At 36.2% G+C, this 72,089-nt stretch overlaps 4 protein-coding genes across 21 annotated transcripts in view; 2 read left to right on the top strand and 2 right to left on the bottom strand.

Moving 5' to 3' along the window:
* The window catches only part of LOC145599225 (NDR1/HIN1-like protein 12), an 885-nt gene extending 526 nt beyond the window's left edge, over positions 1–359 (top strand). The window contains exon 1 of the mRNA XM_081655628.1: positions 1–359. This exon is cut by the window's left edge and continues 526 nt beyond it. Within this exon, the coding sequence (XP_081511754.1) occupies positions 1–259 (259 nt within the window). The 3' untranslated portion in view covers positions 260–359.
* A 19,409-nt stretch (positions 360–19,768) lies between these two features.
* LOC145598090 (uncharacterized) lies at positions 19,769–26,687 on the top strand. Of its 6 annotated transcripts, XM_081654392.1 has the most exons (6): positions 19,769–20,022; positions 20,868–21,180; positions 22,707–22,771; positions 22,875–22,991; positions 23,479–23,658; positions 25,456–26,687. In XM_081654392.1, the coding sequence occupies exons 4-6, from the start codon at positions 22,908–22,910 to the stop codon at positions 26,071–26,073; spliced, it is 882 nt and encodes a 293-aa protein (XP_081510518.1). In that variant the 5' UTR covers positions 19,769–20,022; positions 20,868–21,180; positions 22,707–22,771; positions 22,875–22,907; the 3' UTR covers positions 26,074–26,687. The 6 variants fall into 6 exon arrangements, with proteins under 6 accessions (XP_081510518.1, XP_081510520.1, XP_081510519.1 ...); XM_081654394.1 differs by lacking the exon at positions 20,868–21,180; XM_081654393.1 differs by lacking the exon at positions 22,707–22,771.
* Positions 26,688–37,287: 10,600 nt separating this feature from the next.
* Positions 37,288–39,846, bottom strand: LOC145596765 (uncharacterized). The gene has a single exon (XM_081652967.1). The coding sequence runs from the start codon at positions 39,844–39,846 to the stop codon at positions 37,288–37,290; it is 2,559 nt and encodes an 852-aa protein (XP_081509093.1).
* A 15,512-nt stretch (positions 39,847–55,358) lies between these two features.
* On the bottom strand, positions 55,359–64,245 carry LOC145598177 (uncharacterized). 13 transcript variants are annotated; one of them, XR_014103491.1, is made up of 8 exons: positions 63,069–64,245; positions 62,319–62,389; positions 61,217–62,034; positions 60,621–61,137; positions 60,333–60,473; positions 60,034–60,153; positions 56,004–57,665; positions 55,777–55,823 (listed from the first exon to the last, which is right to left on the bottom strand). XR_014103491.1 is itself a non-coding variant. In XM_081654494.1 (7 exons), exons 3-7 carry the CDS (start codon positions 60,837–60,839, stop codon positions 55,719–55,721), a joined length of 687 nt encoding a protein of 228 aa, XP_081510620.1. In that variant the 5' UTR covers positions 60,840–61,137; positions 61,217–62,389; positions 63,069–64,245; the 3' UTR covers positions 55,359–55,718. The 13 variants fall into 13 exon arrangements, 1 of the variants encoding a protein (XP_081510620.1); XR_014103493.1 differs by having other exon boundaries at positions 61,217–61,273; XR_014103492.1 differs by having other exon boundaries at positions 61,217–62,389; positions 63,069–63,252; positions 63,925–64,245.
* Positions 64,246–72,089: the final 7,844 nt, after the last annotated feature.

Below are 72,089 nucleotides of genomic sequence, written 5' to 3'. Positions count from 1 at the left end.
AGACAAGAATGATAGCGCGATTTTTAACTATGATGTTAAATCGTATTCAATACCATTGGATCCACAACACTCGGCTATAGTAGATCGATCGTTGAAGCAAAATAGAATTTCATTTGATTTAAGGGGATATACAAGAACAAGATGGAGGGTTGGACCGATTAAATCGGTCAAATTCTGGTTGCGTTTGAGTTGTGAGCTCAAATTTCAGGGTGATGGGAGTTATACTGCGGATTCTCATTGTAACTCTAAATCAAAATAAAACAGGTTTTATTTTTCTTTTCTTAGTTTATTCTTTGAGAATTTGTAAAAAAAAAAAAAAAAAAAAATACAAAAATTTTAAAGTAGGTTGGTATAAATTAATTAATGGGTATACTTTTGTGTATACATTTCTTTTCTTAATTTGTTACATTTTAGAATTATGTTACGTTGGTTAATTGCTTAGCACTTTTTTTTTTCTATTAATACTTGAAAATGCTCCTCAAATTTATTTATTTATTTTTTTTAGGAGTTGTTAGAGAGAAAAAATCAATGAAAGTAGATTCTCTTTGCCTTTAAATTTCACATTTTTCATTTTTCATTTTTAAAGAGATGATAAAGTTCAATAGATAAGAACAATACCAAACCATATTTTACCACTTGACAATTTGAATTCTATTTATGGAGTTTGTGTTCACTAGTTAAACACTTCATTTAGTTCCACAATTAACTATCTTAATTAATAAGAATATTCAATTGTAGCAAAGTTTTTTAATGCGTGTAGTATGAGAACTTGAATTGAAAATAAAAGGTTTCAAATAAACCATGACAATGTTGTGTGCCGGGGGTGAGCATGGATCGGATATCCGATCCGAATTCAGGTTTCGGATCGGATATCCGTATCCGAAAATCCAAATATTTGATATCCGATATCCGATCCGAAAGTGTCGGATATCCGATTTTCGAATATCCGAAAAATTCGGATCGGATAGCCCGGATATCCAATATCCGACTCTTTATAATAATATAGCTAAAATTCGGTCATTTGGCAGCAAAATCAAATTCGTAATTACCAAGTACCAACTACAATTATACATATTTTTGAATCTATTAACTCCACAAATTAGAAAATGTGATAATCCCAAAATATTAGAATAAAACATCGATCAAAGAATATCGCATAAAAAACCCAAATGAAAACCAAATACAAAGTATTATTTTGGCATAAAGAACCCAAAATAATGTAAGACTTATGTATAGAACAAATAATCATTTAGACCCATTTTCAATTACAAAAAATCAGCAAAGAACAGCCGCGCCTGATGGTTGAGAACGAACGGTGAGGTGTTGGTTGTAAGATACTAAGATGAAGCCGCGGAGGTTGTGGAACTGCCAGAAATCTGCACATTAATCTCTTTTGATTTGATATAAACTTATGAAGAGGCTTCTTTGAAAACAGGAGAGAGAATGTAGCAAAGAAAGAGGTTTAAGAATGAGGGATGAAAAGGGCGGAGGTGCCGAGGTGAACTGGTGAAGGAGAGAGAAAGAGGAGAAGAAGAGAGAGAGTAGAAAGTGAGGCGGTTGGGGGGTCTGAGGGATTTTATATTGGGGTCTCAAATTCTAGGGTTTGACATGTTTTATACGTAGTACTCGTAACATGTAAAAAAGATACAGTATAATACTCCTATAGTAAATGCTTCGGATATTTTTTCGGATATCGGATATCCGAAATCCGAAATTTGGATATCCGATATCCGATCCGATATCCGAATTTTTCGGATCGGATATCCGATCCGAAAATGTTTTCGGATCGGATATCCATAATTTCCGGATCGGATGCGGATCGGATCATCGGATTTTCGGATATTCAGATAGTTTTGCTCAGCCCTATTGTGTGGGACTACAACTCTTTAAATTTCTCCTTTAAATTTTTTGAATCAATATTTGGACATGCTTTTATCTTTAGTGCGGCTACTTTATTTGATAAACGGGTAACTTTTATTGAATTTTTTGAATCAATATTTGGACATGCTTTTATCTTTAGTGCGGCTACTTTATTTGATAAACGGGTAACTTTTATTGATACATCGCCATTATTACTTACAAAAATGGCCCCATAATTTTGTAAGGTACTTTTTAATTCAAAATTTGTGTTCTTTATCTTTTTGTTTTATTTAATTATCAAGTCCTTTATAAATAACAAGTTGATGTCAACATTTTTTTTAATAGAAAATCATCAAAGGGATTATGTTAATAAATCATTTGAAGCAACATCCAAAATGCGAGTAGGGATCACATTATTATTAAATCTCCATTATTTGACTAACCTCTTAAGCTTGAAAATGAGTCAAAACAGCTTTTTCTAATCTATTTTAGCCTTCCTTGTTAGCCCAAACCATTTTTTAATGGTCGGTCAATTGACCAAATTGGTAAATAAAAAAGACCCTTAGCCACAATTTGGTAAAACAAAAAATTCCGGCGACAATTTGGTAAAAAAAAAAGTTTACCCTAAGCGACAATTTGGTAAAAAAAGTTTACCTTAAGCGACAATTTGGTAAATAAAATTATCTTAGACGACATATAATCCAAAAAATACAAAAACTTACAACAAATTACTCACGAATACTTAAATCCGTTTTCGTGGTTTTTTACCAACCCTTTATGGAAATAACAATTTTTTTAAAAAAAAAAAACATGTTAAGTATTAATTTCACTTAAGTTTCATACCCCTATTAATGAAATATTCTTAAAAAGGGGTGGGAAATAAGTTTGTTATCAGAATTTAGTAAAATAAAAAGAAGATGACATAATAATTCAAAATTTTTAAAAAGAAAAATAAATTTAAATACTCAAAAACATATTAAATTATGATTTTTAACGAGTTTGTTGGAAAAAATAGATTTTTTTTGTCTAAATGTCGCCGGAGTTTATTGTTTTTACCAAATTGTCGCATATGGTTAGCCTTTTTTACCAAATTGTCGACGGAGCAATTTTTTTTTACCAAATTGACGCAAGGGGTCTTTTTTATTTACCAATCTGGTCAATTGGCCTTAAATAGCCCAATACATTTTATTTAGGCCCATTATTAATATTCAACCCAGTAAAACTCAAATAGGGCTCAATAAAGAATGATTGCTTTACATCTCAACCGAGATCTAAACACATACTTACCTCCGTTTTTTTTTTTATTTGACACGAATTTCTTTTAATAAATTTTGGGAAATTCTCAATGATAGCCTCTAACTATTGCTTATTCCCAATGGTAGCCAAGTTTTTTTTGGATTCTCAATGGTAGCACTCTACTCTTTAAAAGTTGCAGCCGTAACTTTAATGATGTTTTTCCGTTAAATTTCTGTTACATCAAACCTTATTTTAAACCAAAGTTATTTTTTTTAAATAGTAAATAAATAAATAAATAAAACCAACCCCTTCCCTCCACTGCCCACCCACCCTCCCCCTCTCTCCACTGCCCAACCACTTTCACCTTCCCCCTCCATGGCTCCACCAATCCATCGGTGTTTCTCCCTGACACTCGACACCCCACCCATCCTATTTGCCCCTATCCCCTCTTTTCATGCTTCAATTTCGTCTTTCTCTACATCTCCATTGTCGTCGCCGTTAAATTTGAACCATATGCGTCAATGTGGCCGAAATAGGGGATTGGAGTGAGAATTACACCGAAATTGGATTTGAATCCAACGATTGGAGATGATTTTTGAATTCTAGGGTTTTAATTGGGGTCAATTTTTATGATTGTGATTGAAAGGAATTGAAGATTCATCGACCTCCATTTTTGTTGAAATTCGAGCAGTTGAGGTGCGGTGCTGGGGCTGTGATAGTGGTGTTGGTGTGAAAGTTGCAATTTGTGTGGCTATTGTTGTGGGTTGGAGTCGAGAGAGGTGGTAAATGGTGGTATACTGTGGGCTGATTTGGGATATTCTCAATGGTAGCCTCCAACTATTGCTTATTCCCAATGGTAGCCATTTTTTTTTTTGATTCTCAATGGTAGCACTCTACTTTTAAAAGTTGCAACCATAACCCTAATGATGTTTTTCCGTTATAATTCTGTTAAATCAAACCTTATTTTAAACCAAAGTTATTTTTTTTTAAAAAAGTAAATAAATAAAAAAAAACCCACCCTTCCTTCCATTGCCCAGCCACTGCACCCTCCCCCTCTCTCCACTGCCCAACCACTTTCCCCTTCCCCCTCCACGGCTCCACCAATCCATTGGTGTTTCTCCCTGACACTCGACACCCCACCCATCCTATTTCCCATATCCCCTCTTTGCATGCTTCAATTTTGTTTTCCTCTACATCTCCATTGTCGTCGCCGTTAAATTTGAACCATATACGTCAATGTGGCCGAAATAGGGGATTGGAGTGAGAATTACACCGGAATTTGATTTGAATCCAACGATTGGAGATGAATTTTGAATTCTAGGGTTTTAATTGGGGTTAATTTTTATGATTGTGATTGAAAGGAATTGAAGATTCATCGACCTCCATTTTTGTTGAAATTCGAGTAGTTAAGGTGCAGTGCTGGAGCTGTGATAGTGGTGTTGGTGTGAAAGCAGCAATTTGTGTGGCTGTTGTTGTGGGTTAGAGTCGAGAGAGGTGGTAAATGGTGGTATATTATGGGCTGCTTTAGTTGTATATGGTCGAGTGACCCGGTAATGCAAAGGTAGAGGTGTTTGGCGGTTGTTTTTATGTAAGTATTGATGTTGTTGTTGTGGGCTGGTTTAGTAAACTTGAAGGGGTGGCATTGCGGTGGAAGAAGGACAGAGAGGGGGTGGGTGTACCATGGACTGTAGAGTATTGTAGTGGAGGGTTTGGGGTTGGAGGTGGTTGCCATGGAAGATGAATGAAAGGGAGGAGAGAGAAAATAGTAAAGGGTTAATAGAGAGAAATTGGTTGACAATAACTAAAGTTAACAGATATTTAACGGTTTATAGGTAATAAGGTTACGGTTGCAACTTTTAAATAGTATAACAATTAGAATTAAAAAAAAAAAATTGGCCACCATTGAGAATAAGCAATAGTTGAGGGCTACCATTAAGAATTTTCCATAAATATTTATTAAATTGACATCTTTCCTTTTAGGGTAAGTTTTTTAATTTGTATTACTACCTACCCCACTTACTTTATCATTTTCTCTTACTCTCTCTCCTCTCCTTAATATGTGTATCTAAATAGACACGAAGAAAGAGAATGAAATCCAAATACTATATCTAAAAAGTAGCGCCGTCAAATTTCAAACAGAAACCGTTTAACTGCCAGAAACAAACTGACCCTAATAAGAACCGAACCGATTAAAAACCGTTTTTTTAAACCGAAAACCGACCTGAACCATATGTGAATGAACCCGAAACCAAACCGATTCGAATAACGTCACACCGTATAAGAACCGAACCTGTTCATGAACCGAACCAGTTCTAAACCGAACTGAAATCAAACCGAACCGAAAAAGAACCAAACTGTTTCTAACCTGAAACCGCTTTCAACCCGAAACCGTTTGAATCGGGATTAAAACCGTTTACACCAAACCGTTAACAACCCGCGACCTGTTTGCACCAAACTGTATATAAACCGAACCTTTTATAAACCGAAACGCTTGCAAACCGAATCGGTTTATGAACCGGTCCGCTTATAAATGAATCGGCTACAAACTAATAAGATCAGTATGGCTAAACTTGAAGCAGAATATAATATGTATCTATAAAATTAATGAGAATTTGTATATAATATGATGCCTATTTATGAAATGATGAAGTCTCGACTTAATACAAAACTTGTTAACCAACAAAAGGTTAGCAAGTACTATCAAATTTCAAACCAAAACCATTTAACTGTCCGAATCCAAAAAACTCGATAAACAATAGATTTTTTGAAACCAAAAACCGACTCGAACCATAAGTTAGTAAACTTGAAATGGAACCGATCCGAATAACGTTAAACCGTAGAAGAACCGAACCAGTTATAAACAAAGCTGAAAAAGAACCGAACCAGTTATAAACAGAACCGAACTAGTTATAAATTGAACCAAAAAAGAACCGAACTGTTTCTAACCCAAAACCATTTCCAACCCGAAACTGTTTGAACCGGGATAAAAACCGTTTACATCGAACCGTTAACAAACCGCGACCCGTTTGCACCAAACTGTTTACTACCCGGACTGTTTACAACCCAAACCGAATTAAAACCGCACAAGAATAAACCGAAACCGAATCGAACCGATAATTATTTAAACCGAACTGAAACCGACCCGCGAGACAGTTAAACCGATTTTAAACCGACCCGATTTAATACTGAATCGATTTTAAACCGAACCGAACCCGAACTGTCAAATTATTTTGACAGTACTACTAAAAAGTAATCGTTATAGAGGTTTAAGACTCGTGTGACACCCCTTTGACTTTTGTGTCACATAACTTAGTAGGGTGACGGGTGACACGGTGAGTTTAGTATTTTATTCTGCTTTATCACCTTATTGTTTGCGGCAAAAATTTATAGGCAACGAATACATTATTTTCCAAATTCGTGTGACATGTAAATCCCAAGCGTGGTACGCTAGTCTATAGGCGCGACATGCAAATCTCTCACGTGTATGTCACACGAATTCCTAGATTTGTTTATCTTTTTGGATTCTGATTTTTCTGACTCATTAATAAATACCCCGGCGTATTATTTATGATTTATTAAAAGGCTCACCCATTAACCCTATAGAGTCACTTGAGGTTGAGGATTTAGGCTCCGTTTTTTAAAAATGCTTTGCTTAAGAATAAAAATTAATACTGAATTATTATTGTTTTGGGTGTTTTTGTCCCTCGGGAGAGTTACAGCTCAAAGACTGGTCCGACTGGATCTGCACCAGCATAAATAACGAAGACTCCGGATGGGTGGAGCTCCGCCTCCAACGATCAAGTTAGAAACTTGAAGAAAGGTAAAAAGTGCGGAACTTTAAGTGGGGATCTGCTTGGATTCCAAGCTCAGATATTCTCTGATGTGAGAGAAAATGGATTGTAATAAATGATCGTGAATGCCCCCAAAATGGGGGAATATCTCTTTATTTATAAGGTCACGGGGAAAAGTGCCCTCCATTAGGTCGCTCTGACCTAGGGCAGGTGGGCTGCGCCGCAAAATAGCGAATTTGGGGAATTGGGCCCTTGAAAGCCACAATTCTAAGAATGTATCTGGGATTGCCATGTGTCAGCTGGAGATTGGTCAGAGATGACTTGCCAGCCTCTGACACGTGGCATGCCCTCATTGGTCCAAGTGTCTAGGGTAAAAATACCCCAAGCATTTACCCCTCACAGGGGGCACATGGCAGGCCACGTGGCGCCTGTGACACGTGTCCACCCGTGAAAGGTGAACTGTAAAAACGGCTAGTTTAACGGAGGTGTAACGGGAATTCCCCCGTTTCACCCCTCTATAAATAGGGATTTAACCCCCCTTCTCTCCTCTCAATTTTCTTCATTCATTGACTTTTTAGAGAGAGAAAGAGATTTTCTAGAGAGAGGTGCTCTGATCCCGGTTGCGTTCTTGCAAATTTCAGATTTCTGTGTGCATTTCTCAACATCACCCGGTCACCGGTTGTTGCTGCTTTAAGAGTTTTCAGAACTTAAAGTAAGGTAACTGCCTATTCCCTTCTTTCAGTTTTTTCTTCTTTTTAGCTTGTATACATTCATTTCCGGCTGTATACATTATTTTTTCAAAAAATAAAATGGACTCACCATCCGCATACACGGCACTGAATAGGACATTCAGCCGGTCTCCTGGTACGGCTGAGTCTAGAACCGGGGGTGCCTTGTCTGGAGTTTCAGAAATGCTTTGCTCATCTCTGGCTTCCCCCCCCCCCCCTCTGTGTCTGTGCAGGACACAATGGCTAGAGTGAAACAAACGGCTATCAAACCCAGACGACGGCGCACTAGGAAAGTGCCCGCTGATGAAGTCGTAAGAGAAGAGGACCATGAGGGTCCGGATGAGCAAAGCGACTCTCAAGAGGATGCCCCCTCCACATCTAATAGCAACGAAATAGCAGAGGGTGACGGTGAGGAAGCCGCCTCCTCTCCAGAGCAAGAAAATAACTCAGACGAGGAAGCCGCTAAGAGGTCAGGGGCCGAAGCATCCGGCTCTAACCAAGAGGACCTTGCCGAGGCGTATCACCGTACGGCTAAAGTGATAGAAAATCCGGATCCTACAAAAACTAGGATGCGGCCGGGAGATATTTCTCTTCTGGAAAGTGGCTTCAAGGCCTTCAAACAAAAGCATCCCTTTGGGATGGGATGGGATATTATCGTCCCGCCTGTTAATGCAGTGATGGCTTGGGAGGACGACATTGATAATGCAAACAATTACTTTGTTTGCTTCGAGGTGGTGATAGAAGCTGGCCTCCGCTTCCCCCTTCACAGAGGAATAAGAAAAATGCTAAAGGGGTATGACTTGGGGGTTTGGAAACTGACCCCAAACTCCTGGGTCAACATTCTAAGCTATATTGCCGCCTGTGAGCTCCAGGATATTGAGCCCAGCTTCACCGCCTTCGCCCATATGCACTACTTGAAGAGTGCCCCAGGCGGATATAGGGCGTGGTATACTCTTTCCACGCTCCTGGAGTACTTGATGACTTTGGACAAGGTGTCCAAATGGGGAGGATGGAAGGATAAGTGGTACTTAATCTCCTCCCCTTCCTTACGGCAGAATGAAATTCTCCGGCGATACAACAAGGAGCCGGCTTTGGTTGGCCAGAAATGTGTGCGCCCTGCGCTGTCTACCAAGGCCAGGGAGCAGATCATAGAGCCAGAGTTTTTCAAGACTACAACTGAGCCCTTGGGGGATGGGTCTCATATAATTGTACCAAAAAACTGGATCCCCCATCCGGATTTTTTCAAGGACGAGAGATTCTTGTCCGCCTGTGGGTTAAGCACCATGTTTCCCAAGGGTTGACTCACTCATCCATCTGGCAATTTGCCGTCTGCATTCTATACTTCAATGTTTTCAATTGCTTTGTTCTAATCTTTCTTTTTGTTTTTTGTAGAAGAAGCAAGGAACATGGTGGACCCTGCTAAAACCCCAGCCAAGTCTGCCGCACAGCTCCGCAAGGAGTCGGTTTTGGCCAAGAAGGCAGCCGTCGAGGCTAAGGAGGCCAAGAAAGGCGGGGTAAGACCATCTGTTTCTCTTTCTTGAATTTCTTCAATTTCTTTCAATGCCAGATGACTTACTTTCAATTTATTTTGCAGACTTCTGCTGGCATCCTTCCCGCTCCATTACAAAGGTCTTGAAAAGACCTGGGGATGAGAAACTGAAAACACCGGCTGCCAAAGCCGGGAAGAAAAGCTCATCGGTCTCCGGCTCTGCTGCCAAAGACCGCCCCACAACCGGAGGAAAGGGCCCCTCCGCCATGAAGTCTCTGAGTGAAAGCTTAGAGCGCGAAGGGAAGAAAAAGTCGGATGCCTCAGAGGCATCAAAGAGTGGCGAGCCACTCAATGCTGCAGGTGGTGCAGCAGCCGGAGGGGAGGAGGCGGCGAGACCTGATGCCAAAGGTAAGATTGAGATTCCTTGGCCGCTTGACTTTATGAGGGTCAAGACAATGGTCAACCCTTATCAGCAGCCGGCAAAGAATGAATGTCAAATACGCTGCTAGTCTCTCACCAAGTACTTCTTATGGTGCAGATGCTACTTCTGGGCCCCCGGACATGGCGGGGTTTGCTAAGAGAATGGTGAGAACTCTCACCCAGTTGGAGAAGAACTCCGTCCCCAACCGCCATGAAGTGGATTTTGACCAAATCCTGGGTCAGCTGGCGGAGGTAAGTTGGACTTGTCACTTAGCTTCTTTTCTTTTCACTTCTTCCTTTTTTATTATTTTTTGCTAAGTGTTTGGCTTTTCCGGCTGACCATATATAGGTTATGGTGCGGGTAGATGGGCTCCGGGTGCCCTTTAGGAAAAAAACAAGATGAGGTAAATGATGCCAAGAAGAGGGCCCAACAAAACCTCAACTCTGCTGAATATGCATATTATATGTCTGATCTTGCAATTAAAGAAGTGGAGTTGAAACAGGAGGAGCTGATTAAGAGCCTGACGACTGCCAACGACGCGGCTACCAACCGAATCAACGATCTTGAGCTGCAGCTGAAAAATGCCGGGTCGGAGCTCAAGGCCTTGGAGGGAGCCGATAAGGAGAACACGGATCTCTGGAAGGAGAACTCCCGGCTGGTTGCTGAGTTGGCCACTCTGAAGGCTAAACACAAGGAGGAGCTCGATGCTGAGCAGAGCCGGCTCATCAATGAGAATGAGTTGGACAAAGAAGCCCGCCTGAGAATAGCCTGGCGGCTCCTCTACCCGGAGGTTGACTTCGAGGTGTACAAACTTCGGTATGATTATGCCACTGCGGTGTATGATACCGAAGTCCTTGGGGACCCAGCTCTGCCTCGTTTCAAGGCTTGGGCAGCTGAGCAAGGGGTCGAGGTCTCGGATGATGAGAAACCGGAGGAGGAAGAGGGGGAACAGGGCAACAAGAATATCCAGCCTTCAGAGACTGTTGATCCGGAGAGAGTTCCCCCTACAGGCCAGGACCAGCTGGAGCAGCCCACTCAGTAGCTTTCAGCTTCTCTCTTCTTTCTACGGCAGTATTCCAAATTACTTTTTTTTCCGATATGTGTGCCGAGTAATCTTGTAAATTTATCGACTATGGAGTCGGGAAACTCTAGTTCTTGTTATCTCACCGGATGTGATTCCGGTTAACAATTGTTTTGGCCTTCGTGCCAATTTCTAATATTTATGAAGTATACCGACTAAGTCGGTTTTTTATACTTGCACAATTTTTTGAATTTTTCAATTTTGCATATATACTTGATATATACTTGTTATTTTGCCTAACTTATGAAAAGCATGCGGCAGGTACAAATCCGGCTGTCCTTGCCCCTGGACGGCTGTGTGGTTGGTTTCATCTGAAACTGATTGATTGGCTTGAAAACTTCTTATACTTTAAAGATTATGAGATATTTGTAAGACAATCAATCACAATAGTGATTGCCCCAAACCAAGTACACAGCCGGTCAAATAATAGGCGCACAACCTCTGCCCCACTTACCTCTTATTTTAATACTCCACTACCCCACTTACCTCTTATTTTATTTAAGTTAGTTAAATTGCCTAAAACTATGTGCCGGTCAAAGTGTATCACTTAAAAAAACACGGAGGGAGTATAAAATTTTTAATTGACAGATATTTTGAAAAATACGAGTGGTACTTGGCATGGCTTTCAATGTTGTTCAAGAGTTGCAATCGAAGTTTTTGTTAGGAAAATTCGAATTTAAGGAATCATATTTCATACATATGTTAGTGAATAAATTTTTTCCCCCTGTTTTTACTTTTAAAGGCGCAACATAAATCCTCCCATTATGGATTTCCCTCAATAATGTTGAAACAAAAACAAATTCCCATTATGCACCCATTTAAAAACAAATTCCCAAAATACCGTCCATATAGGATTGGTATTTAATTTGGTTTGCCTTAAAACCGCTAATGTTGTTAACAGTTTTATGTTAAAATCTCTAGCAAGCGGTTTTTTCTTTTTTCTTTTTTAAAAAAAAAGAAAAGCAAAGAGAACCATTATTAATGAAATTAGGTCTTTTTGAACTCAACAGTAACAATCTGGGCACTCTCTTTCCTGCTATTGGCAAAGGCATGGTTTCAAAAAAGAGACCTCCTTTTTTTATTGACATGTCTTTTTGCCTCACTTTTTAAAAAAAGGTGAGGAAGAAAAGAGACCTGTTAATTGAAAAAGGTGGTCTCTTTTCTGAAACCGCTAATAACAGTAGCGGTTTTAATGCTATGACCGCTATTGCCATTAGCGGTTTGAAGCCGAACCAAATAAAAAAAAATTACACCCAACACCGATCCTACGTGAACGGTATTAAGGGAATTAGTTTCCAAATCGACGCACAAAGGGAATTTATTTTTATTCCAGCAATATTGTGGGAAATCGCTTAAAAAAATTACAACTAAATATAATCATATTAGGAAACCGCCTTATAATTTATTTTATTTTATTTTTTATTTTTTTTTATTTTTTTTTTTGCAAAACCACACCTTAATCTTAAATTTTTTTGCAAGGCCACACCTTTCGCCAAAAAATAGACTTTGACCTTGGATTCTAGAATTGACCCGACGTGCCTCGCACGTGGTCCTAAAACCATTAACCCTCTCTTTCTCTTTCTCTCTCCTCATATTTTACACAAAATTTCACTTCAATTACTCCCTTTTTCTCTCTCCTTCATCACAGTTGTTTCCCCTTTCCCATTAAAAACGAATTCATCCTCATTAACTCCTTTTCTGCTGCTCTGCCATGGCAGTAAGGAATTGAATGCTTCAATTCGTGGTTAATTACTTGCCAACGGTGAAAGTAAGTTCTGAATTTCTCTCTCCATTCATTTTTTATTGCATTCATACTTTTGTGCTCTGTGCTAATTGAAGTGGCCTTGCATTTCTGCCATGGGTAAGTGATGAATCACATTTATATAGGATTTATAGGCACGTTTATAGTTTCTTTTAGGTCTTTTAGTCGCTTTTTTGGTCGCAAGTGCATAAGTTATTTTTTTGTGCTATATTACGCTCCGTTTGTGTTTTTCTTAATGTTTCAAGTGCTTTCATAGTCATTTGGACGCTTTCGTAGTGTTTTTTTTTTTCGGGAAAAGGCGAGAAATTTTATTAATCACAAAAAAAAGTTACACAGAGGTTACTAAACCCCTAGGCATAAGCCTCTTAACCAAGCTACATCCTTAGCCTTAACTTTACAAGAAAGAACACTACAAATTCTATGATACACGTTTATACAAGCTCTATTAACAACAATATCATGTGTATCTATCTTTCCTTCCCACAAAGCCCCATTCTGTTGCTGCCAAATGTTGTACGCTTTCGTAGTGTTTGGAGTTGATTCGGATGAAATTTGGATGGAAGTCGATGAATTGAACTTATTAATCGAAGATCTCATGTTCGCAGATTTTGACTCTGAGGATTTTATGCATGAGAAATGAAAATAGCATCCACTATGATTGTTATGCACTTTTCGGAATTGAATTTGAGTTAGAAACGAAGTTAAATGATGTTTTACAAAGTGTCAAAACAGACCTTTTGTCATTCTTTTGATCATCACTTGAGTTCTGAATTTCGGATTGAAGCGATTCAAATTGCATTGGAAACTATACTTGACGAGCTTTCCATTGATAGGTCGCACGCCCCTATATTCTTCCTCTCGAGATACAAGACTTTGAAGTTGACCATGCGAAGCTGCCAATCCATCGCCCAGCCATCGGGCGATGGCCGTGCTGTGCGAGCAAGCGTGAGCTGCTGCTTGGGGCACTGGTTTTCCATCACCCAATGGTCGAGTGTCATTCCGACCATCGGCCACCCATCGCCTGATGGGTGGGGTGTGCGTGCAAGCCACGAGGAATCCTACATCGATTATAACACTTTCAATTGACCAATCGTTATATGACTTATGTAATTGCTATTTTTCTGTTTTTATTTTATTTATTTATTTATCTTTAGATTAGTTTTAGGATAATATAAATACTTCAAGGGATTATTGTTTTCCCTTATGCCTTTTTATACTTTTTGATTGACGTTCTTTGTAGTTTTCTCTTGAACCTTAGTTTCTCATGGCATCTCCATGGATTCTTCCATGGATGATTCTTGGGTTTACTATTTTAATTCATTAAGGTATTTTATTTCTATTTCTTGCTTTTAATTATGTTTTATTCCTTAGATCTAGTTTTTATTATTTATTTCATGTTTGAGTAATTTATTTCTAGGGTTTTGGAATCCATGTTTACATAATGAATCTTGATTGATGTATTGATATTTTTTTTATTATTGATTTCTCTAATTGATAGTGATATATTGTTAATCTTGCAACCCGATCAATTGTTTGATTAATTATTGTTAATAAGAGTTTGAATCGAATGACCTTACTTTTAGAGGCTTACCTACAATTAGCAATTCTGATTATGTTAGCGACTGAACTACATATATTGAATTGAGAGTGTTAAGACCCGACCGTAGGCTTAGCATAACTCTAGATAATTGATTGATCGAATTATTATTGATATTTGATAGATTTAGAACTATAAACATGGTGAACCATAACCCTAGGCCTTTTATTAATTGATTTGTTTCTATTTTAATTTAGACTATAATATCCCAATTTCGTGACATAGTTTAGTTTCTCCATACCTTGAAAGCTAGAGTGGATAGCCATCTCTCTGTTCTTACCCTACTACATTGTTAGTTGGTTTTGTTAGGAATTTATTTCTGACAGGTTTACGACAACCTATCAGTAAGAAAAGGAAAGATGCTGCATCCAGAAAGCATGGTGGGGGAAATTTCTAGGAAATACGACCAACAATGGCTTCAGTCGAACAATAATTCCCAATTACAAAACCCTAAATTTTTGAACAAATAAAACCCTAACTTCTGCAATTGTAAGGAAATAACATCAATTAAGTGTCAATCACGTGGCTAAATCAAAGTTCCTTGGAGAATTCATTGAGAAATATGGCCAACAATGGTTTCAATTTCGATAGATAGAGGGTGAAGAACAAGGAAGAGAGGGGAAAGATGACAGAGAAAGATATCGATTGAGAGAGTAATTGGAGGGAATCGGGGAAATAAGGAAAGGATAGAGAGGAAGAGTGGCTTAAAGACGTCACGTGACATGCATGTGTTCGGGTCAACACCTGAATAAAGGGTCAAACCAAATTTTACGGCCAAAGGTATGGCGTTGCAAAAAAATTTTTGATTAAGGTGTGTATTTGCAAAATAAAAATTTATTAGGTGGTTTCTTGCAAAAAATTGGTTATAAAAGATGGTTTATTGCAAAATTTTCTTAAAAAAAATAATATTCAATTAAAATCATTTCATTTCAGTAAAAATAAGTTCAGTTCAATAAAAATAATTTTATTTTAGTAAAAATCAATAAGTATAAAGTAGAATTATAACAAGGTATCAATAAAATATTTCAGTCTAGTAAAAATAATAGTTGTTCAGTAAAAATGAGGTGAATTGAATAGGGCATAATACTTAAAAATTGATTATGGAAATTGTAATTTGTAACACCTACTTAAATTAAAAACAGAGCAAACATTTAGTCTCAATACAATGTTAGTTTCGATTTCGATTAAAATTTCATACAAATATAAATCAATTGTGTAATAATTTGGTTTGGGAATCAATAGAGCTCCGCTAAACTCAATGATAAAAGGCATCACCAGGATGGGGTAAAGTGGTAAACTGTAGGTGATCATCAATAGCCCGGTCAGCTAGCCAGACCCGATCCGGCCCGAAAAAGTGTGAGTTTGGACTAATTCCTAATCACTACACCCCCCCTTTAGCCATTACTACCTACTCCCCCCCCCCCCAGAAATTACAATAAAACCCTTACCCACACTAACCACACCCCACTAACCACTTGCAGTTACCACCCACTAACCATGGTAAACCCCACCCGCATCGCACCAGTTAGAATTTGCAGTTTATTCTCCATTTCTCTTCAACACCATATTCTCTCTCTTCAAATACTCAAAATCACTACAATTCAAGAAAAAAAATCTTCAAAATTACTGCAAATTGCATCAAAACATGTAAAAATGTATAACATTCGAGATGAAGTTCGTCAATCGCAACTAAATTCCGAAAAAGAAGAGTAAGAATTTGTTCATTTAAGTAGAATTTTGAATGTAAACCCTAAATTTTATATTTTTTGCGTTTTGATATTCTAAAACAAACTCTACTATAATTAATTACACTTATTTTTGTGCAACATAGACTAAAATCTACTATATTTGGTGGTATTTTTAATTAGTAGAAACGAAACAGAGAAGAACACTTCGAAGGTTCCGTCGGAGAAGACGATGCTGAACAAATGTCCATTTTCAGCAAATGTTCATTTTCAATTTGATAAATGTTCATTATGATACTAGTATATGATCATTTACATTCTTACCTTACATCTACTAGCCAGGGTTTATTCTTGAGAGAAGATTATCCTAATTTTGTTTATAATCTTTACATATTAATGAATGTTTACTGGTATTTAAACATATGTTTATTTGAATGTAAATATGTACATGATCATTGTCATATTGAAAATATCCACATAGATTATAATAATACATGTTTAACTTCATATTAAATTATATGCTCATGAGCGTCATTTGAATATTATACTACATACATTTTCGCTCTAATATTGATAGATGCTTATTCGAATTTTATACATAGATGTTCATTTGGTTCTGTGTATATTATTCACACATATGTTAATGTATGTTCATTCACATGTCTAAAAATGTTCAAAAATAAATCACATATTGCTCATTCATCATAAACCTTTGATGATTCTATTTTAAAATATGATTCTATTTTTAAAAATGTTCAAAAATAAATCACATATTGTCACTTACATTATTTGTGATATATATATGCTCATGTTATTTGTGATAATTTGTTCATTTATATAAAACAAATTGTACATTTTGTTTTGCCAATTGAACATTTATTAAATTTGTAATATCAATATAATGTTTATGCATATATATTGATTTACAAACACAATATATATTGTAGCTAGTGACGTTCTATATAAAGTGAAACACGCATTGCAATAATTTACAGATGGAAACTCTAAGCCTATATTTATAAGGAGATAATGCCATCAATCATATTAAAAGATAAAAATGAACAACATAGTAATTGGTGGGAATCATATTTTGATAGAAACATGTTGAACCACAAGTAAGTTAATTTGACATATAGCATAATGTTCATTTTCATAACAATGAATACACACAGTGATATTGTAATTTGTTTGAATTATAGATAAACCAAATCAAGAAGCTGAGAATACAATACATTGCTCAATTGATGCTATTTGGATTAAACAGAAGCTAGAGGCAATAGAAAAGGAGCAAGAAGATTTATTGAAGCTTATATTACTACAAATATTATTCTTTCGGTTATTTGATCATTTATGGATCTCTAAATGATCAAGTACATTAATATTCATATATATATTTTTTTTTAATTCATTAGTGCTTGTTATATACATATACATAACAGTTACAACGAAATACAATAAAATGTTCATTATCAAGAAGTCATATGTTCAATTACATAACAGTTATAACGAAATACAATAAAATGTTCATAACCAAAAAAGGCAAATGTTCAGTGTCAAAACAAAACATGTTCAGTTACATATCACTTATTAGAAAAAAATTAAGCTGGAACAAATATATGATGTTTCAATCCAAATTCTTACTTATTATTATTATTTGCCAACCTATTCGCTACATTAGTGTAAAAAAAAAAGCTAACCTATCACACTTAGAAGAAACATGTTGATTAGCTACCACGTTGAACACTTTGAACATCTCTTGGAACACTTGGAGGAACTTGATAATTTCTTGGAACACTTGGACGAAATTGAACTTTTTTTCTTGGCATACTTAAAGAAACTTGGACATCAATTGGAGCACTTGAAGGAACTTGGCCTTTTCTTGGAGCACGCACTTGGACAATACTAAATTCTTTCTTAAAAGCATATTCATTGTACCTTCCATAAGCTTCTTGTTCAGAATTAAAATCTTTAAAAAGTAACTCTTTTAGTTGCTTCTTCATACAAAATTTCATCACTAGCACCCACTACATAAGTTTTTAAAAATGAACACAATCAATAACAGATATGTACAAATACAAATCTGTACATGTATAAATGATCATTTAGCATTATCAATTTGATCAAAATAATAAAATAAAATAAATTACTAGAAAAAGTTTAAGCTCTAACAATATACGTAGTATATTATTACAATCCAAATTCTTAATATTATTGTTTGGCAACCTATTCGCTACCTTAGTATCAAAAAAAGCTAACAACCTATCATACTTAAAAGAAATATGTTAACTACCACATTAATTAAACACTTGAATTGAACATCTCTTGGAACACTTGGAGGCCGGAACTTGAAAGCACACTTAAAGGAACTTGATTATTTCTTGAATCACTTGAAAGAACTTGGCACAAACATTTCTTGAATCACTTGAAAAAACTTGGCCTTTTTTTGGAGCCGTTGGAGGATGTTGATTAATCTGATTCAAAATGATCATTGTACCTTTCATAAACTTCTTTTTCCTTACCAAGTAAAACAGATTTAGTTACTTCAATTCTTTACAAAGAATTTCATCATTATTACCTACGAACAAAAATGAACATAATTAGTAAAATATATGTACAAATACAAAACAATAAACAATAAAAATCTTAATGATCATTTATATTATCATTTGTCAAATTTATCAAAATAAAAAACAACAGATTATAATAATTACAATAAATATAAATTACTGATTATCAAAATATTTCATGTAAATAACAATACCACAACATGTACATTAGTATAAATGAACATGATCATTTAGCATTATCAAATTGATCAAAATGATAAAAACTCTATAAAAACACAAAAACGTATCTACAAAATTTATAGAACATTTTGACAGCATAATTGTTGTTCATAGCAATAATATATAATCAACCACATAAAACACCTACTTATTAACAATTAAGAAATAAAAACTACAAAATAATTATAGATTAGTATAATAACAATCAATATAAGAAATCGAATAAATATAGAAATTGTAATACAAATTAACGTAAAATAGCAATCAAAATCAGCAATCAATAAACAAAACACAACTAACTAACTCACATAGATCGAAATCAGAGATAAAATTCATCAAAATCGAACTTAAATTAACTTGAATTATAACATCAAACACAAATCGAACTAAAATAGAGACAAAATTGATCATAACAACTCACATTGATCGACAAACGAATCAAGCAATCAAACAACATTAAGGAAAAATAACTTCACTATATATCACGTTCAAATCGGCAATTGAAGAATGCAGATTTTCACAATCAATCATGATCAACAACTCTAATCAATGATTCATCCTTGAATGAGAGAGAAACAATGTAGAACAAGAGAAAGAAAATGCAAAAAAAAAAAAAAAAAAAAAAAAAAACGAACGAAAAAAAAAACGACAGAAAATTAGAGTATAAATCATATACTTCCTCCGTTTTTTTTACTTGCAACACAGCCTTGTGGCACGTGTTTTGAGGTTGGGTTTATGTAATGTAAACGGACAAATTTTTCATTATAATTTTTACGAATGATACTTAACCCTATTCTAATTTTCGTGTAAAAATTATATTAATAAAATCGCTCGTTTACCCCCACTAATCATCTCCTAAAACCGCGTGCTTAAAATGTGTGTTGCAAGTAAAAGAAAACGGAGGAAGTATATTCATGGGTTGAAGGATAAGAAAGGAACTAAGAAAAAAAAAAAAAAAAAGGGAATCAAAAAGAAAGCAAAAGGACGTAGTACATAGGGGGAGTAGGGAGCTTTACCTATAGGGGGTTGTAGCTAAAAATTTTGGACAAGGCTAAAATTGCAATTTTAGTTCAAAATTTGAGCCCAATCCGAAAAAACTCGAAAGTCCCATTTTAATCAAAAAAGCCCAAAACTATTTTACGGGGATGGACACAAGATTTTATGCATGGGCCCAACCAGCACGATTTTTTATCACCTCTAGGGGAATCACTAACACCAATAGCGGATTACCTTAAAAATCTAAAACCACTGCTATTGGTATTAGCGGTTAAAATGTTATCCCAAAAACGAGATTAACTTGTATTTTCTCCTTTAAAATCCGAATGGAAATCGTCAGGATGAGTCAGCTAGCAGCAAACTAAGATGATATGCTAAGTTTGACGCGTAGATCTGCAGGCTATATAATTAATTTTCCCGCCCTCTTCTTTCTCTCTCATCTCCTTCTCAATTCTACCACACGTGTCTACCATGGCCGAACTCTTGTTGCCACCTCTTCATCCTTCTCTTAAACCCTTTTCTCTTTCTTCCGCTCTTGTTTCTGCAACTGTCAGTGAACTGAACGACTTCCCCATCCTCGCACAACATAGGTTATCACGCTTTACCAATTCTCTAATTTAATTCAATTGTTTTCATTATTGTTCTGTTTGTCAATTTCTTCAATTATATATGTATTTATGAATTGTGTTAGTAGTCTGCTTATTTGGGTTCAATTTTATCCAGGATTTTGGTGTTTTGTTGTTTGTATTTGGGGTCTGAAGAATTTGGGCTGTTTGATATTGCATTTTTTTTTCACTTGGGTGTGTCAGATAGGGTAAAATATCAATTCAGTTTGTCAGAGATTGTAAAATCTCAACTGGGTCTGTCAAAATTAGATATTTTCATCTGGGTGTTTCAGAAATGGTAAAATTTTCAGTTGGGTTTGTCAGAAATTGCAAAAATTTCAGTTGGGTTTGTGAGAACTTGCAAAATTTCAGTTGGGTTTGTCAAAAAGTGCAAATATTTCAGTTGGATTTGTCAGGATTTTGTGTTTATGATTTATGTTTGATGTTCTTATAAATCTTATTTTCATGATATGTTTGTTAAGTGAGGACTTGATAAGTTAATGATAAGGTTGTGTATACCTGGTTTGATTTAGATGTGTCAAATGCATGTGGATTTTGGAGCCTGTATACTTATATCTTGTGTGGCCACTGGCCAGGAGGTTAACGTTGTTGTTTACTTTGATTTATGATCGTAGTATGGCATCGGTGTCATTATGATTTTTTGAATGTTAAAAGGGTGTCTATATTGAGGATTGAAGAAATGCTGTAATCCTGTATCTTTAGATATCACCTTGTGAGTAGTCTACTATACTGTTCATTAGAAGGTTTTGAGATTCATTGTAATACAACAAATCTGTTTTTAATTTAGATAATTTGTTTGTTTTTGATAGAGTATAAAACATATTCCTGGGCTTCAACCATCGGCTTAAGCTTTTGGTGGAGATGGTCCTCTAACATGGTATCAAGAGCCAGTGTGACACAAAGGTCACGGGTTCGAATCTCATCCACCCCCCACTTTCAAGTGGAATATTAAGCGCTGGATATGAGGGAGGGCCATGCTGCATCCACACTTTTAGCCCAAATGGCTCTCTTGTGAGGGGGCGTGATAGAGTATAAAACATGTTCCCGGGCCTCAACCATCAACTTAAGCTTTTGGGCCAATTCTGACATGATTGTGTGTCACATTGGTTATGATATAACTACGTATGTAAATTGTTATATTTTATCATTTGTCTTTTAAGGTGGATGTAAAAAATTTGCAATTTCCGGTGATTTTGGTAGTGGTTGGCTGTTGGTTACAGTTTTCAGAATTTTTAAAGTGGGAACAAAATTGAGTATGTTATCATGAATTTTATTATAGTTAGATTGTTTGTCGGTAGTAAATGATTTTCAATTGTAAAATTTTCCATGATTTTGACTAAGCTTATCTTATTTTAAACTTACTTTGTCTGAAAGACTTGTTTTGTCAAACAAAAAAAAAAAATTATCTTGTTTAATGAATATTTTTGTGTGAAAATTCTTGTTTTGTCTTAAATAGGTGAAGATAAGTTGAATAACAAGCCCTATGAGAGTGTTTGAGGAAAAGGTGGAGTGTGGAGAACATTGCATAAGCTTAATGTATCTATCTTATTCATACTAGTGTATATTAACACTGGACTACGCATATATGGGGAAAAAATGAACTTTCCTTGGGTTGCCTCATTGTACGCAATATATAAGGGGAAAAATGAACTTTCCTTGGGTTGCCTCATTGTACGCAATATATAACTAAGCGCAAAGGCTCACCAAGGCGTTTTAGAGTATCCTGCGCCTAAGGTGCGCCTTGAAAATTCTATTAACACTTTGTACTCAAACTTTGTTAGCTGTGATAATTAGGATTGCTAGCTTTAGCCATTAAATGCTTGATGCAGTTTGTGAAGGAGAGTAATGGTTAGGTCTTTCTTTACCACTATCCACCACATGTCTTTGATGTGAGGGACAAAGATTTGTGTTATTGTTACTGAGGGTGAGTTGGACATAATTTGATTTGTGCCCATATCTGTAGGGATCTTGTCTGGTAGCTTCTTACAAGTGATTTCTTTTAGCAAAAGTTGACTTTAGGGGCAGGGAAGAATTAGAGAGATTCCGTAATCTGTGATCCTTATGTAGTTGTAGCAAGTATCATACCTGTTTTTTTGACAAACTGTGGTGCATTTTTAGATGGTTTGTTACTATTGTTTTTATGTATGTATAATTTCTTATATGGAGAGATGGCTTCAAGCCATTGCAACTTTGCAAGTATTACTCAGGTAAATTCCCCAATTTGTACTTCGAGTCCTCCCAACATCATTGTATATTGGCCTTAATTAACGCTTTCACTCATCTCATGAATTCTGGACAAATGTGGGTAACTTCTAAAGATTTTGTTCCACAGCTCTCACGTTAGTAGAATAGAGTCATCCAGGTTATGTGATAGTATATGACTGTTCATTCGTTGTTAATGATTTGGTGGTCAGTTTCCATGCTAGAAGATTACTTCTTGGTACTATAGCAGTATAGCATTGTAAAGCAAGATCAGTGCTCTGTTGCATTGTTGTACTTGTATCATGTTTTTAATTGTATCATGTTTGTACTTATACCATGTTTTTACTTGTACTTGTATCATTGTTTTTAGTTGTGGCTACCTTTCAATCATGTTTCTGTCAACCAAGCATGTACTTGTACCTTTGACTAATATAGAAAAATTTCAGACATGTAGTACAGTTATTTGGAGCCTGCTTCAAAAGCTGCTGGGATTGATTCACAACAATCACAAGTACTGGCTGCTGTTGTTTGTGTTAGCATAATATTACATGCTGAAGCTCATGTTCTTTCTTTTTATGAGAAGCCTTTGGTTATCGATCGTTACTTGGATGCAGCTTCTAGGACTGATAGTTAACTGGCACGCAAATATGTGCTGGAGATTTATCCTATGGACTGTGAGCATCACAACTCTTCCTATACGAGCTTTAGGTGCACTCCGAAGGGAGAAAGTGGTAGGTCTTCTCCATACTTTCTTTCATTAGGTCTTGTAGTTTTCTTGGTCAGGATGTCCCCAAGTTCTCAAAATGCTCTATCAGTCAAATAGCAAATGGATGTCCGACATCATTCCTGATCTCTATACATTAAAATTACTTGTTTCACGTTCAGGCATTATTAGCTGTTTAGTTAGCCTGTCAGCATTAATTCTTTATAATGATGCTGATTAAAAAAAGGTGCTAGTGTTGGTTGTTAGCTGTTAATATGTGGAATGATAATCAAATTTTTGTTAGAACTTGAGATGCTTTTGTTTATATTTAAATCTTCCAGTTTGTGCACTTATTTTCGAGGCCTGATAAGCGTAGTTTCATTTATTTTTCTTACTATCCTTTCTCACTTTCTTTCTTTGTTGTTTTATTTATTTTATTTTGCTGTTGTTGTTGTGTGTTTGGGTATGAAGGGAACTTGTGATTGACAACTATTCTAAATATGCCTTTGATGCAGATGGAGAGGCTTCTTCAGGAAATGCAAAATGAGCTAGAGAGCCTCTCGTGGGATAGTGAGAAGCTAGCAGGACATTTGAGGCTAGCTGTCAAGGAACATCATCTAATGGAGTCGATGTTGGCTGATTTAGAAGAGGAGCATGACAAAGCTATTAGTAAAATTGAATTCCTTGAGAAAGAGGTGAGAATTTCTCTCTTTTACAAGCTTTTTTGTGCTCTAGATTTCCTTCTCTCTGAAAATATTGCATTATGCTGATCAACTTTAATTTATGTTGTTTTCTTTTTGCATATTTTTATTTTCAATTGCTTTTTCTGGATTACTAGACCTTCAATTCTGCTAGAATTTCTGATTAAAACTACCTTTTTAAAATTCTGACATAAACTCCTTAGTGGAGGGGCTGACTGCTTGCCTATTTGCAGCTAATGGCTTCGTTGAGGGCAAGGTGAAGTGGTAGATTTGTTCTTATCTATTATTCTTTCTTACAAAAAAAAAAAAAATGGTCATTGTAATTGCAAAGGTACCATACTACATCGAAAATATTGAGCATCCTCAAACTATAGGAGCTTTTATTAGAAAACTCCTTTCCGAGCCACATTTTACTGCTACCATCCAAGAGACTCCAACACACTGTATATTTTTTACCAAGTAAACAACATATTTTTCTGTATTAGGCTTCCATAATAAGAGAGACAATTTCCCACAGGGTATAAAAAATATCATGGAATGATGGGGTCATTTTATTAGATAGTATCGTACCTAAATATTAATGTACAATTAAACCATTGCTGGCTCACTGTTTAAGACGCGACCCTATTGTGTTGGAGGTTGAGGCTGAGAAAGAGTAGGAAGTAAACTAGAGTTATGCTATATCATTGAAAGGTGATAGTAGCTGTGCTGTTTATGCGGTAAATTTACCTTTTAACTTTGTTTGTCCTATATCTGGCATATGGTGACGGTTGAATCATATGAACTATCTTGATTAATTTTTCTTGGCAGTCCTTCCAGGTGGAATATCAATGTTTACTTAGCTATTATATCCATCATCAGGCATATAGAGGCATTCATGGAATAGCAGGTCTTACATAAGAGGGTTGGGGGAGGGTTGGGGGGGGGGGGTGGGGGGGTGCGCTGGGGGGGTGAACAATCACTTGGGAGCGTTTTTAAGGGGTAAGGCTCATAAGGGTTAACTAATTACAAACCTATATAAGGAAGTATGATTGGATATTAAAAAATTATGTGGGAGAGGACATGGGATCTTTTTACCTGTATTTAGTCAGGGAAGCAGAATTATATATTTCTAAAAAATTAAAAATAAAGGATTTTTTTTTTTTTTTTTAAGTTAATCAATAATGTGTGGAAGGGAGGGAAGCAGAACTATATAAACATTAAAAATAAAAGAATTGGAGGAGTTTTTACTTCTTTGAGAGCTGATGAGAAAGCAGAATTATTTCTGTATCCTTTTTTGAGTGAGTGTAGCTGAACACCTTTATATTAGGCTGTCGTGTTCTGCAGTAGCATATTGATATAGGCAATTATCAGTGCTGGCACCACAAGTGTAGAGCAAAAACAATCAAATGTGCATGTTCCAATAATGGGCTACAGACTACTTTTGGGTCTAAATTGGTATGATACTCGAATATTTATATCCATAGCTGTTGCCAAGTATTGATTACGTGCAAGCTACAAAATATTGTGCACTTGTAGAAAGTTCTGCATGATTTATCAAGTAAAATTTGTTTTTATTACTAAAGAAGATTAATTTTGCTACACTTATGTTAGTTGCTCAATTGGGTTTGCGAAAGGTTGCACTACTATTGAGAAGGTGGCACTTGCTTTTGAATAACATTCCAACAAGTTATACATTTTGGCTTAAGCCAGTATGTATTCCAAAAAAAAAAGGATTTGTTTTTAAATGAGGTAACCTATAAAGTATAAACAAAATTTAGTGTTAACATAAATTAAACCGTCTTCTAATAGGTGGAGCGCCTAAAAGACAAGAATCTTAGACTGAAGGAAGTTCAAACTAAAGGAATCTGTGATCCAGGGAAAGTGGACATGTCGATTGATCCTGAAAAGGATGAGCGTCCTTGGCATTCAAGAAAAAGTGGAAATTACAACTTGCAAGAAGACCTACAGTTGCCAAAAACACCCAGGGCTACCGAGGAACAACTCCGAACTGGGATGAATCCTTCAGGGCTTGTGGATCCACTTACACCATTAATTTTCTCAAGCAACATAGATGTAGATTCAGCTCTTAACCAACGAAGGGAGGTCGCGCTGTCCCAGAGTCTTTTTAGCTCCTTGTTATCTCTGCTGGTTGGAATGATTATTTGGGAAGCTAAAGACCCTTGCATGCCTCTTGTGTTGGCTCTGTTCACTGTGGTGGGTTTGTCTTTGAGGAGTGTAGTGCAGTTCTTCTCGACCATTAGAAATAGACCAGCTGCTGATGCAGTTGCACTTTTAAGTGTCAACTGGTTTATCCTTGGCACACTTTCCTATCCTACATTGCCCAAAGTTGCCCATATGTTGTCTCCAGTCATTTCCACCTTTCTAGGACAAGAGTCAGGGTCAGGGTCTGAACTTGGTCCTTTGTAGTAAATCGGTTTTTAGGCATGTAATATTTAGTTAGATACTTGACTTTTTTTCCCTTCGTAGGAGGTCTTCATAACTTTTTGCTTGTGTAGGAAGTCTGTATAACTTTTCGCTTATGTAGGAAGTCTGTTAAGGTTGATTGAGGTGGTGTGCAATGGTCTACAAACCCCCCTCCCCTGTCTACAAACCACCCCCCCCCCCCCCCAAAACAATTTCCTCTACTTTTGAGATGAAAAAAAAGGTTTTGCAGTTGGCATTTGTAGATGTTTTTACAGTTGTTTATGGTATTGGCTAGAGGTACATGAACATAGCCATTTGAACAGAGCAGGTTCGGATGGGCTAAAAACATTCCTCAATTGACGCGCATGTGAACAAGTCAGGACTCTCATATTTCGAGTATGGATGAGCTGAATTCTTCTTCAAATTGAACTCCATGAAGCTTGTCAAATGTCAACTAGAACAATGTCCTAGAAAGTTGTATAGGATTCAAGTAAAAGATATTTGGCTTAGCAAATTGTTTAATCCAACTTAACTCATCTAATCTTCCCAAAGAAATCAATTATTTCTTCCATGTTTAGACACATGCATCACATTTCTTATGGTTTTAATACTATCTGTCTATCATGCAATGTATATTATTATAACTTTTGCTAATTTCATTAGTTTTAACGACTTAATCATTAGGTAAGATCATGCATAGTCTTCACACGCTAGTAAACTTGTACTGTAAAATATTAGCGTCCTTGTGACCTTAATTGGGATTATTAAAAGTAAATTGTCTATAGTTGAGATTATTAAAGTGTATTTTTTTTTTATATTTAAATCAATTAATTTGCCTAAAACTGTGTGTCAGTTAAAGTATAACAATAAAAAATGGAGGGAATACAAAAAGTATATCATCATCTAGTGTGTCACTCAAGCTTGATCAACATTTTTTTTTGTTGGGTTGAATTTTCAACTCATGTTTGTTTATTTTCTTGACAAAACCAAATTAGTCCAAACTTGATTGTGATGTATCAATTTCTTCATTTGCAAGCTGCTACCTTATCCTCTGATTATTCATTTTTGTTAACAATCACATGCCAAAACTTTGACAAATTAATTAAGGACAATACAACCCATCAATCTCATACATGCCACAACTATTTATAAGTTTCTTAAGCATTACACCTTTCATTTCTAAAATTCCATGTTTTTAGCGATTGAACATATACCCCAAATTCTAAATATTTAAATTATACAAAGTACTTTTTGTTATGAAAATATCTATTGTGGATGACTATTATCCCATGTACTATCTAGAATACTCTAGAGTTGGGTATTTGATCTTATCCGTTGATGGAACCCTAGGCAATGTACATCTATATATATCCCGTACTAGATGGAATATGAAATACAACGTAACAATCTTCTCTCTATATTTTCTCTTCCATATTTAATACGTTATCAGCACCATAGCCATAATAAATAAAAAAAAAAAAAAAAGAAGGTACGTATATATTGCAATGTTTTTGATGCAATATGTTATCATCTTCCTAACTTGTATTGATTTTTTTTATGAGTAAATATATTGATACAATTTGCCTAACTTCGTATGAGACAAATAATAAGTTCGTTCCATGTCAATTATTCTCTCTAATCTTCTACTTGTATAGTAATACTTATGATATCGTAGATGTTTGATCATCGCAATTTTACTATTATTATCTTATGTATAGCTATGTATTATTTTAGCTTGACTATATTTTACGAATGCGTAAAAGATAAATGTTGCGAGTATAGGAGTACATGTATAATGTTGTTAATTTGGCTAATAACGTTTAATATATACTTTTGGATGCTATTTATATATACTTATCTTTTAATATTATTTTGTATAGTGAAAAATGTCGAACCTTGCGAAGCTTGAATTTGTGGCCCTTGATATTACCGGAAAAAATTATTTATCATGGGTGTTAGATGCTGAAATACACCTAGATGCTAAAGGGCTTGGTGAAACAATCAAAGAGGCTAATGAGACAACACCTCAAGATAAGGCTAAGGCCATGATATTCCTTCGCCATCACCTCCATGAAGGACTTAAAAATGAATATTTAACTGTGAAAGACCCACAAATCCTTTGGAGTAATCTAAAGGAAAGGTATGACCACCAAAAAACAGTAATACTCCCTAGAGCTCGTTATGAATGGTTGAATTTGAGATTGCAAGATTTTAAATCTGTTAGTGAATATAACTCAGCTATGTTTAAAATAACTTCTCAATTGAAATTATGTGGAGAAAATATTACTGACGCAGAAATGCTTGAAAAGACATACTCCACTTTCCATGCTAATAATATTGTCCTGCAGACACAATATAGAGAAAAAGGATTTGAAAAATATTCTGAATTAATATCCTGTCTTCTTGTGGCTGAGCAAAATAACGAGTTGTTAATGAAAAATCATGAATTACGCCCTACTGGCTCTACTCCATTCCCTGAAGCGAATGCGACAACCCATAACGGGAAAGAAACTAAAAACAGAGACCATTTCAGCAGTAATGGTCGAGGTAGAGGTAGAGGTCGCGGTCGTGGCCAATGGCGCGGCCGGGGTCGTGGGCGTGGATATGGTAGAGGTCGTGAAGGTCATTTCACAAACTCACATTCCCACCAGAAGTGGGAACGTAGGGATGATAAAGAGAAAAGTGATACCAATATATGTTATCGTTGTGGAGCAAAAGGTCATTGGTCTCGGGTTTGTAGAACTCCAAAGCATCTTGTTGAACTTTACCAAGAATCATTGAAGAAAGGAAATAAAGTTGAGGCAAACCTTGTTCTTGAAGATGGTGAAGGTGATTTTGATTTTGGCAATGCCAATCAATTTGATGTTTCTAATTTCCTTACTTCCCCGGAAGAGAATAATTTTGATTTTGGGAGTACAACTCATTTAGAAGTTGCTGATTTCTTCACTGCCCCAGAAGGGAATAATTAAAATTATATTGTTTTGTGTCAGTTTTAAGTATTAGACTTATGTTTGCTTATTGTAGTGATTTGCTTAAGTTTATTTCTTTCGTTGTCATAAGGACTTTTGCTTTATAAATTTATGAACTATTTAAGTGTTTTTATTGATTTATTTATTTTATCATTTTTATTTTTATGCTTAATATTTTGACATGTATTTTATTTCATGAAGAACATGGATATTACTCAAGTTCATCAATTTGCTATGAATGGTGAAGAATTATGTCTTGCTGACAGTGCAACTACTCATACAATACTTAAAAATAAAAAATATTTCTCTCATTTGATGATGAAAAGGATTAATGTGAGTACCATATCGGGTAGTACAAATATCATTGAGGGCTCCGGAAGAGCCACTATAAAATTACCTTGGGGAACTGAAATTAAAATAATTGATGCTTTATACTCCCCATTGTCTCAAAGAAATTTGTTAAGTTTTAAGGATATTCGCAACAATGGTTATCATATTGAGACAATCAATGAAGAAAATAATGAATTCCTTCAAATCACAAATATAACTCAAGGCTCAAAACATGTTTTGGAGAAACTACCTACATTCTCCAGTGGTTTGTACTACACAAAAATCAATGCTATTGAAGCTCATGCTATAGTAAACCAGAAGTTTACTGATAATTTTGTTGTTTGGCATGACCGGTTAGGCCATCCCGGTTCAATAATGATGCGAAAAATAATTACGAACTCATGTGGACATTCTTTGAAGAGCCAGCAGATTCTTCATAATAATTTTTCATGTGCTGCTTGCTCAGAAGGCAAGTTGATTATTCGTCCATCACCAGCTAAAATTAATTTTGAATCAATTAGTTTTCTGGAACGTATACAAGGAGATATTTGTGGGCCCATACATCCCCCATGTGGACCATTTAGATATTTTATGGTTTTAATTGATGCATCAACTAGATGGTCACATGTGTCTTTGTTATCAACTCGTAACCTGGCGTTTGCGAGATTACTTGCCCAATTGATTAAGTTACGGGCACATTTTCCAGATACTCCTATTAAGACTATTCGGCTTGACAATGCTGGTGAATTTACATCTCAATCTTTTAATGATTATTGCATGTCCATTGGGATAAATGTTGAACATCCTGTAGCACATGTTCATACACAAAACGGTCTGGTAGAGTCATTAATAAAACGTATTCAGTTAATTGCTAGACCATTGCTTATGAAATCCAATCTCCCAATTTCTGCTTGGGGACATGCTATATTACATGCAGCAGCACTAATTCGCATTAGGCCAACAAGTTATCACAAGTTCTCCCCATTACAATTGGTTTATGGTCAGGAACCAAATATTTCCCATCTAAGAATTTTTGGATGTGCGGTTTATGTCCCAATAGCTCCACCACAACGCTCTAAGATGGGTCCTCAAAGGAGGTTGGGGATATATGTTGGGTTTGAATCCCCGTCAATAATTAAATATCTTGAGCCTACAACAGGGGATTTATTTACGGCTCGTTTTGCAGATTGTCATTTTAACGAGTCACTTTTCCCAACATTAGGGGGAGAAAAGAGAGAGCTGGAAAAGGAAATTAAATGGAATGAATTATCATTATCCTATCTTGATCCTCGAACTAAACAATGTGAACTGGAAGTTCAAAAGATAATTCATTTACAAAGTTTAGCGAATCAATTGCCAGACTCGTTTGCTGACCCAAAAAGAGTGACCAAGTCACATATTCCAGCTGTAAATTCTCCATTTAAAATAGATGTCCCGGAAGGACAAAATAAATTTGCTAATGAGTCTAAACCACGTCAGAAACGTGGAAGACCAATAGGTTCCAAAGATAAGAATCCTCGGAAAAGAAAAGGAGCATTGATTGATAATGGTCAAATTGAAGAAACAATTTCCGAAGGATCTCCATAAGAGACTTTAGACATGATACAAGAAGAAATTCAGGTACCTGATAATGAAGAAATTTCAATAAATTATATGATGTCTAGAATTACATGGAACCGAAATCAAATCGACGTCGATGATGTTTTTGCATGCAATGTAGCATTAGATGTTATGGATAATAATGAGGATCATGAACCAAAATCCATTGAAGAATGTAGACAAAGAAATGATTGGCCAAAATGGAAAGAAGCAATTGAAGCAGAATTAATATCTCTTGGAAAAAGAGAAGTATTCGGACCTGTAGTCCGTACACCTAAAGGTGTAAAGCCAGTGGGATATAAATGGGTCTTTGTGCGAAAGAGAAATGAAAAGGGTGAAGTTGTAAGATATAAGGCACGCTTAGTTGCACAAGGATTCTCACAAAGACCTGGTATTGATTATGAGGAGACATATTCTCCTGTGGTGGATGCAACTACTTTTAGATTTTTGATTAGTCTGGCAATAAGAGAAGGACTTGACTTACGTTTGATGGATGTAGTCACAGCTTATTTATATGGCCCACTGGATAATGACATTTACATGAAGCTCCCAGAAGGATTCAAGCTGCCAGAAGCAGCAAAATCTAGTTCTCGAGAACATTTCTGTATTAAATTGAACAAATCTCTTTATGGATTGAAACAATCTGGGCGAATGTGGTATAACCGTCTAAGTGAGTATTTGTTGAAAGAAGGTTATAAGAATGATCCTATTAGCCCATGTATTTTTATAAAGAAATTTGGATCGGGATTTGTTATAATTGCAGTGTATGTTGATGATTTGAATGTCATTGGAACTCCTGAAGAGATTTCAGTGACTGTCAATTATTTAAAGAAAGAGTTCGAAATGAAAGATCTAGGAAAGACAAAATTCTGCTTAGGGTTACAAATAGAGCACCTAGAGAATGGAGTCCTTGTGCATCAATCAACATACATAGAAAAGGTTCTTAAAAGATTTTCTATGGATTCAGCACATCCATTGAGCAACCCTATGGTTGTAAGATCACTTGAAGTAGAGAAAGATCCATTCCGACCTCGGGAAAATGATGAAGAAATTCTTGGTCCTGAAGTACCGTATCTTAGTGCAATTGGAGCACTAATGTATCTTGCAAGTCATACACGACCCGACATATCATTCTCAGTTAATTTATTAGCAAGGTTTAGTTCATGTCCAACCCAAAGGCATTGGAATGGGATTAAACATTTACTTCGTTACCTTCAAGGTACGAAAGATATGGATTTATTTTTCCCAAAGTTGTCCAAAGAAAATTTGATTGGTTTTGCAGATGCAGGTTATTTATCTGATCCTCATAATGGTCGGTCACAAACTGGATATGTGTTCACATATGGTGGTACTGCCATTTCTTGGCGTTCCATGAAACAAACCATTGCAGCTACCTCTTCCAATCATTCTGAGATTTTAGCAATTCACGAGGCTAGTCGTGAATGTGTATGGTTAAGGTCGATAGTTCAACATATAAAACAAGGTTGTGGTTTATCATCTGGGAAAGAGGCACCAACAACTTTATATGAAGATAACGCAGCTTGCATTGCTCAACTTAAGGAAGGATACATCAAAGGCGACAGAACAAAGCACATCTTACCCAAATTTTTCTTCACTCATGATCTTCAAAAGAATGGAGATATAAATGTATTGCAGATTCGTTCAAGTGAGAATTTAGCTGACTTATTTACTAAAGCTCTTCCGACAGCAACATTCAAAAAGTTAGCTTACGGCATTGGATTGCGTCGTCTTAAAGATCTCAAGTGATGTAGTCATGAGGGGGAGTTAATGCGCGCTGCACTCTTTTTCCCTTAACCATGGTTTTTTCCCACTGGGTTTTCCTGGTAAGGTTTTTAACGAGGCAGCATCTTATGCGCATTATAGTGTATTATTTTGTACGGGTTTTATAGTAAATGTTAGTTATTGTTTTATCCAATAAATAGTCATCCAGGGGGGAGTGTTATGAAAATATCTATTGTGGATGACTATTATCCCATGTACTATCTAGAATACTCTAGAGTTGGGTATTTGATCTTATCCGTTGATGGAACCCTAGGCAATGTACATCTATATATATCCCGTACTAGATGGAATATGAAATACAACGTAACAATCTTCTCTCTATATTTTCTCTTCCATATTTAATACTTTTTTTTTTTTTTTGAATTATATATAAACTAATCACTACCCATTTCACCAACCTTTTTACTAATACTCTCCCAAAATATATGACACAGTCAAACATTGTACATATGTTAATGCACTAATTTGACTTTATTTTTAAATAATTAAATAGTAATGAAAATTATTTTAAAAATTATTTTATGAAACTTTATATTAAAACCTATTGAACAACATATTTTATGATTGAGTATATTTTTATTATGTTAGTAATAATGAATAGTAAAACCTAATGCATGAATAGTGAAAAAAAGTCTGACGTCTCATGTATTATGGGACTGAGGGAGTATCATTTCTTTTTAACACAAAGGGAGTATCATTTCAAGTAGACTCTTCACAAGAAATATATCTCGTGATTTAGCACAAATAAATTTCAGTAGAGTATCTATCTATAAATAAACTAAAGGAACAACCGCTGACATCATATTATCCACGTGACAGCTTAATAAGAAAAATTTTCCCGCCTAAATAAAAATCTGACGTCATTATATTTTCTTTGGTTTCAAATTTCAAATTTAATATCTCCTCCTCTCAATTTATCTATACTCTTTAATTTATTTATTTTTCTTCTATCACCAACTATTGGTATCTAATACATCTTTCCCTTAAGCTTCACCGAACAAAATACTTTGATGTATACATTTTTTCTATTTTCCTGTATATATTACAAGTTTAAAATCATTTTTTTATTTGTTAAATTAAATTCGTATATTAAAAATCTAACTTTTATGTATATGCTTAAATTTTTATATTCGGTTTGTTCCTCTTCAAAATTAATTTTATAAAATTAGCATTTACAACTAAGGGTTATGTCTCAATAAGTTTCTGATACGTAATAATACATAAAATATACACTCTATATTTTCGTCCATCGCACGGGACTAATCTAGTTACTTGTAAAAAGAAAACCAAACAATCTTGTAAAGAAACAAAAATGAAAAAAAAAAAAGTAATTTTAGGGATAGACCATAGTAAATTAGTAATATGAAAATGAATTATTTAACGCACCAAAAAGTTGAAAAAAAAACAGAGATCATAGAAGTCACAAAACAAAATAAAAAAAGTCACAAAACAAAAAACCGTTCACACAAACTTTATTGACTTGAGAAGCGAGCCCTTTCCCTAAATAATGTTGGGGAAACACACAATTCCCAAAATACAGCCAATCTTTTTTTAATTCCCACCGTACCGTCCACGTAAGCTAATGAGAACAAACCGGGTTTTTTTTTTCGGTCCAGCAACAAACCGCTACTTGAAGTAGCGGTGTTCTGAGAAAAACCGCTACTTGAAGTAGCGGTTTTAATTGCATAATCCGCTACTTGAAGTGGCGGTTTTCATCACAACACCGCTACTTCAAGTAGCGGTTTACAGATTATACACCGCTACTTGAAGTAGCGGTTTATATAACAGACACCGCAACTTCAAGTAGCGGTTTTTGCTGTAAAATTTTTTTTAAAACAAAATATTAGTAAATCAACCAAAAAAAAAAACTTGCAAGTGTACCTGTAAAACCTTAAAACCTACTATTTTCAGCCTGCAAAGTCCGTATACCATATCTTCTACACAACCACCACAAATAACAACTTACTTAAACATTCTAATCCATGGAAGTCAAAATTGTATTAAGGTAATCTAAGAGCAAAGTCAAATACTTATCAAATATTAATTATAAACAAAGTCTGAAATACTAATCATTTGCAAAATAGCATATGTCAATGGTACCAAAATATACACCTAGCTCGTACGTTGCTTCTTCCCATGAAGTGATGATGAAGGTGATGTAGGTGTCTCGTCCTCTGGAATATCATGTAGGCCAACTCCAACTCCAAGCTGAGACTTACTATTTCCACGCCATCGAACTCTTTGATACCGGTGTTGCACTAGTGGAGGAGATGTGATGATGGTATGTTGAGGAGAAACAAGTAGAGTTTGAGGAGGAGGAGAGGGTGGGGGAGGTGGAAAAAGTGGAGCAGAAGTGACAACTGGCGGATGTCGAACTGTAGGAGAGGGAGAAGGACCATGTAAGGGAGAGGGGGAAGGAGCATGCAAGGGAGAGTGAATGGGAGTCGGTGGACGAAAAGCACGTGATGAATGACCACCACGACGGGATGGTGGTCTAATCGGCCGAGTGTGCACAATAGAAGCAGAAGAAGATAGCGAGGTGGACACTCGAGGCTGGTCAATAAGGTGTGAATGCCCCACCCTAGATAAGGTCTGCCCACAAAATGATGTAAGACTCTGTATCATTTGAATGGCAAATGGTAGAGCCTTGTCTGGTGGCAAGTCAGAGATGGTCTCAGTAGCTCCCGATAGCTTCGCGTGCAAATCAGCAACTGCATGTGCCTGCATTGAAGTTAGTTTTAATGTTAGTACAATGAATTCAAAAACGAAATAACTACTTTATAATTGAATTGAAATGAAGTTCATACAAGTACTAGGTCAGAGCTAGATGGCTGGTAATGACTTGGGGGGCGTGGCTGCGAAGGTGGAGTAATGATCAACCTCGTGATGCGATGGTACCAAGCCATGTACTCTGTCATGAGTAGTGAAGAAGTCCCAGTGAACGGGTTACCCTGGACTACTAATGCCTCTCGTCGACCCCAGTCATGTACATGGTCTGAATGTCGAATCTCCCAGTTACGCTGTCCCCTTCGATCCTTCTTGTGTAGAGCAACGTCCGTGTCTACTGCCTCTGGGATTGGCTGCTCTAACCCGAACTGACGCATGACTCGATCTGGGAGGTGGAACTCAACGACGTCAAAGCAAATAAGAGGGGCGCGTGTACGCCAAATGTGAATGTCAGAACGACAAATCTCTGGAAGTCGTTCCATAACCGCCTCGGTATATGGCTGCCAAATCATCTAATTCCCAAAATATGTATATTATTTGTATAAGTTAATATAACTATTACAATGAACAAATGCCAATGCATAACAAAGTAACGATTATACCTGGTCCTCTTGCTGATGGTCAAACGCATCTCGATAGTATGAGAGTCCAGAAGCAGTATGCGCACACGAAAGATGTACACGTAGCCAACTGTAAAAATAGTTAATAATAATTCTTAGTTCTCATCAGGGACAACAATGTAAGAACTAAAACTGTAAGCAATACACTACCTGCACGCCAAGGAGTCAACACCTCGCTCATGCTGAGTCCCTAAAATATCATCCTCCTCCTGAAGGTCCTCTTGCGGCTGATCTCGAGGCTTCCTTACATAGGGTCGACCAATACAAATGTGCTCCCATGACCACAATTGCACTAGAATAAGTGGGCCTCCAATCTGACACGCTCCTCTCTGACATGCTCGACAGAGCTGACGGTACAAAAAACCAAGAGTCGCACTCCCCCAACTATAGGTCGAAGCTGTCTCCCAATCTCTAAGTAACGGCAAGTAGTAGAGTGACACAGCATCGCCACTCTTGTCAGCGAAGAGAATAGATCCCATGAGAGTAAGAATGTAAGCACGACTATGTCGCTGAACAGTAACCTCATCAGCTCCCTCTGGAATCTGTGAGAAGTGTCGTCTGAGCCATGTCAACTTCAAAGAAGATCCCTCTAGAAATGGCTTACCCTTATCATCAACGCCAGGTCGAACTCCAAGCAACTCCTCAACAAGGTCATGCCATCCCTCGAACGGAGGACCAATGACAGGTGGGCCATGAACTCTCAAACCTAACAAAACGGCGACATCCTATAAAGTAATGGTGGCCTCTCCCACCACAAGATGGAAAGTATGTGTCTCCTGCCTCCACCTCTCAACCAACGCAGTGAGAAGAGAACGGTCAAGCAAAAACCCTCCACCTGCTATTCTATGCACACCGTAAAACCCAATGCGCTTCACATAGTCTAGTACTCTACCCTCTACCCTCCACTCACGTCCCAAACTGACCACATGCTCCCTAACTGACAAAACTCTATCAGCCACACCACTCCAAACATCATGACTCCTATGGGAAGTTTGCAACCGTAGAACAGATGAATCAATTGGGCCTGGTCGAATCACCGGATCCATGGGACCTGCATGATAAGAGGAAATTTAATTAATTTCAAGCATGCATAAGGAAAAAAATAATAATAAATAAGATTTCAATTTTTTAGAACACAATTTAAGCATTTTAGCAATATCTAATGGTCGTTACCCAGATGATCCAACACCACCACTAATTATAGGACATGTCTTCTTGTTATGCCCAGGTCGTCGACAAACACTGCATGCCTTCTTGACACGATATGGACGCTCATCCATTTCATTTCTGATTCTAGTAGATCGTCGGCCTGAGCCTCTTTTTAGATCTGGGTTGGCTACAACATTAGGCCCATTGTAAGTGGACCAATGGCAAGGATCAGGAACTGGTGTGAAACACTTCGAGTAAGAATGTCCGTATTCGACGGTCCTAAAAAAAGAATCCACAAAATCTGAGTGTGATAGGCTTCGATGCCGACAAACTGCTAGGAGATGAGAGCATGGTAACTTGTATATTTTCAACTTCTCACAAGTACATGTCTTTCTCATCAAATTCACAGTGTGGGAGTTACCACCTTTACCAGCTTTTCTCCTTCCACGACCTGTCCTAACTTGATACAACCCTATGGCATCATAGTCAAAAGCAACAACCTCATGGTGCATGGCTTTCTCCATGTTGGCCTCTATTGTCTTTGTAGCCTTTTCTGATAACTCATGGCCCTCTTCAAGTCTTCTTTTACTCCAACTTCGTCTAGTTGCAAAATAGGAGTTCACTCGAAAAAAGGTCATTTGCACTAAGGCAGTTATCGGGAGACAACGAGCCCCTTTTAAGACTCCATTGAAAACTTCTGACATATTTGTAGTCTTCACACCAAACCTTAAACCACCATCATGGTGGATGGACCACTTATAGTATGGAATCTCCATCAAGTACCGACGAGCCTCTACATTCAAGTGACCAATTTTGTTCATGTAGTGATCAAACTTCTTCTTCTGTCTTGCATCAGCTGCTTTGCTAAAAAGGTTCTTTATGACGACACTTTTAAATTTTGAATTCACATTAGAAGCCAAGTGACGTGTGCAATACTTGTGATAGGCATTGGGCTGCTCCCAACCACTTCCAACCTCATCCATTGCTGCTAAAATGCCAGCATGTCTATAAGATATCACACATAGACCTTTTCTATCTGTTACCCGAGCTCTAATACAAGCCATGAACCAAGACCAACTATCATTGTTTTCTCCTTCAACAACCGCAAACGCAAGGGGGAATAATTGAAAATTAGCATCGGTTCCCATAGCAATAAGTAGAGTCCCTTTGTATTTTCCATATAAATGAGTTCCATCAATAGTGATAAGGGGCCTACAATGACGGAATCCATCAATACATGGCTTGAATGCCCAAAAAACTCGTTGGAAAACATAAGTTCCAGGTACCGTACTCTGTAACAACCTCCACTCAACAACAGTTCCAGCATTTGATTCCTTCAACGCTTGCATGTACTTAGGCAACTCTTGAAATGAACCCTCCCAATCCCCATAAATGAGTTTTATTGCCTTTTGTTTCGCTAACCATGCTCTCTTGTAGGTTATTGAGAACTGAAACTTCTCTTTCACAAGTTGCACTATTGTCTTGATTTTCAATGAAGTGTCAACGCGAAGGACATCTAAAAGAGCATTGCAAACAAACTCAGAAGTGAGTAGCTTATGATCCACGGAGTCGATGTCACCAACACAATTACTTGCATGAGGGCCGTTGTACCGAACAATTTTAAGAGTAGATAGTGTTGGATCTTTCACTCCTCTAAGCCTCCACGAACAACTACATTGTTCTTTCCTCTTGCACTCAACAACATATTTCTCTGGCTCTGCCTCCACAACTCGAATGGTTTGATTTCTAACTATGGAGTAAGACTTCACAGCATCTTTCAGTTGTTGCAATGAATCAAACTGTTGTCCAACCTCAAATTCCCCACCCGTGTTATATGTCTCATTTCCTAACCAAGTCATCCATGAGTTATTCAAATGTGGATCAACTTGCGGCACTTCATTGAAGTCTGTAGTAGGAGCGCTATCTTTAATTGCCTTATCACGAGCTTCAATTACATATTCATCATCATCTTCATCAGTATCATTCATCTCGACATCCCCAAAAACATCAACATTGTTTGGGTCAAGAGAATCGAGAATGGCTTGTGGTTGTGTGCTTGTTGAGGTTTCAACATTAGGCAATGAGGTCGGAGACCTAATCTCTGAAAGATGTTCATTGACATATTCGGGATCAACAAGCATTCTTGTGAATGAGCCTATCCCCACACTTTGATTAGTAAGGGAAATTGGTTGCTCCTTACTACAAAAATAATCCGTTTCCGGAAAGGAACCAGTATCAGTTTGCACAACTGGCTCCTTTGAAACCTGTTCAATGTACAATTGCATTGCGATAGAAGAAGTCTGAGTCACAGCAATCCACATAGCCCTAAGAGCATTGTCGTCATTCAATGGAATTGCGACATATGCCCCATTCATAGGATACCGCATAACCACCTTCAACTCCACAAATCTAGGATCAATACTCAATTCTTCATATAGCTTGTTGAGAACGTGTGAATATGTCATCCCATGATTTACAAAAACAAATTTTTGATTTCCACCCCTATACGTTACATCACCATATTTGTGATTAATTTCCCCACCCCAATAGCAATATAGAGGGTAGTTTGGTACCTCCATGTTTCATTCTAAAAACACCATGATTAATTTAAGAAATTAGTTTTGCAAAATTTTAATAAGACGAGCACGAATATAAATTTATTTAGAAACCCCTTGCACACATGTAATGGTGGTTAATCATCAGCAAACTTAATAACAAGACTAATAATTAAACTAGTTATAATAATCCTAAAGTTCCACTATGCATTCATTGGCATTCCATATTTTATACTATATGAAGCATGCAAACACCTCTATATAATTAAAACAAATAAGCTGTTAATGGGTCCTAGTAAAAATATATGATACAATCAAAGCCAATGGTCCCAGCAAAATGATAAGATACTAAGAAAGAGACAACTAACAATTTAATATTTCATGTATGCATATGGTCCCATGTAATTGCTTAATGTTGATGGTATACTCTAACATCATTAATCTATAAATAAGATACTAAGAAAGAGAAAGCTAACAACTGTTTTTCATTTTTTTTTTATGAAACCAAGAGATTGAACTCTACAAGTCTACAGCAAGCATACTACAATAATATTCAATTAGTCCTAACATCAACACTAAAACTACACACTTAAGCACAAATTGTCAAACACATGAATTTAGCATAGAATTTATTTGATTTTTTTTTTTAATGAAGATGCTTACGGGATCAACAAAGAAAAAGCAACAAACTATATTTTACAGCAAACAAAAAGCAACGAAAGCTAAATACAAACAAGAACAAACTAAGAAAGCTATTAATTCATAAAAAGCAAATCAATTAATTTGATAATTGAATTAAAAAAATAATTAGGGCACAAACAACGAGCAACTTACCAGTAATTTAGCAAACCCAACAACAATTTCACTAATTCTTTGCCATAGTGTCGGTAAACAACCGTGAGCAAGTCGGTGACGGCGGCGATTACAACTTCCGGCGCGGGGATTGATGATGGTGAGGACTGAGGAGTGTCGACTTTTTTTTTTTTTTGGGGATGATCAGTTGATTTATTTTACAAGGGAAAAGGGAAGTGATTTTGTTAAAAAAATACTTAGTAAATACAAACCGCTACTTGAAGTAGCGGTTTCTCGTAAATAAACCGCTATTTCAAGTAGCGGTTTTCAATCGTATACCGCTACTTCAAGTAGCGGTTTTTTAATAAACCGGTTTTTAAAAAAATTCCCACTAAACCGCTGACGTGGACGGTACGGTGGGAATTAAAAAAAGATTAGCGGTAATTTGGGAATTAGATAATTTCCCAACATTATTTAGGGAAAGGGCTCTTGAGAAGCAAGATACACAAAAATGGTGGGCCCAAATTAGAAACCCATCATAATTAAAAAAAAACCTAAAAAAAGAAACCCGTTTTAGAAACACCGTCAAGTACGGGCGGGTTATTCACCGATTACCAACAATAACGTAACCTACATACGTGTCAAAATCCTAGTCGTCTGTTACTCCTTATAAATACCCAACCCATCTTTTGGTTAAATCTTTCTCTCTCCTCAAAACACATGAGTTGTTAGATTAGATTAGCTGAAAATAGGTATAGCCTCAGAAATAAACAGCACAAAACCAAAACTAGCAAAATAAAAATTAAACAAAAATTAAAAAAATTATTTTTACTATAAATAGATTTCCTCTCCTTTTTCTTACATTCACAAATCTAGAGAGAGAAAGTAGAGATATTTTTAGAGAGAGAAAGTGGTAGAGAGGCGGCGAAGAGAGATTTGCGGCAGCCTCTGATTCGCTTGGTGCAGGTCGGGAACTGGGGAAAAATTAATGTTCCGCCGCCGTAGCAGCCGCCGCCGCCGCGTAATCAGCGGCGTCAGTTTGATTGTTTTCTGCTTAGCCGGTGGTATTCCGGATCCCGCCTTGCATCAACTGAATCGGAGTTTGTTGTGAATTATTTTATCAGATCGGATGAGTTTGGTTTTGGTGATTTGTTTTTGAGCTGGTTGTTGATTCATTTCTGTGTTTTTTTTTATTGATTGATTGTTGGTTGTTGTTGTTGGATTGATTTTGAGCTGATTTGTTTGTTTATGTGAGTTATTGTGATTTGAATTTGTTTGGATGAGTTTGGATTTGTTGAAATGTGATTTGGTGATTGAATTTGTTTGTGGTGATTTTTTTGGTTTGATTGGAGTAGGTTTGATTTGAATTGATTGGAAATTTACTCATTTTGCGATGTTGTGTAGTATGTTTTGCTGTAGAACTAGGCGATTAATCGATGATTGATTATGAATTAAGATAGTTGACTAGTTGAGATGCTAAAAAGGTCAGATAAACAATGGATTTGAAGTTCCATTTGCTGTAGAATCGATATGAAATCGATTGTTGTTGGTCTAAACCTTGTTCAATTATCTAATATATGATAGATTAAGAATTAAGATAGTTGAGATGCTTATATAATTAGATAAACAATGAATTTGAAGTTCCATTTGCTGTAGAATCGATTTGAATTCAATTGAATTATTGTTGACATCTCTTGTTCTGATTAAAGAATCACTGTAAACTCATATTGATGAAATCGATTGTTATTGGTTTAATGAATCTCTTGATGACATCACTTGTTTTGAAGATAGTTTGGATTCGTATTGGAGCTTGTCTTGTCTCATTTTGTGGTTGATCGGGACATTGACGTGTAAAGTAAAGGTCTTTTGATTTGAATGTTGAGGTGAGGGGGTGTGAATCTTTTGGATGGTTCATTGTTGATTATATGTTCTTCAGTTGTTTCGGGTTTTCCTTGAATGGGTTCTATTAGCTTTGATTGCTGGCTTGGCTTATAATTGATGTCTTGATGACAACGTAAACTTTTTAGTAAGTGTCTTTGTAATTAGGACTTTACTGTTACTGCAACTACTGAAATTTTGATGGTGCTCCAAAGCACCCTGTGAAGTGGCTAGGAGGACATGGAGATTCTAGAGGCTGTATTTATAAGTAATAGTCTCATTCAGTTCTATAATTTCGACTTACATACTATATATATATATGTTGAGTGTTACAGATTGTGGACTAGTTGAGTTTTGTTATTTAGGTGATGTAACACATGAAGTGGCTAGAAGCACATGGAAACGGTAAGCTGTATTGAAAAACTACCGCCTCATTTTGACTGCACGGACTATGTTGAAGTGCGTGAGGCTTTTACCATGCATTAGACTGTAAAAATGGTATTGCTTAACAATCATTTTCCATTTGTTACTAGCTCAATAATGACTAAAAACTAATTTGTTTAGTTTTGAAGAGAAGATACTGTGAGTAATATTGTGCATTTATTACAAATTGTTCTCTGTATTGCCCTATTGCTTCGAGTGATAAATAGTTAAATATGTTTATGTGATGAATATGCGGCATATTACATTTGGTCGTTGATCTTAACTTCTGGGCCTCTGGTGTAGCTGAGCATCAGTATTTACCATCATATTATTAGCTATATTTTGCAAAGTAATAACATATGGCTGAAGTGAGTGGCTGTTAAGTTAATGTACAATATACCCCCTGTGATGGTCAACATCATTTTTGTGAGTCAGTCAGATATGTTAATTATGAATGGTCTGATAGTGGTATTTCAATTTTTGCCTTCATCTTTGATCTTCACCCATTTGAGAGCTTGATTCTGGATTCAGATACAAATTGCTGCTCTGCTTGACTTTTCTGCAGTTTATGGCCTGATGCCTGAAGTTTTGTGAATGGAAGTAATTTGGTGCTATGCTTTGCAATTCATCTTTCTTCGTGTTTTGGCTTTATAATCATGAAGGTCACTTGAATTATATTTTTGTCAATGGTGGCATATGTTTATTGGCTATCATTAATATAAGCTGTCAGCTACGGGGGCCACAGATTTGTATGGCAGTAAGTAGTGTTTGATTAGTTTGTTCTACTCAGTTGTTGGTGTTCTGGATCCTGCCTTGCATCAACCGAATTGGAGTCTATGGTGAACTTACTTATTTCTACGTGCTAGCTCTTACTTAATAGATCATTTCACTATTCTATTAATTAATTGACCTATACATATCGTTGGATTGATTTTGATAGCTCTTTAAGTAGATTTAATTTGATTTTATGAGATTGAGATTTGCATTTGTTAGAAAGAATTAAGATTGCATATATTGAGATTTCGTAATTCAATTTGTTTGTGGTGAAGTGTTTTGGTCGATAGGAGCAGTTTTGATTTGAATTGACTGGAAATTTGTTAGTAGTAATTTGGTATGCTGTTGGAATTTGCGGTGTTAAATGTTTTTCTGTAGAACTAAGGAATCATTGTTCTGACATCCGTAGTTCCTTTGAATGATTGAATGAATCACATTTTTGACTATAGTATGGATTCATATTGGAGCTGATCTCCCTTTGTGGTTGTCAGGGATAATGAAATGTAAAGCAAAGGGCTTTTGTTTTGAATGTTGGGGGTAAGAGGAGGGGGTGGGGGGGTGAATTTCTTGGATGGTTCATCTTTGATTATATGTTCTTCAACTAGTTCGGGTTTTCCTTGAATGGATTTTAGTTGTTTTGATTGCTGGGTTGGCTTATGATTGTTGTCTTGAGGACAACATTTAAATTTAGGTAAGTGTCTTTGTAATTCCGGAATAGAATGCTTTGTAACTACTGAAATTTTGGTGGTGCGCCATATGAAGTGGCTAGGAGCTCATGGGGATATAAGTAGGCTGTATCGATATATTATCACTTCATTCAGTTTTGAAAATTGGACATAGACTATGTATGAGTTTCATATATTATGGACTCACTGAGTTTTATACTTTTGGTGCTGCCCCACATGAAGTGGCTAGAAGCACATGGGAATAGTAAGCTACGAAGTATATCAATAAACTATCTAGTTTATAATTAGTGATATCGTACATTAGACTGAAATTTGTATTAGCATATGCCTTCAGAACAGTCCCTGATATTATTTTTCATTTGTTACCTGGTACCAAATGTTGAGCTGTGAAGCAAATCACGTGCATAATTAGGAAGGATCAATTGATGAATGTGGTGGAGATGCGTATGTTGCAATGGATGTGTGGCTATACAAGAAAGGATCAATTGAGGAATGAAATAATTAGGAAGAAAGTAGGGGTTACATCTATTGAATACCAGATGCGGGAGAATCGCCTAAGATGGTTTGACCATATAAAAAGAAAACTAATTGAGGCTTTGGTAAGGATGGTTGAAGAGTGACAAAGTGTTCTGATCACAATTGGTAGGGGAAGACCTAAGAAAACTTAGAAGGGTGATTGAGAGCAATATGAGTGTTTTGGGGATTGAGGAAATATGGTGTTAGATAGGGTGGAGTGGAGGGAGAAAACTTGCGTTGAGGACATGTCATGGTTTAATATATATACATATTTACTTTTGTTCATTTTATTTTAGTATTTAGTTTTATTATTTAATCAACTTGTGTTTTGCAAACTTAACTAATTTCCTTTGCTAAAATTATCTTAAACCTTTATGTTTTTTACTCACATGTTTCCCCTCTCCTTTTTATCACCTTATGACTCTTTTAAAACTCTCTTAAATTTCATTTGTATACTCTTTCTGTTTCTCACTTCACACACCTTTTTTTAAAAAAACATTTATTCAATTGATTATCTTGTTACGCTCTTGTTCCTTTTTGGACGGTTTCTTATGACGATTATCTAAGCCGACCCAAATAATTTTGGGGCTAAGGCTCACTATTGCTCTGAGTGTGATGCATATGTTACGTGATTTGCAGCATTAGGTTGTTGAGCTTAATAAGGCTTAAAGGTTATCATGCAGTCTTTTGTGACTAATACACTGTTATGTCCTGCGACTTCTGGGCCTTGATCTTGCCTGAGCAAAAATATTTACCTTCAGATTGTCAGCTATTTTCTGCCATTATAGAAATGACAAGTGTGGGGCTGTTAAGTTATGTAATATAGATCCCCTGTAACAGTCAATATCATTGTTATAGTTGGTGAGTCTGATATGTTGTAAAACTTGTAATTACTCTGATAATGTCATTTCAGTTATCGCCCTCATCTTCTATTGTCACCCATTTGAGAGCTTGACTTCAGATTCAGGTACAAATTGCTGCTGTGCTTGACTTTTTAGTGGCTGATGCCTGAATGTTGCATGAATATGATTTGCTGTTATGTTCTGCAGTTAATCTTTCTTTTTGTTTTGGCTCTATATTCATTAAGTCTCTTTATTACTCCAATTAGATTTTTGTCCATGGGGGCACATTTCTATTGGCTATGCTTAAAATTTTCTGTCAGCTACAGGAGCTACAGATTTACATGGCATGTTATATGCTTCCTATGTGAATTGGCATGTTCTGTAGGTGAGCTTTTTTTTTTTTTTTTTTCAAAAAGAGCACAGAGTTGGTTAAAGTTATCGTTCAGGATTGGCTTCCTATTGCCTTCAAAAGGATGTTTGCTGTATACTTTGTGGTTAAAAGTTTGAGAAGAAGTTTTCTGTAAATGGATTACCTGCAAACTTTTGGCTTCATCCTATGGATTCCTGTAATTTTGTCCAATTCAAGAGTATGGTTGTCTTTTAAGATTTTTGTTGTTGCTACATAACTAGCTTCATCCCTTCGATGATTACAGTATAAAAAAAGGATGAATAATTATTCCTCAGGTTGCACCTCAGAAATGTTTGGGATGGAAATCTGCATTGCTGTACCTGTTAGCGGCTTCTTTGATTTGCTGTTATGCTTGTTGCCCCAGGTCAATGGTATCTGCAGTTTTTGAAGTAATTAGTGGTGCTCAGTGTTTGTTGCGGTCTTTGCCAGATTTTCAATTGGATCCATGGCCATCTGTTGGATCCAGCTTTTGCCCCTTGTATGTTGAAGCTGTAGTATACCGTGGTTATACAACTGTCCTTTATAACCTGGTTTGCACTATCTTGTCCATGGGCTTCTTGCTCATTTGTCCATAGTTGTGGAGTTTACTTGGTACAGTCTTCGGAAAAACACACCTCTACTCCTTGCTTGTTCTGTGTATATTAGCCCATATCCATAACCTCTGCTCTGGGTGGGACACATACATACCAATATTACCTGGTGAACTGCTGTGCTGCCTAATTATTAGAACCGTGAATTTTCATGATTGATCCTCTGATGAATTGCTTTATTCTTCGAAAATTTGCCCTTCTATCTGCATCTACCATCTAAATTCTTGAATTTCTCTAATCACACCCCTTATTGGAGTCAGGATGAAATGATGAATAATATGCGATAAAATATGAATGTCGACCCAGAAATTTAATGAGTTTGTATGGAAACTGTTTGGGTGTGGATTTTGTATTCTTATTATGTTGGATGTGTTGATGGTTAGTATTGTCTATAGTTGATGAATTTGATGTCCTTTGATGTCAAGTGCATTATCACTTTGGTCTTCCTTTTTTATTTTTAAGTTGTTTGTCTGAACATCTCTCTATGCATCTTAGGCAGTGAACACTTCAGTTTATTGCATTGTTACTCAGAGATATCCTGAAATAGAGCTTTTTTGATTTTTATGTGGCTGGTGTGTTCTCGATGTTGTTGGTTGCCTTCTTATGTCATCATGGATGTAACTTATGATTTTACCTTCCACATCTCAGATATTAAAAATAGCACGCTTTTGGATTCAACCATGTTGCTTGCAAGATGTCTTTTATTCTAGTCACTTCTTCTGACAGGTTGCGCACGGAAATTATTTCTAGTTTACAGATGGAATTTCCTATGTCTGACCTAGGGCCTTTGAGTTACTTTTTGGGGATTGCAGTTACTCGCACACCCAACTATATGTTATTGTCTCAGCAGAAGTATGCACAGGAAATTTTAGAGCGTGCAGGTATGAGTTCCTGTAAACCTGCCGACACTCCAGTCGACACTAAGTCTAAACTTAGTGCCAATTCGGGTTCTCCATTCCGGGATCCTACTCTGTATCGCAGTCTTGCAGGTGCACTTCAATATCTTACGTTTACTCGTCCAGATATTGCTTATGCGGTAACAACAGGTGTGCTTATTCATGCATGATCCCAGGGAGCCGCATTTTGATGCGTTAAAACGCATTCTGCGTTATATTCAGGGTACTATTGATCATGGTTTACATTTATATCCTTATGCTCCTACTCGCTTGATTACTTATACTGACGCTGACTGGGGAGGTTGTCCCGACACCCGTCGTTCCACATCGGGTTATTGTTGTTTTCTTGGGGACAACCTCGTTTCTTGGTCAGCAAAGCGTCAGCCTACTTTGTTTAAATCAAGTGCAGAGGCGGAATATCGAGGCGTTGCAAATGTGGTTTCTGAAGCTTGTTGGCTTTGTAATTTATTATTGGAGCTTCATTTTCCCCTTCTACAGGCTACTATCGTTTATTGTGATAATGTCAGTGCAATCTATCTCTCTAGTAACCCGGTTCATCACCAACACACCAAGCATGTGGAATTGGACATCCACTTTGTTCGGGAAAATGTAGCGTTGGGTGAAGTTCGGGTTCTACATATACCTTCACGATTTCAGTTTGCGGACATCTTCACTAAGGGCTTATCAAGGGAGCTATTCTTAGACTTCAGATCCAGTCTATGCGTTCGTCCTCTGCCGCTTCGACTGTGGGGGTGTGATAGATATTATTTTCTAGATAATATTTGTCGGATATATTTGTATGTATTTTGTATAATTATCTTATTAGATTCCGAACATGATTAGGAATCGCCTTGTAACATTATATATAGTGATCAATGGTACACACTCCAATTTGAGGAGTTTTCCCGAAATCTAACAGTAAGTTTTCCACGACTTGCTTAAGATGATGCTTGTAAATTTAAAAAACAGAACACCACATTTGATCTTTTTCATTCAGATGATGCAGTGTTCTGAGAAACCCAAAAGGTATCATGGAAAGTTTCAAAAATTTGGATCATTGCTAAATCATGGAGCTGCACCAACCAATGTTTCTATCATTACGTATATATGTGTAATGTGTGTGTCACCCAAAAGTAAACTCTAAACTTTGAGTGGAAATTTACCTGTTAGCCTGCAGTATTTGAGGTTGTATCTCTGTAAGAGGCCGATGTCTAGTTATGTGGGTCTTGATTACCGATGAATCTATCAATCGTGCTGTGGAGGAAGGCCGGCAGGGGCGACCTGAGAACACATGTGCACCACAGGATTGCAGCCTACCCAGAACCCTGGGCTAACCCACCCTTAAATAGGTGATCTGGGTTGGGAAGGTGCATATGCCTCACCCATGTGGTCTCAGGTCGCTCCTGTGGGACTTCACCACCTGATATAATACAATCTATTTTTATAATTTTATGATAATATTTGAATTGTTGTTCTAAGATTTCTAGGTGTTGTTTTTATAGTGCAACCAGAATTGTACGTGAGTACTTCAGTGTTGTACTACATGAAATGTTGTGGTACTACTGTACTAGCTTGGGGAGCTGTACAAGTCATCTCAGAGTTTCAGTTTGTACTACTATTAATGATGTTGTACTAGAGTTGTACAAGATCTTCTAATTTGTACTACTGTTGGTTTATATGGCATACCTAGATGAAATTTTATAAACAATTTAAGAAAATGCTAGTCCTGAGCATTCTTCATACAATTATACAAGAGTTACAATTTTTACTCTTGAATGTTCAAAAAAGAGAAATTACCTAGTTTACCTGTGGTGTGATTGCTTGTAAATCTCGTTCGTTCCAGAGATTTGTACCAATTGGCTCAGCTATCACCAAATGACTGAAATTTAATTAGCATGAGAAAATTTTAGTCATTTGATGAATTGCTGAGCAGTTAGTCCGCATCCCTGATCTTAAAATCGCGGTAATTCCTTGAACAATGGAACACATTAAGAAAAGGTTCTTAAGGTAGATGTTTTGCTGTTGTTAGCAGGATTCAGATGTTTCTGGATGATGAGCATTTTTTTGGATTTATAGCAGCCAGATGTTTGGCTTAATGGTGTGAATTTAACCACAACAAATTGATACACCTAACTCAATTATTAACCTAATATACTCTTAAAGGATTTTCTAGAAATGAAATAAAAGTGATCTATAGGATTTTCTAGAATTTCCTTAATTCCATATGTACTTTTCTATATGTACTAGTCGTTGGCCCGCGCGCTACGCGCGCGGTCCCCCAACGTTATTTTGTTTCCGTGATTAGTGTGTGATTAGGCGTATTTTATGTGTTAATGCAGGTTAATTTGGCTAATGATTAGCTTAGTTGTAGGAAAATTTTTAAAAGGTTAGCCTGTACAATATCAATTTATTCAATTTTTTTTTTTTTTTGTATTTTATTTAAATTCTATAATAATGTCTATAATATTTTTGCTGCTTAATACAAAAATATTAGGCCCAAAGGCAACTAATAATCCTACAACATGCAAATTTTGGAAATCATGTTACTTTGTAGTATGATACATACTCCTTATTGATTAAGATGATTTGTGGTTATCTTAATATTAGCTTAGGTGTGAGTAAACTTAAAATATGAATGAATGAAAAGAAACTTAAATTGTAGGCAAATTTTAAAGTAATTCAATAATAACAAAGCACTATCAAATATTTTTGACATGGATAATAATTGCAATAAAGTTTTTTTTTTTCTTTCTAAAAAATGAACTAATTATCGAATACAAATTTATATTGATCGTAAATTGCAAATTCTTCATATTACATATAAAATCTCTTTCATTTTCACCAAACATGCAAATTCCTCAAAATTAAAGGTTTTTACATGTTGGCGCAATTCTCCCAAGTTTTTTGGTAGGAGTCGGGTGTATTTGATGAAAGTTAATTCCATTTGTTTCATGTAAACACCGACTCCATTTGCTTTAACGCTCAACTTGGGCGCTATTAATAAACTCTAATACAAATATATTGTTGACGAAGTCAATTTAACCGGTTGCAACATAATTGTACTAAAGAATAATTTTAGGGAATACGTTACCACGAACTTTGGTGCTAACTCCCTATTCTACCATTAACTTTGCTGTTGACCGTTTATCCAATGATTTTATGTAATGGTATTTTTGAGGTAAGCCCCCTCCTTTCTTAACCCTTTCCTTTCTCAGCATGCCCTTGCCCTTGCCCTTTCCTCTCCTGACATGCCCTCTCTCTTTTTTGACATGTCAACTCTATCTTTCATTACTCCTCTTTCAAACCATTTTTTTCTTGATTTCCTCTCATTAGGTCCCTCCTTCTCTTTCTCCTTCCCATTCTCTTCTTTCTCTATCTCTCTCTTTCTCTCCCTCCTTTTCTCTCCATTTCATTCTCCTAATGTATCTTCCTCCTTTTCTCCCTCTCTTCTTCCCTCGTCTTTTGCTCTCTCCCCCTCCTCCTGTTTTCCTCCCCATCCTCTCTCTCTATCTCTCTCTCTGTCTCTAAAGCAATTCAAAGTATGATTTTACAAACATAATTAAAAACAAAAAAAAACTGATGAATTCTCTATATATTAACAATTGACTTTTATTGGTTTTACAAAATTTAAAACTAAAGTATTATTTACTACTTCTTGATTACATACTAAAAAGATGGTTCTCTAAAGATTTCTGCATCAATCTCTTTCTTCTTCGTTGATGAAATAATTCCTGTGACCCCCCAATGTGATTACCCCCCCAATCCTGTGATTACCCCCCAATGTGATTTTGTCTCGGTGATTAGTGTATGATTAGTCGTAGTTTATGTATTAATGTAATTTGTTGCATTTTGTTTGTCGATTTTCTTTTGCTCTGATTGGTTAGTGTATTATTTTATGTGGCAAGCCTTAAATTTAATTTGGCTAATGATCAGTTTAACTATAGTAATTAAATAATGATGCAGGCGTAGGGGCAAAGGATCTTGTAGATAACCATTATCACTTTCCCTCCTTTGTTCCCTCTCTCCTTCCTTATCTAATGATACAATAAAATTTACATAGATAATCCATATCCCCCCTCCCTCTTTCATAGCTCTCAACTTCTCATCCTCACCCTTTTCCATCTTCCATTATATTTTCACACTTTACTTATATGGTTTTACAATATTTAGAATCTTTTCAAAATGTACCGGGCTTTTTACCTAATTCTCTTTTCCAGAAGCCCCTCGCAATTTTTATTTCTTCACTTCACATTGTTAATTCCTCTTCATTTCTCTCTTCCATAGCCTCTAAGTCTCTTCTTTAATCAAACACTAAGAATGGTCTTTTGAAGTAGTGTTTCTCATCTTTTCCTTTCTTTATTACCCTAAAACATCTCCAGTTTCTCTCTTTCCCTTTATCTCCCCCTTAACATAGCTTTGCCCCACTCCTTCTAATTTTAAAATGGATTTTAAAAATTATAGGTCGTACTTACTCCCCTCTCATTTAATCCTTCATTTATTGGCTCAAACTCTCACACTTTCTTTCTTTCTCCTTTCCTATCCATGTTCCATCCTCTAAAAAGCTTTGAAAAATATAGGTCACACTTGCTCCTTTTTTTCCTTTTTTCGTTGGCCCCTCTCTCTCTCTCTCTCTTTTCCCCTCGGCCCCTATCTTTTTCGGCTTTACTCTATCTCCATCTTTCTTAATTACGACCTCCCTCTCTCGCTTTCTTTCTTTCATGGCCTTTCTATCTCTTCCTTTCCCCCTTTCTCTCTCCCGATCGACCCCTTTTCTTTCCTTTCTTTGATTATGATTATAATCTTAAAAAAAAATAGTCTATTTTTAATTAAAGTGCTTTTCATCTGTTTCTCCTTTTTTGAATCCCCTCCTTGTTTTTCTTTCTTCATTTTTACATTCCTAATTTCTATCATTTATCTCCTTTGTCGCGGTTGTGTCTCTCTACAATTAGTACGCAATCCCCCAATTTGGCAATTTCTAATTTTGTTATATATTAGATGATATCATGTGTGTTGATTATTAATAACGTATTAGTGCGCAATCCCCCAATTATTAGTGAAATTTAATTTATTATAATTACATAAATTGATTATTATTACTCAATTGATGGATAGATTTAAGTTGTAGTTTCTTATGCTCTATTTTTTTTTTGATGGGGTTCTTATGCTCTAATTATAATAACTATACTAATAATGACAATAATAAAGTTATTTCTGTTATTATTGTTAAATTGAGTTTTAAAAGACTATTAGCGTTTTAATAGTATGATGATTATATAAGAATTGTTTAGTATTCTTTAATTTGGGCTTTTGTTGAAGAGCAATGGTTTATAAAAAAAAAAAAAAAGGTACAAAAAAAAACTTACGTTTAAAAAAAGAAGCTGAAAAAACTTACGTTTTTTCTACTAATCTTTTAAACGGTTCGTGAGTTCAGAAGCTGAAAAAACAGAAGTCTGATTTTGTGTGTTGGTTACACGTTGCTCTTGGCCCAAAAAGTGTGTTGGTTACATGTGTTTTTGGTATGTGTTTTTGACAATTATAGGTCGTACTTGCTCCCCCCTTACTTAATCCTTACTTAATGGCTCATATTCTTTCTATCACTTTTTATTAATTTCTTTGGATCCTTATTACATCCTGTAAAAAGCTATGAAAATTATAGGTTGCACTTGCTTCTTTTTCCCCCTTTTGTCCCGCGATCTCTCTGATTTTTCTCTCTCGTATTATTTGTATCTCTAATTTTCTTCCGACATCCCTCTCTTGCTTTTGTTCTCTCCTGGTCCTTCTCTCTATCCCTCTCCCTCTTTATCACTCAATGTCTTTATTTCTTTATTGCGTTATTTTTTTCTCTTTCAACCCCTTCTTCATTACCTGGCCCTATTTCTCTTTCTTTCCTTCTTTCTATCGTACTCTCCAACCCTCCTAGCCATCCCTCTTTTTTCTTTCTCTATCTTTTACCGGCCCCTTTCCCTTCTCTCCTCTCACTCATCTCCTTCCCATCCTTTTTTTCTCTCACATTTTCTCTTGCCCCCCTCTCTCTCAACCCCTTTCCTTTCTCAGCATGCCCTCTCTTCTCCTGACATGCCCTCTATCTCTTTCGACATGTCTTCTCTATCAATCATTACTCCTCTTTCAAACCATTTTTTTCTTGATTTCCTCTCATTAGGTCCCTCTCTCTCTCCCTCCCTCCCCCTCCCATTCTCTTCTTTCTCTATCTATCTATTTCTCTCACTCCTTTTCTCTCCATTTTATTCTCCTAATGTATCTTCCTCCTTTTCTCCCTCTCTTCTTCCCTAGTCTTTTGCTCTCTCCCCCTCCTCCTGCTTTCTTCCCCATCCTCTCTCTCTCTCTCTCTAAAGTATGGGTTTACAAACATAATTGAAAATCCTCATGAATTCTTTATATTTTAACAATTGACTTTTATGGTTTTTCAAAATTTAAAACTAAAGTCTTATTTACTACTCCTTGATTACATACTAATAAGATGGTTCTCTAAAGACTTTTGCATCGATCTCTTTCTTCTTCGTTGATGAAGTCCCTTACCATTTTTTTTCTCCATTTCCTCCTCCGTCTCTTCTAATTTTCAAAGTCTCTTTCACAATTATGCACTAAAAATGGTCTCTTGAAGTGTTTCCCATCTCTTCATTCCTCTATTTCCTTGAAACCTCTTTTTCTCTTTTTCCCTTTATCCCTCAATCTTGTCTATTTACTCCCTCTTTTTTATAATGACATTTAAATTATAGATTGCACACTTGCACCTGTTCTCCTATTACTCGTTCTTTCCTTTAAACTCTTTAGTTGTTTCTCGCTTTCTTTCTTTTTTACATGATCCTTCTTGTCCCAAGCCCGTAAGTTCTATCCTTTTAAGGCTTTAAAAATTATAAGTTGCACTTGCTCCTTCTCCCCCGAGGCCTTTTTTTTGCACTCTCTCCCACGTACGATCCCCTCTATTTATCCTAGTTTCTCTCAATCTCCATCTTTCTTTTGGCTTTTCTTTCTCTCATTTTCTTTTGGCCCTTCTCTCTCCCTCGACCTATCTCTCTCCATCTCACTCTATTCTCTATCCCGATCCCTCTCTCCCTCTGTATATATATTTCTTTTATATCTTTCTCTTTAAATTAGACCCTTACCTCTATCTCTCTCTTTTTGTATCCCAACCTCTTTCTCTCCCTTTCTCTTCTTCGTCTCCTCTCCCCTTCCCCTCACTTTTTCTAAGTCTCATCCCTCTCTTGGTCTGCCCTCTTTCTCTCTTTTTTGACTTACCCATTCTCATTCTCCCTTGCCCTCTTTCTCTTTATCAACTGTTCTTTCTTCTTCCCCCTTTCTCTAGACGCATCTCTCTCTTGGATGCTCTCTCTCCTTCCCCTCGCCCCCCTCTCTCTAAAACTATATACTACTAAGGTTGTGTAAAATTAAAATAAAAACATGTATTCATGAAACTAACTTGATTCTACCATAATTTTGAATTTTAATTTTAAAGGTGCTTCTAAGTAGTTTACTTTCTGATGATTGATGAAAACGTGCGTTGCACGTGGTACCAAGGTATCACTAAATTTTCAATGTGTAACGATTTGTTTATAAGTGTAGTTAATTAATTGTGAGTTTTTTTTTTTTTATTTTTTTTTTTATTTTTTTTGTGGTAACTGGCACTTAATAATTGTAGGCATGGTAAATGAAAATGCAGCAATTTTTGTAATGGAAATGTAGGGAAAGCCAAAAATAAATAAAAAATAAAATAAAACAAAATAAATGCATAGAAAATTACTTCAATACCCAATTTTAACATTTCTACAATATTGTTCTAGACACGTAAAGTTGAATGATACATCCAAATCAGAGGCAAACATTTATACCCAATAATTATTAATACCTATAAACAAAAAATATGTTTGGTTTTAATAAACTTGATGCTTCTAATTCCTTTTACCATCATATCAGCAAAGAAAGAAAGAAAGTACAAAATATTGTAAAATGACATCAGCAAAGCAATAACATCAGAAATGTTCTTCTGCCTTTGCCTTTGGTTGCTCTGGTGGAGTCGGAGGTTCTGCCTTTGGTTGCTCACGTTTTGTAACTTGGTGCACCCTTTGAACCACCTAAGTATTCTCAATGCTACTTGGGTCTTTGACAAAAGGCAAGAACGAATGGCCATCTCGAATTTTAGATTTCTGATCCCTTTCTTTATTTTTCTTCTCTATTCCCTATCAGTTTAACATAGCCAATGAACAAGTATCAAGCCAAACGTTGCAATTAGGCTTTGATAACTTTATTATATCTGATATGAGTAAATATTTAATCCCTTATTTCTACAATAAAATGTAGAGATTGCCTGAAAGTCTAGAAAAAAAAAATGAATAACAAATCTGAAAGAATTCACTTACATTAGCTACATTCTTCTTATAGCTATGAGCAAAGACCCTCTTACATGCTGAAAACCAGTTTCCTTTCTTCCCCATTTTGCTAACATTACTATGTTCAACTTGCTGCACAACATAAGATAATGAATCTTAGTCAGTTATTAGAATCATTATATTGATTTTAGTTTGGGGAAGCCCCGAGTACGTAATTGCTTGCATGTTGTCAAACCTATTTCAGGGCACAATTCAATTAATAAGACTTCAAATTCGAACAATTTCCAGCAAAAGCAATTAAACTGTTGTTGATAATAGGACACTGGTTTAAGTCAACATATGAGTTTCATTCTAATAGCAAAAAGAATAAACATAAAATCAATCCAAAAAATTATCAATAATTAATAAATTGAGAATATAAATCACAAGCAATGCAAATTCATAAATACCAAAACAAAGAAAACAGAACAAACACAAAAAAATTAGAAAAACAGAAAAATTAAATCAATCTTGTAAATTAACACCAATAAATTTAACTGAGAACATAAATTACATACAATGGAAATTCATAGAAATCAAAGCAATTAAATAGGAGAGAAAGGAACTAAATAAAAAATCAGAATACTAAATGAAAAAGAAAATAAAAACGAGATAGTGAAAACAGGTATACATTATACTTTTAAAAAGGAAAAATCAGAATACCAACATAAAAAAATCATATAATTTCTGAAAAATAAGCAACCAAATGAACTAAAAAAAAGAAAAGAAAATGGAGCTTGTTGTTGCTATTTGCTAGTGACATTTCGGATTGACAATGCTCCTTCTCTCTTTCCCTTCTTTCTCTCGCATTGTTACCGTCACATTTTCCCTATCTCCCTCTAACCCTTTTGTTCCCTCATCATCAGCTCCTCTCTTACCTCCTCTTGCTCCTATTCTTCTCTCCTTTTAACTCTTCTATTGTGGTCTTGATTATTCAGTTCGTCCTACTTGCTCCCTCACTCTTCGTCATTCCTTTTTTCTATCGCTCCTCTCATTTATCTAATGTGGTTATTAAGATATTCTCTTTTTAATAATATATATTTCTGTCATATCATTGAAAAGATATCTTAATAACCATGACCATATAATATCTTTTCAATGACATGACAAAGGATACAGTAGGGGGAGAAAACTACAGCAATGCTTACTTTTCGGTTATTCATTTATGTCATATACTTACTGCGCAGAGTTCAGAGCAGTTAGAGAAGGCACCGAAAAGTAAGCATTATTGCTGTAGTTTTGGTTTAAAGGGTTAGTAGGGGGAGAGAGATAATTAAAAAGAGAATATCTTAATAACCATTACCCTTAGAAATTTTTCATAGCTCTCCTCTACCCTCACAAAATTAGGGAAATACCACCATTGCCCTTTTCCCCCTTTCCCTGTTATAGCCTTATGTCATTCCCAATATCACCAAAATGATGTACGAATCAGCATATCAATGAAAATCCAAACATATCTCGGTTAGCTGGTCCTGCCAGGAAACTCAGGTCCATATCATATGCTACATCCAGAGTCCTTGAATCCTCAACTTTGACAAGAGGTGTTACAGAGCAATTGTAATCCAAAAACATAACTGCGTATCCATAGAGAGTAAGGTCCTGCTTACTTCCAGTAGATTGCAACCTCTCTCCAGTCTCTTTAGAAGCTTCATCCTGACCAACAATAACATGCAATAACAGTAAGCTTGGCCTAGATGATCCATCACCATAGCTGCTGAAATGATAGCAGAAGCTTAAATTGACTATACTGACACAATTGGACTGAGAAATTGATATTCGCTAACTTTATAAATAAATAAAAACATGACCACAGCTCATCTGATGACATTTGGCCCACTTGTACCTAGCAAGGGGTGCTCATTTCTGGGTAGCTGCTACTGTTCCGACACGGATGAGGTTCTATATTCAAATATACTGACACAATTGGACTGAGAAATTGATATTCGCTAACTTTAAAAATAAATAAAAAACATTACTACAGCTCCTCTGATGACATTTGGCCCACTGGCACCTGGCAAGGGGTGCTCATTTCTGGGTAGCTGCTACTGTTCCGACACGGCTGAGATTCTATATTCAAATATGCAAACAACTTGTAAATTTAACAAAATAAATATCAAAAACCAAAATTCTGTTAACTTCTATAAAAGCTAAAACCCTGTAATATTAACTAAAGCATCAAGGAGCTATTGCGAGGAGGTGAGGTGAAGAAGTGAGGCGAGGCGACCGAGGAGATGAAGGTGACATATGTCAAGACTATTAAGATCATGGAAAGATTGAAACCCCAGCCCTTACTATTTTTCTATTTTATATGAAAACCAATCTAAAAGTTTCAACTTTTTGATAGGATAACACAATTTCACAAAAATAAATAAATAAATAAATAAATAAATAAAAGAAAAATCAAAATAAAAATAAAAATAAAAAAATTTCTGAAACAACCATCAATCATTCTAATTGCTCTTACATCCAATAATGTTATAGTTCAGCAAACATAGTTTAATTTCAACCATCAATCATTCTAATTGCTCATACATCCAAAAAGATGGGCATAAGCAATACATTGTTGTTACATCCAAAAACTTACACATGAATCACTTAACTATCAATATTCAACCTCCCTTCCAAATTAAGCATCAACATATAAGATAAGAATACATTGATCATTACATTCCTAGTACAAAATCCAGCATTTAACTAAGTCTAATTCAATGTAATTCTTCCCCAAACTAACAAGAAATGTGGAAATTTTTCACATTGAGCTATAATCCAACAAAATCTAGATTCAATGTGTGCATACTTTGTTGCACTTGAATATTCAATTCCAAGTTGCACTTGAATATTTGCATAATTTGTTCAAAATTTTCTGAATTGAATCAACTGTTCAATTCAAATTTCCTGAATCAACTGAGAATGCTTGTTGCATGCACTTGAATATTGCATATTTTGATACTCCCTACATCCTACAATGTGCGCATACTGTAGAATTATTCATAACCTGAGTTTTTCCTGATATAAGTTTCAAGACCGTGACTAAAGACAGTTTCCTATTTCGCTAACTAAGGGTAGTTAATGCGGTAGAATGTGAAATCATCCCTAATGAAGAGTATATTTGGTGTTGTCTGTATAAACAAATAGATCATTATTAAATACATAACAATTTTTCCATTGTAGTTGCATTTTTTTTTGTATCCAATTAAGCCAGATTATTCTATTAAGCCTGATTATCTTTGACCCCGTAATCCCTAAAAAGCTTAGACTAATATCTTTATCTGTTACTTTGCTTCAGGACTTATTCAATCTTCTTCGGTTCATTTTTTATTAGTTTTCATAGTGCTATGAAGAACAGGCTTCATTAGCAGACTTAGTTAGAATTGGTGCTTAAAGTGATAGATACTGAAGATAGTATATTCACGAACAGTCTAATTAATGCAACATTATAAATACATTACCCTAATTAATTATGTCCCCATCTGAGTACTTGCCACTTGGGCAGTTGTATTTGGCTTATTTTAAACATCAATTCTACTGTAATTTATATATTTTTTGGGCCAAAATATAAAAAATTGTCCAAATAATACAATTTTCTTTGGTCCAAAATAATTAACAAGCCTATAATAGAGACATGTTTTGAAAATTCTGTTTAGTTCTTTAGAATATTAAGCTGTTGAATCTATTCAAACATTGATTTTTTCTTTGATAGAAGGTCTATTGATCAAAGCTGAAATTTTTATAGATTTTTCAAACAACTATATACAAAAATGTCTAACTATAGTAATCTCTCTATTATAAATACTTTGTATAATTTTTCACAATCTCCAAGAAGTAAGTTTTTTTTGTGATTATATGTTAAAGTAATAAATCTAATAGCATCTAATGTGATAATATCTTTCAACTCCGATAAAATTGCAAGGAAAAATAGTCAAAGTCAGTAAATTTTTATGTTGAAAAGTCATACGTAGTAATTAATTTGACACAGAGAGAGTACGTGAATTATAGTAAAAGGTGAAAAAAAAAAACTTACATAAGCAGCCAGATTAAGATCAGTATCCCGATATCCAAGTTCTTTGAGAAACTCCCTTAAATGTAAAAATGGGCTTGATATCTCTGTTATGAACAATGCTGCTATCATCTCTGATACACACTACAATTTGTTTTCAAACTACAATCAATCTCACAAAATAAATAAATGCATAAAAGATTTTGTTAAACATAGCTCCCACGTTAAATACATTTATTAATATGAATAAATCACACGTCAATAAGTGTTACTGGTACAAAATATTGAACATAGCGTTAAATTAAAATGAAAATAATAAGTACCTTTTGATATGAAATACCAGCTACAATTCCGATAATGCTGACCAAATGATGAATTGTGTTGTCAAGATTTGATTTTTTGTCAAATTGAGAGCATACCAAATCATATATCAAGTACCCCATTGTTACTGCCAAGGCTTGTATCTACAATATAACACAAATTAAACGTTCATTACCCCAAATAAATAAAACCCGTAAAATATTCAAAGAAAATTACTTTACCCGTCTCTAACAATTCTTACTGTTTAGACGGTGATTGTCTTACAAGAAGATCAGATCTTTTTTGTTTACCTGTTGTGGGTTGGAATTAGAGTTATTTGGGCAAACAGGGCAACTCCAATCTTTAACAGAATGAGAAGCTAAAGTAACAGCTAAAATTGCATGAGTTGTTGATACAATTCTGTTGCAAAATTCATATGAATAATTTGGGATAAACTTTTTTGTTAACATGAAATAGGCACTCCATGATATTACTGCCAATAGTGTTGTGTTCACCATACCATCTTCCATTTGAAAGAGATTGTTTTTAAAAAAAAAAAAAAAAAGTTTTTGAATTTTTGGAGAAAGAAATTAAAGAAGAAAGGCAATGGAGGAGAAAAAGGGCAAAATATGAATTAAAGAAAGGGTTGACAAATTAAGGTCAAATATATAGTAGTGGTAGGAGCTAATAAACGGTTGAACATTTAATACTTCCCCTCCGTCCATTTAAATATTGAGATAATTGGACTTTTATATCTCGGAGCTCAACATCTAAATCCAATTTCTCTTCTTGCTCAGAAACATACATGTCATGGTACTTTTGATTTTCCTAGAAGAGTAAAAGATACAAATAGGTAAATAATATGTCATGTGATTCAAGTAAGGAAAAACAGAAAACAAAACTTTACCTTTCTACTTTGTTCGAGCTCCATCTCCAACTACTGCTCTATCTTCTCATTCCTTCCCTGTTAAAAATAATGCAAGCCCCAAGAAATAATAAGCAGGGATATGGAAGCTAATACAAATATTTCCCAATCACTAACACCGACGACTAAATTATAACTAATCAATTTAGAGAGATTAATCCCTGAGTTAACCCTTGACAGCTTGATTAAAGAAACTAATGACAATATAACAACAATAATCATGAAATCAAATTATACCAAATTCCAATTAATTAAAATCAAAATACCTGGGCAACTTCGTAAGCTGAGAGGAGGCTCAGATCATCTAATTTTTTTTTTTTTTTTTTTTTTTTTTTTTTTTTTTTTTTTTTTTTTTTTTTTTATGGTAAATAATGAGTTCTACCTTATAAAATTTAAAAAATTAAAAATGGCAGAGGAGGTTCAGATCGGCATAGTATCAAACAATATATTTGGTGTGGCTATTCAAGCAAGGGAAAAATCAACCATGGCGTCAAACCAAATCTGAAAGAGATGCGCATTTGAGGAGCAAGAAAATATCAACATGCAAACACACCCATCAAATTGCTGCCAAGCCAAATGACAAATTACCCAAAATAAGAAATGCCCACAAAAACCAAACTGAAAATTGATTACTATAAACAATTATTTATCCTCATAGCCTTCAAGTTCTCTGATCATTCAGCTACCAATTAAATCATAAAAATAATTATCAAAAATCGAACAACTCAATAACAGCAACTGAAGAATCTCTGATGTAACTGGGAATAAGACTCCGAAATCTTTCCTGTCCAGCAGTATCCCTAAAATTGGCAGTTAAAAGGTTCAGAATATGGGATAGAATCATATAAATCATGTCTTCAAGACAACAAATTATATTGGTAAATCAATATATCGTTATGAGATGGGAAATCTGGATAGGTATTTTTCTGCTAGTATTAGCAATGAGCTCAGGGTGCTTAAGAAATTTGTTTGTTACTGCTTTAACATGAATATACAATATCAGTACAAATTTGTTAGTTATAGCTTCAACATGATTACACATTATCAGTATAAGCAATGAAATTTGTTTGTTACAGTATCATACCAGAGCTGCAAGCGCACTGTTCGGTCTTCAAGATACATGGTTTTCGACAAGAAGTCAATCCCAATAGTAGCCTGCCATTAAGTTGACAATATTAAAAAAAAATGTTAATAAGTCAAAACACATGTATTTCCTAGATTTCAATATACATCAAATACACAATAAACAATACCAAAGCATAAGAGTTGCACATATGGCTATACCAGCATAATTTCATAATGATGTGACCTGAAGTTTGGATGGCCATAATTCTTCTGGATTATTACTTTACACTGTAGGATATTAGGATCTCACTAATTTCCAATTCTAAACTTGTCCATTAAATATTAAGAAATCTCCACTATATATTAAACGGTCCAACTCTAGAATGAGAAAAATATACTGTATAAAGCATACAAATTTGACAAGGAAAGTCCAAATTTTATTACAGGAAGTTGAACTCATCTCCTATGACAATGTGGCTAATATCATTCATAAAACATCATGGCAATCTATAATTATATTGTTGGCCATGAAGTGCAAACCATCCTTTAGCACAAGTCATGCCTCCCACGGAAGATTTTATATATATAGAAATCGGTAGTATCTTGGTTTCATCAAATTAAAGATGTCCTTATTGACTTTAAACCTACAAGTTGCTTGTTGGTGTAATTTACCAAATTACCAATTATACATATTACGATTTTAAAAAGGTTCAATTTTGATGTTCGATATCTGAATCATACCCGAAACTAAGGTTGGGAATGATCCTACCTGAAACTAAAGTGACCTTATAAACTCCTGCCTAGAGTCATGCCTCTGATCCTATGATCAGTCAACAAATTACAGAACCACGCACTTGATTGCGGAATGACAATTCTCTTGATAAATTATAATTCTGCTCCATATTATCACAAAATTGCAATTGTATCTTAATTAATGAAAATTCTCCTGAAAACTTTGTAATCATAACGTGAAACAGGGTAAGTTAGGCACAAATACACAATTCAATAAAAACAAACAGCAAAATTAGGCATATAATCATATCATATTATCATTTGAGAACAATTACACAAACTATTATCAATTCCAACAAATTCACAACTCAAATTCGGCTACCATTCCAGCATGCATCAATCTCAATTTACATCGATCACATATTCACATGGAAATTAAAAAATGAAGACGATAAACCTAAATCCAACGTAAATAAAATGATTAACCGCAATTTTCAATACAACAATAATCTAACACATTACAATCAAAATGCAATAGAAATTGCAACAAAATGAAATCATGATGATCACGAATCATAAAAATAATTATCAAAAATCGAACAACTCAATTAACCTATTTCATCAATTCACCAGCAAATAAAATCAGAAAAAATACAGAACAAAAAACCTATTTCATACCAAAATACAGAACAAAAAACCTATTTCATCATTTCACGAGCAAATAAAATAAGAAAAAATTGGGAAAAAAAAAATGAAGATGATCTCACCCATATCCATGCTCATAATAAGGTAAATTAAAGAGAAGAGTTAGAACACCATCGAAAACCGAACCATCCTATTCTTCGCCATACGAATTCAATTAATTTGATATTTTACATTGAAGAAAAACTTACAAAAGAATTGAAGCCATACGAATTGGTACTTCGAGAAGCAAATTAGTGGAAGGCATGATTGATTGCTAGCTTGCTTTGCTTTGCTCTGATTCGATTGAAGATAGTCTAGAGCAGTTGAAGAAGAACTCTTCAATTGAGGAGAGAGAAAAGTGAATGAAGAGAGAGCAAACACATGGACACCAATCAACGAAGGAAACTGAAAAGCCAATCCTACCCCTGAAATTTTGGTGCTCCAGCAAGGGAGACAAAGGGCAAAGGCGGTATTCCCCTGTTCCTAAGGAACAGTAAATTTGAAGCAAAACTTGTGCAACAGTAAGTTGCTTCGGGGCTTTTTAAGAGTTAAGGATTATACTATACCAAAATCCGGTTCACTTCAACTTAAAAAAAATGTTCAATATACATTAAGTTTTAAGGGTTTGTATTTTTCAATTGATGATCTTTATTATAGAAAGTATTATGTGCGCCAATCTTTTGAAGGAGAAAAGTCTTTTTACAGAAGAAGAAAATTCTGTTTTTCCGAGGGAGAAATTGGAGAATTCTTTAACCTAAAAAAGGAATAAATAATTATAAACCTAAAATAAATAAAAGTAAAGGACATAGTTAGACATGACAATCCTAACCCGACTCGAATGACCCGACCCGCGACCCAAAATCTTTGACTTGAAAATGAACCGAACCGGATTAACCCGACCCGAAATGGAATTGACCCGAACGTGAACCGATGTCTAAAATTAACCGACCCGAAATTGACCCAAAACCCGATCTTGACCCGGCCCGAAATGACCCGACCCGATTTAAACCCAAATTAATTGACCCAAATCGACCCAACCCGAAGTGACCCGACTAGAACTGACCTGATTATTGAAGTGAATAGGGTGAAATGGTTAGGTTTCGTTTGGCATTGCTGTGGTTTTCTGTTTTTTAGTTTTTTTGTTTTTTTAAAAGTATATGATATATGTCATATAATGAATAAAAAATTATTTAAACTTATTAAAATCATAATAATATTGAAAACTGACAACCGAAAAGTGAAAACTCCTTTTTCTTGTTTCCTGTTTTTGATTTGTAGTTTAAAAAAAAAAATAGGAAACCGAAAACCAAAAACAATGCCAAACAAGCCCATAATTGCTTAGTTTAGTGCTTCTTTCTTTCCTAAGTAATAGGTACTCACGTTTTATTTATTTATTTATTTTTAATGATTTTACTTTATTTTTCCAACTATTTTTTTTAAGTGAATTTATTTTGGTGATCCGATACATACTTGACCTGATCCTAACTAACCTGACCCGAAATGACTAGACCCGAATTAACTTGATCCGAAAATGACTCGACCCGAACATTGGTCCTAAAAATTAACCCGACCCAAATTGTCCCGACCCGAACTTAACCCGAAGTGATGACCCAAGTTTGATCCGAAACTCGGAATGACCCGACCGACCTGAATCCAACCCAAATATTTGTTGATCCGAAACTGACCCTTTTGCCAGGTCTAGTTTTAGATCGAGGAGAGGGGCGGAAGAGAGGCTGTTTGCGAAAGTATTAAGACTATTAACACTATTATAGCTAATATTGGTAAAATATTATAATTTTGGGAGGAAAACATTAACCAACTAATAATTCCTAACCCTCTCAAGTAAGACTTATTTAATTGGGATGGAAAAATTACATACCCATAGTGTTGTATCTTTGTGAGCCGTACGTGAGCCTTCATTTCAGGAATATGCACCAATTGCGTCTGCAATTCACCAAATGACTTATGTTTAATATTTCTACTATGACAAAATTCTAATCACTTGATGAATTGCAGAACATTTGGTGCATTTTCCTGTTCTCAAATATGTTGGACTATTTCCTTTTAACTATTGAGGACGATTTAAGACCTTAAAATTTATGGATATATGTGTGTTTAATAGATGATGAATACCTGTACATCTCACCAAGCGAAGTTAGGATAATAACTTGGTAGAGTATAGTAAGCTATTACTTGCCCATCAGGATTGATATATCCGCAGGAGTTAACGACGGCGGGACACTTGTATTTGGTAGGATTGATATATCCACAGGAGTTGTTAAAGTGGAGAAGATTGGAGAAAACGGCTTAGCCTCGTATATTCCATTAATCACAAATATATACCGAATACAAAGGAATACCTAACTTGCCTAAAACTCCTAACAAGATAGACTTGCCAAATATACAATACTAACATAAATATAACAAACCAAACTCTAATACTCCCCCTCAAGTTGGAGCATGTAAATCACGAATGCCCAACTTGCGTAAAAGAAAACCAAACTGTTGATGTCCAAGAGCTTTGGTGAGAATATCTGCCAACTGATGACCTGTTGGAACATATGAGGTAGAAATATTACCGTTTATCAACTCATCACGAACAAAATGACAATCTACTTCTATATGCTTCGTACGCTCATGAAATACCGGATTCTTGGCTATATGCAAAGCCGACTGATTATCACAAAACAACTGCATAGGCTTTGAGTGTTTAATACCAAGAATGAACAACAACATTTTCAACCACTTCAACTCACGAGAAGTGAGTGACATAGACCTGTATTCGGCTTCAGATGAGGATGTGGCTACAGTGGGCTGTTTCTTAGTCTTCCACGAAACAGGGGATCGACCTAAGAAAACAAAATAACCTGACAAGGAACGCCGACTCAACGGGCATGTCGCCCAATCACTATCACAAAACGCTGTCAAACATAAATCTGTCGTAGGTCGCAATAAAATACCTTGTCCCGGGCTACCCTTAAGATAGCGCAAGACACGAATGGCCGCATCCCCATGAGAAACCTGTGGAACACTCAAAAACTGTGCCAAAACATGCACTGAGTAACTCAACTCCGGTCGAGTGACCGATAAATAAACCAAACGACCAACCAAACGACGATACTGTTCCGGTTGAACAAACGGCTCACCGGAAGCATGTGCAAGACGATGATTCTGCTCCATCGGTGTATCAATGGGTTTGCAACCCAACATTCCTGCCTCAGTCAAAATATCAAGAGCATACTTTCGTTGTGAAAGAAAGATGCCCTCGGGACTCCGAGCAACTTCAATGCCTAAGAAATACTTAAGCAAACCCAAATCCTTCATATAGAAGCATTTGCTCAAATAGGGTTTAAAACGAACAATGGCATCATGAGAGTTGCTTGCAATTATCAAATCATCGACATATACAAGGACATGTAAAGAGACACTGCCCTGTACATAGCCAAATAAAGAGTAATCAGCATATGAGTTTTTAAACCCAAAACCTCGCAGAGCATTAGACAGTTTGGCAAACCACTATCTCGGGGCTTGTTTCAAGCCGTATAAAGATTTATCCAACCTGCAAACTTTGCCAGGTGTCGAAGTACCGTACCTTGGAGGCAACTACATATATACTTCTTCTTCCAAATCACCATGAAGAAAAGCATTATGGACATCCATCTGATGTAACTCCCAATTCAAAGAAACTGCAACAGACAACAAAACACGTACCGTAGTCATCTTTGCAACTGGAGCGAACGTCTCATTATAATCGACACCTTCAACCTGACGGTTGCCACGAACAACCAAACGAGCCTTGAGACGTTCGACCTTTGACTTGTCGGTGTATTTGATTTTGTACACTCAACCACAACCAATGACCCTCTTTCCTGGAGGAAGATCCACAATGGTCCATGTGCCATTGCGTTCTAGAGCATCAATCTCATCTTGCATAGCCTTACGCCAACCGACGTCTTTAACCGCCTCTTTGAATGAAGACGGTTCCTTTCCCTTAGTGATTGTCGCCAGAAAACACCTGTGTCAGTTAGAAAAACGACTATATTCAACATGACAAGCTATAGGGAAAGGTTTACCTGAGGAATGTGATTGAGGAGGGTCGATATTCGATGTAGAGGGGTCTATATTTTCAGTGATGATAGTATGAGTGACATAATTCCGATGCCACGAAGGAGCACGCTTCTCACGATGACCACGGCCTAATTCTTCCGACGAACTCCCCCTCGAGTAGTCGGGGTTAATATAAACATCACCCTCAATTTCTTGCTCAAGCACAACACCCGATGTAGAACCACCTTCGGTGAGCTGTTCGAAGTCACGGGCAACACCAAAGCCACCCCCGACCTCCTACCGCGGCAAGACAGCAGCCTGCTGATGCTGGCAGGACAGCTGCTGCCCTGCTGGTGTGCTGGCAGGGGTCGTGGCCTGGTGTTGCGGCAAAGCAGCAGCCTGCTGCTGCTGGCAGGTCTGCTGCAACCCTGCTGGTCTGCTGGCAGGGGTTGTGGCCTGCTGGTCAGACCGGTCCGCGGCCAGGCTGCGGCTTGGGGCAGATCCCCGCGGCCTGGCTGCGGCAGTACCTAAAGGGGGGGCTGTGAACTGCCTGGGGCAGTGAAGTCCGCAGCCTTGCTGCGGCTGGGCACCTGCTCCCGCGGCCTGGTTGCGGAGCTTGCTGCCTCGGTCGATGCTCCCCCTAAAACACCATTATTTTGCAAAAAATCAGCCACATCGTCATCCTCCCAAACCGGGGGTTGTGAGAAATATTTTTCCCACTGTAATCGTCTCTCATCCGGAAGAGATTCAAGATACGGGAATTTGTCTTCAAAAAATTGCACATCCCGACTTATAAAAAAATCATTCGTATCTAAATCAAAAAGTCGCCAACCCTTTTTTCCGTGTGGATAACCAACGAAAATACACTTTCGACTCCGAGAATCAAACTTGTCCTTAATTCGAGGACGATTTGCAGCATAAGCAAGGCAACCAAAAACACGTAGACTATCATAAGAAGGAGATTGACCAAATAAAAGCTCATGAGGGGTTTTACCTTTCAAAACCGGAGTAGGAGTGCGATTAATAAGATGCACCGCAGTCATAGCACACTCTCCCCAAAAATACTTTGGCAACTTTGCCTGAAACCGAAGAGCACGGGCCACATTTAAAATGTGACGGTGTTTACGCTCAACTCTACCATTTTGTTGAGCCATGTCAACACATGATGTCTGATGTAGAATGCCCTTCTGTGCAAAGAACGACCCCAAACTCAAAAATTCTTGGCCATTATCACTACGAACCACCTTAACCTTCTTGCCAAACTGAGTTTTTGCCATAGCAAAAAACTCACGAACCAACAGAGAAGCCTGATATTTACTAACCATCAAAAACACCCAAGTAGCACGAGAAAAATCATCAACAATGGTTAGGAAATAACGAGCATCACAACTAGAAACAATCTTGTTCGGACCCTAAATATCACAATGAACTAAATCAAAAATTTCAGATGCTTTATTCATACTTAATGGAAAAGAGTTTCGGGGTTGCTTCCCCATAAAACAAATGTCACAATCAAAAGAACAAACTGAGTTACTACTATGAGTACTACGACTACTAGAAACTCCCGGAAGAGAGCTCACAACTTGCATTGACGGATGCCCGAGACGTCTATGCCATAACAAACTTGCATCTGAAATAACCACTTTGTTCGCCTGCAGATTCCGAGCACGAACTGGACGAAAAATATAGACCCCATCACATTGGACCCCCGCTCCAATCAGGTTCCTCAAACTGCGGTCCTGAATAATGCATAGCTTGTCAGTGAACATAATAAAATAGCATTGTTTTTCTAACAATTGAGACACAGATAACAAGTTGCATTTAAGAGCAGGAACATATAAAACATTAGTAAGAGTTAATGTATCAGACAAAATAACTTTTCCTTCCTTTGTTGCCGTCGTGCTCTTCCCATTGGATAAACCAACAGGCGAAGAGATGTCATGTAAATCAGTGAAAAGATCAATATTACCAGACATATGATTTGAAGCTCCAGTGTCAATGAGCCAATCAATGGAATTATACGTACCAAGTTTGTTGCCATCTGATGAAGAACCAGACTTGGCACCCTTTACCGCAGACATGAGTTCCTTCCATTGAGCATCAGTAATTGTTGGGACACTCCCACGATCAGAATCAGAAACCGGCTCATTGTTACCACGAGAATTTCCAGCAGCACCAGCAAACTCACCCTTGCCCTTACCAGACGACCGACCACCACTACCTCCTCGACCACCACGACCACCACGCCCTCCACGCCCCCCACCGGGGAAGCCATGAAGCTGATAACAGTGGTCCTTATCATGACCAGACCGTTTACAATAAGTACACTCAATCCGTTCGGAAGTCCGACCGGAAGCCGTACCTGTTGCATTAAAACCAACAGTCGCAGAAGAAGAAGAGGTCTCATGTGCCTCAGACACAGATTGCTTATGCTCATCAGCAATAACTTTAGCATAAGCAGCATTCATACTAGGCAAAGGATCACTCATCAATAAAGTAGACACCACAGAACCAAACTTCTTAGGATCCAAACCAAGACAAAATTGATGCAATAACTCATTCTCATGCAGCTTAGCATATTCTTTCGCATCGGAACAAGTACAAGCAGGTAATTTCACATAGCTAGATAATAAATTCTGCAATTTATTCAATTCACCATAATAAACTGCAACAGAACGACCTCTTTGCTTACAATCAGCAATATCATGTTTCAATTCAAAAATACGAGGACCGTTACCAAGAGAATAACGATCACGCAAATCATCCCACAAAGTTTTTGCATCATCAGGAATAATAACAGTAGAACGAATAGAAACATCAAGAGTATTATAAATCCAAGCAACAACAGTAGAATTAACAATACCCCACTGACGATAATCCGGATGCTTGAGATCGGGTTGAACAATAGAACCATCAACAAACCCGAGCTTACTCTTGGACCGAAGATTATTGCGGATTGACCTCGACCACTCTTCATAGTTGTCGACGGTAAGCAAAACAGGACAAATCACCAATTGAGAGCCTTCACTAGGATGAAGGTAATAATCGGTGAAAGGCTCATACTTGGAAGGGGGAAGAGGTGGCGGAGTAGGAATAACTTCGTCACTAGCCATCACAAATACGAGCTATAAAAAAATACCACACAAAGCAAGCACGCACCACTCCACAAAGCAGCACGCAAATCAAGCCAAACTCACGCAACACAAGGCACGTCCACCTTGCAACAGCACACCAACAGCACCACGCAGCAACAACACCACGCAGCAACAGCACCACGCATCAACAACACACCAACAGCACCACGCAGCAACATCACACCAACACCAACACACCAACAGCACCACGCAGCAACAGCACCACGCAGCAACAACACCACACACAAAGCACGCACACAAGCAGCGCACCTCACACAAACACAAGCAGCACGCAAGCAGAAGCGCACCACTCACCAAAAAAAAAAATCGAGCAGAAATTGGGAAATCAGAAACCCTAATTTCGTGTAAAGAAAAAAAATTGAAGCCTAATCTCACAAACAGAAAAAAAAAAATAATTACGGAATTAATTGGAAAAACAAACCAAGGATTGAAAAAATTCTCTAGAAATTAGAGAGGCTGTGATACCATGTTAAAGTGGAGAAGATTGGAGAAAACGGCTTAGCCTCGTATATTCCATTAATCACAAATATATACCGAATACAAAGGAATACCTAACTTGCCTAAAACTCCTAACAAGATAGACTTGCCAAATATACAATATTAACATAAATATAACAAACCAAACTCTAATAGGAGTTAACGACGGCGACAAGGTCCTTGTTAAGGAGGTCACTGCCAGTAAGGCTACCTAGGAGACCACCAAGACCACCAAGAAGGGAGTTAAGGAGGCCACCAAGGGTGCTTCCTGTTAATGATACTACACGAAACTAGTATCAAAAATCAACTAATAATATCTAGTGCATAAAACAGATTAACTGAATATTATACATACCTTTATACTTGATTCAAAATATTATTTTTTATAACCCGAGCCCAACAAATTGCGTTGTGTCCTTAAGACAATTTTGCTCCCTTTACGATACCCAAGGTTATTAAGCAATTGTCTCCCAGGATAGAATTGAACGGGTTTCGTTTCTTATAAAATGGTATTGTAATTATAAGAAACCAGCGAACAAACTAGATTAGAGTAACCGCAACTATATGCATGTATATCTTGAGAGAGTAAATAAAACTTATATTCTGTATCTATAAATGAGAACAGCCAACAACTATTTATAGACAAAGAAACATGGATGAAAAGACGCAAGTAATGAAAAGATACAATTATCCAT

Source organism: Chenopodium album, chromosome 20 (assembly GCF_948465745.1).
Source record: "Chenopodium album chromosome 20, dcCheAlbu1.1, whole genome shotgun sequence".
NCBI lineage: Eukaryota > Viridiplantae > Streptophyta > Magnoliopsida > Caryophyllales > Amaranthaceae > Chenopodium > Chenopodium album.
Note: the sequence above shows the minus strand (reverse complement) of the source record. Positions and strands in the feature narration are given on the sequence as shown.

Bases quoted from the DNA above. Each gene is read 5' to 3' on its own strand.
- LOC145598090 (XM_081654391.1), top strand. From the start codon at position 22,809: ATGCTGAAGCTCATGTTCTTTCTTTTTATGAGAAGCCTTTGGTTATCG. The intron at 22,992-23,478 runs GTAGGTCTTCTC...CCTTTGATGCAG, and splicing joins CACTCCGAAGGGAGAAAGTG to ATGGAGAGGCTTCTTCAGGA. The intron at 23,659-25,455 runs GTGAGAATTTCT...GTCTTCTAATAG, and splicing joins TTGAATTCCTTGAGAAAGAG to GTGGAGCGCCTAAAAGACAA.
- LOC145596765 (XM_081652967.1), bottom strand. From the start codon at position 39,846: ATGGAGGTACCAAACTACCCTCTATATTGCTATTGGGGTGGGGAAATT.
- LOC145598177 (XM_081654494.1), bottom strand. From the start codon at position 60,839: ATGGAAGATGGTATGGTGAACACAACACTATTGGCAGTAATATCATGG. The intron at 60,154-60,332 runs GTACTTATTATT...AACAAATTGTAG, and splicing joins CTGGTATTTCATATCAAAAG to TGTGTATCAGAGATGATAGC. The intron at 56,106-60,033 runs GTAAGTTTTTTT...TATGTTGTGCAG, and splicing joins ATCTTAATCTGGCTGCTTAT to CAAGTTGAACATAGTAATGT.